Below are 72,089 nucleotides of genomic sequence, written 5' to 3' on the forward strand. Positions count from 1 at the left end.
TACAGACGGCATTAGAAAAATTATCGGGTAAATGTTAGATTAGAAAAAAATATCGGATTAATGTCGGACAAATTTGCCTGAATAATAGGATTCAAAAAAAATGGGATTCCTACAACATCACGGACTACGGGTATTTCTCCTATACAGAGCAGCGTTAACCAATTAATGGATTCGAGATAACAGGATTCTAAAATTTTAATTACCGAACCCGGGCAACGCCGAGTACCCAACTAAGTTACTTTAATAAATTTTAATTAATAAGAATTTTTTAATAAGCTACTTTAAATTAATTTTAATTAACTTTCAACGTCGCGTTAGGACGAAGGCCGCAGTGTTGGGATGGCACTTAGCGACGTCCTCTATCTCCACGATCTCTTATGAACCTTCGCCGGAATTTGGGTAACACTTCCCACAGCTTTAAAATTATTTTATGGAAAAAGGTGTAATTGAAGCAAAGTATAATAAACATCGAAGTAAATATTAAAATATTATGGTATATTTTAGTTTTGTTGAATATTCGCTGTATTTATATGGAAAGGAAGTGTTTTTGACTACTCATATACGTACACTCGTATTTCTGAGCTCAATTTGTAGAATGTTGATAATATTGCAATATTAGTTATAATTATTTCATATAATTAGTTCTATGATTAATTACATCTAATTAGTATAAAATTATATACTTATATAATTCAATATAATGAATTCAAACACGGGAAGTGAATTTTATCTTTTTTCTAATTGAGTGCAAATCAGGCCTCCTTTCTAGCGGCTGGCTTTGTCTATATATTTCACAATCATGTCATCAAAATCTAGCTATCATAATAATATATAAAACAGGGCGACGTTAATCAATTGAGTTTTACCCAAACCTTCATATACCTAAATTTCCGCAACAAATTTACAGGCGTAGATACGAATTTCCGAAGGAAATTTACATATTTCAACTCAAAAATTGAGTTTTCATTTGAATTATATTTTAAAGTTGCAATGCCAAGACTATCCAACAGCTAAAACTAAAAACATTTTAGATACTCACTGCAATTCCCCTATTAACAGCGCCAGCTAGGAGTCGAACTCATGGACTACTCTAAAAAAGCAGGGTGAGTACTGATTTCTAGTTAACATTGGGTAATGGGTATTATCTTTTTCGGCCGCTAAAACATACATAATTGATCCATGATGAAATATTCGTCATTATAGTTCTCATCGTGGCCGACCTACGCCTACGCGCATCTATCTTTGCAGAAGTCAAAAAAGTCGTTCAATGTCGAACTGCTTGACGCGTGTCTTATTTTTCCAGGAGAGGTTACAAAATTTTTTCACCACAATGACCAAAATAATAGATCAACGTTAGCCTCCCGAGGGGAATGTTTTTTTTTAAACATATCCCTCCTGAGAATTTCTGAGAGCCACCAGCTGTTGTCACCCTGCGCGAAAACTGCTATTCTTTTCTCCTGCAAAATTAAAGTGAATTCTCAACGTGTAGCTAGCAGGAGTTCCCCGAAAACAACAGAATTGGTTGTTTTTTCATCGCTCAGTCTCCTGCCTATGAACAAGTTGGGGGCCGCTGCATGCAAATGCCTCCAGTTGCAGTCCTGCGACGCTCACACTACGAGATTCTTATCTAAATGTTATTTTTGGACAAATTGTAGACTGCTCCTCGCACTTTTTTATTAGCAAAAGTTTATATCCGAATTTAGAAAACTATTTAAAGTTACACAAGTCTTGTGCGTGCTATGGATAATTCAACCCTCAATACATGTACGATTTTTATAAGGTGTAAAAAATATGATTGAATTTCAACGACGCTAAGAATTTGTCATAGCATTCGGAAAATTCGAGGAACACAGCTTGAACCCCTGACACTTCTATATGCTTCATCGGATTGGAGAACAGTCGTTATATATAATTGCCGACGCGTCTTTATACAGGATGCGGACAGACGAATCTTAGTAATGTAGTTGTAGTGAGCTTCTACTCTTCAAATCAAACTAATATCAAAAATAGTTCGATTTTGTAGCTAAGTCAGCCAATACCTAACGGCTTTTCAAGCTAAATCAACAATTGCTGGTTGGAAATTGGCCACTATGTGTATTGCGGGTTGTACTCGTAGTTCATGCATTTTAGTATCCAAAATCCAATTGTGTCATCGTAATGCCCGTACTATTTATTCTTAAATATAACAGCATGATGCATTTTATGCTTCGCTAAGATTCTTGTATGTTTGTTGCCGATTTAACTAAATTCAGGAAATAGTCACGGCTCACTGAGGGATATGAGATGTCACAGGCATTGCCGATATTCAGTTTTCTGATAATAAGTATAACGCCCACATCTGCTACAAAGAGCCGTGTTAATTGTAGAAAGTAAATACGTTATAACGTTTGAACCAAAATATAAGTATCACTTATTGAAAAAATTTCACTTCTAATTGTATCGAAAATCTTCTTAGCATCTGGAAATTATGACTTATGAAGTCAACGTACTTGGCACCAATAATTGCGTTAAAAAATGAATTATGTATGAGCTTAATTCAATACTCTCTTTTTATCTATGCAAATTTTCGATAACCAATCATATTTTCCTATTGCATGCTTCATAAAATCATTGAATACATAGAGGGGATTCCTATAACTTAATACCGAGATTATCCAAGCAGTACTGCTTCATTTATCCTGACGAGTCTCTAGGTGCTGGATTTAATCTACATAAGTTTGATTTCTCGAAACAATCTCAGTGAAAAGATGAAAATTATCAGTGCACAGTATATATTACATTGCAGAGAATCAGTGCAGAGGAACTTTCACTTGCAGAGAATTAAACTCAAGTTTGCCCTGGCTTGCGATCCCTGGAGCTAGAACTCAGAACCATAAGAATCGCCTTGGCATTTGTGCCAGAATGCACATAGCCTGAGAATTAAGAAGTGCATTACGAGCAGCGGAAATGTTGGTGCAAGTGAAATTATCGCCATCGTCATTTTCATCTTGAAAGCTTCCCCCACAAATGAAACTTGCGTGTATTTTGATTGAGAACAATTAAGTAGTAACACAGAAATAAAGTTATTCGTGGTAGGACAATTTCTGTTGTTCTGTTATCTGAATAAAGATTGATAGTAATTTCTCAAACTACTCTTTGACCGGAATTTCTACTGTCGTTTCAGTAAATTTAAACACCCAAGAGGGGTAAAGCTCGCAGTCATCTTTTAGTATAAATAGGCTGAATGAATTGACCGTTTCATTGTAAAAAATGTGTTCATTATAAAGGCATTTCTATAACAAATATGAGGAAATAATTTTACAACTTTTACTTATATTTTTCCAAAAATTTAACAGCTGAGGCTTTTCTTTGCTATCACTTTGCCATCATATAACTTACGCGATATCAGCTCAGAGAAAATATTGATGTCGGATGATTAAAAATAGTGACAGATAATTCGTAAAATGCATTGAGAATTTTTTATGATACAATTCTTGATTACAAGCTCTCTTTGGGTTATCAAGTGCTTTTTGAATATTGGTTGTTTTATTGGACGAGAAGACTTGGCCTCTCACACGGTCAGTCCGCTGGATCAAATTTGCATTAATTATCGGCGGGTCGCTGATTTCAGTTGCGTTTATAGGGACCAATAATCCATGTGGTATTTTTTATTGCAGTTTAATGACGCAGAAACAGAAATTTCAATTTCAATGAGCTTCACGGTCACACGAGGAAAGAATTGAATCATCCTATGTTATTTTGTACGCAGGCTTGCATGATTTGACTCGTACCAGTGAACTGATTTTTTTTTCGACGCAGTCTTGTGATCTATATACACCATTATTGTGCACCTCCATCTCTGAATCTTTCCGACCTTTCCTCCGAAGCGGAAATGGTGAGCCTCTTATCCGCATTTTATGTACATGAAAGTTTCTCTGTCCTCTTAATTTATCAAAGGATTCGAAAAAATCTTCGGTAATCTTGTGACAGTTTGATCTCAGCTGCCATCTTGACGACCACATATTTTGCCGAAGCAAAACTAAGTTTAGAACGAAAATTTTTGGCATTCTGGAGACTCAGAGGACAAGTTTGGGGTAATGCACTCGTAACAGAAATTACTGTTGTTGAGAACATAAAACAGGAGAGCCAAACTTGAGACTTTTAATTTTATGGTGGCCTAAATTGTTTTTTTTTTTCGCGTTGCTTGTAGTTTTCTCTTACTTAGACATAGTTCATTTTAAAAAGTGAGTCATAAAATGATGCTAGTTTTTCTTCACTTCTGAAAAATATCAATCGATACAAGTGAAAATTTTAAAAACGTAAATTTTAATAAAAGTTTAGCGGTTGAAAATCGTCTTCACGACCATTTGTTGCCGATATTCCTTTTGTCTTTGGCATTTCAATCAAGGTAGACTGGATGAGCGATCGTATAGCGTATATATACTTCAAATATTTCAAGCGAAGAGTAGTTCGCTCTTATGGCGCAGCCCTCGTCTTGAGATTCGCAGTTGGAAAAACTGCTGATATTGACAACTTGGCAAATCTCTGTCAACTCTTGGACGGCAATATCTTTCAGGAGTTGTCAAATAAAGATGGACTAACTTTTCTTGGGTCAAACTTTGGATTAGTCCGCCCTCTGAGACTTTGATAATTCGTGGCCAATCCCAATTTTCTTCTTGTGCTGTAGGTGCAGATCCTATATTTTATTTCTACAGCTTTTGGAGCTAAGGTATGTGAATGCTGAAGAAATGGAGCTAAGCTACGTGCATGCGGAAGAAATTGAGCTAAGCTACGTGGTGCGAGCTTTGGAGCTAATGTATTTACGTGATGCAAGTTCAAAGCCTTCAAGTTCATTCCAACTTTTTAATTTGTCCCTCATGTCGAACGGATCCACCTAGTCAATAACCATGCATTGAATACATTAAAAATTATGATTAAACATCTGTAAACGAAAATATTTGTTCTACTTTTCCATACGAGTAGGAAAATATTTTCGAGTTAAGACAAGGCTAGAATATTACATGGAATTTGTGCTCTGTGAGCTTCGCCTGTCTTTGAAGGAAAAGTCTTGTCGCCGCAGCTCGCTTTTGTGGATGTTTGTCGTTTAGAGTTTTAATTCATAAGATTTTGTTAAAAAACTTCATAGGTTTAACAAAAAATAAACAAAAATCGAAATTTTTGCTGATAACTAGTAACATGTGGAATCAGAACTTATTTTAAAGGTAAAAAAATATTTTATCATATTGTTTTTAGTTTGTTTGAAAATTATTGAAAATTCAAACTCGTCCTACACAATTTTATTCTCTGAAGCGTTCGAAGCTTACTTTTGAACTGTGATATTACAGCATCTTAATATTAAACCCAATCGTGATAAACATCATTGAAAACTTACTATTTTATGCTGGAAAATCTGGTTGTACATATTTCTTCCACCGAACTTATCTCCGGTACGCTTTAAGTTCCGTGCCGCCCATCCTGTCACAAAATGTCAATTGGTTGAGGAAAGTCTTTACCTAAACAAATATATTAGAAATTAGAATAAGCTGAATATTAGAGTCTTAAATTCCAGATAAGTCTGAGATAAATTGATCAACCTAGCAGCTGTGTTCTGAAACATTATGTCACCTTAAATTAAAGGCCATAATGAGTGGGTAAACTTGTATAATTTGAATACAATTGGAAGACTAGAAGGGTTTTGTTATATCGGTTGAGATTGATGAAGTGAAGACAGTTATATATAAAGGAAACTGGCCGGAGCTTCAAATTGCCACAATACCTTGAGCTTCAGTGACGGACAATCAACCTGCAGCATCCGGTCCTCTCCTCAGCCCCCGCAGAGACCCGTCCTCCGTGAGAAGACGAGCTGATGCTGATGTCCCCTGATCGTCCCAACACCTCAAGGCTGCCTCCTCAGGCGAGACGCACGCTGGGAGTCTCACTCCATAGTGACGATGAAGCGGACGAAAATAGGAAAAATGCGGCGTCGCTGGCAGTCTTAATTAAGGAATCTGAACAGGCTGTATCTGAACCGTACTCGAATATGAAGTTAGCTTCACTCGAATATGAAATTAGCTTCAAATTAGCTTACGAAGTCAGCTTCAAGTACAGATTGAGAGAAGTGAGGGAGGTTGCCCTAACAGAATTCATTCAAACCCAAATTCTAACGGTCTGCCAACCGGAATTCTCACCTAAGATAGTAATTTTCTACAACGTAACTATTTTGGGACTGCACTAGTATCTCATCAAACTGAATTTAAATTTTACTAGCTTTTTATGTAAATGAGTCCCAATTCAAATCAGTAAGTGTTGAAAAAATTTAAAGCGGAGAAATTAACCCGAAAATTTACCATGTTTCTGTTTTTTGAAACGTTTTCGATTAATATCCAGCGAAATTGCTTGCTTCTTCTTTGTTCTCAATTCTTAGTAAATATCCGATTAACAAAATTTACTGATTTTAACCTGAAGCCATTTTTACCCCGAAACCAACTTCAATATGATTTCCGATTGGTTCAGTGCATGGATATTGGGATAACACGCTGCACATGTCACATCGCATTCGTCATGTTTCCGACTCAACTGTTTCTGCCGACGCAAATTATTATTGATATCACTGCTGGTTTGCTATACAAATATTACTTTTGATATTTCGAGCTCAGTCTAACATGTCGCACCTCACTACACTAGTACTGCATGATTACACCCGCAAACCGAGTGGTATACGCTGTTTGCTTATTCAGTGTTTCAAGAAAATCCTTAATAATAAATTTATTTCAGTTCATAGACTTAAGCCTGGAATTATTTTAGGTCCATAAGAACTAACAGAAAGCCTCCATGTTACTGAAGAGCTCCGGAAGCCAGGATGGTTTGTTATTTGCTATGCTTCCGCCGCTGGCAAGTATTCAAGAATGTTCAGAGGCTCAATTGCGGCCAAACTTCCAGGACTGCAATAAATGTACACGACACAACTATTGGGATAACGAGAAGTTCTTGTGACGGAATTTCTTCTAATGCAAGTTCCAAATTTGAGCCGAATAGTGCATTACAAGAATTTGATGATTTTTTCGATTGTTTTGATTTCCTTTTTGAAATTTTACTTTTCAAGATAACGGAAAGATAGAGATATATATCCTCGGCACTGTTATCGGTGTAGACTCCATCAACGAGAACAGCATGGTGAGCACGTCACTGTTATGGGTACAGACTCCAATTTTCCTTTTCAAGATGTTCACCATGTTCACAGCTAAATTTAATTATTAAATTCATTGGGTTTCGTGAATATTTTAAAATGAGAGATATGTATAGTACTAAATATCTAGAAGATATTGGAAGATATTTAATATTAGTAAAATTAGTTTGAAATTAAAATCTATTATTCATAGTCAAATGTACATGTTTGTCTCGAATTCAAATCAACATTTCGATGTTTCAGTTTATCAATTCAATATGAAAATTTCTTCCTCTTCTTAAGCTGCTTTTCATTTTCTAATAAAATTAAATTAATTCCTGTCATGCGGAAAAACATTATGATTTGGGCCTCTGCAATCCTTCAAATTAGAAATAATAATTATTGATAGTGCATATATAAACGGAAACTTTCTACACGTCTGCTTGAAGAATCAGAAAAAAAATATAACTCAGTACTGACTGCAGTGAGTGACAGAGAGCGCATTTTCTCGCCGACGAAAACGTGAAGTCACGGACGGACAGACAGACAGACAGACGGACAGACAGACATACAGACAGACGGACAGACAGACAGACGGACGGACAGACGGACGGACATGGCGAGCACAATAGGACATTTTTTCATAAATGAGAAAATGCGCCTAAAAATGCAAAGTAATGCTAAAATATTCAAAAGATGTCATGTTAAATGCACAAATATCTTTTATATTTTGTGCAAAGCTCGTTTGCATTTGAATTCAAAAAGGCATCTCGAAAGCCTTGATGTTTGAAGGTGCCGGACTCACTCATGAGTGGCTGGCGGAAGCAAAGTTCAAGTCTTTACAAAGAAGAAAACGATCGCTACTCAGATATTCCGTTCACAGTAGAAAATGACAAATACGTAGTGAGAACTTTTCTATATATTGAGATGTTACCTAATAATGCAGTGCTGGGATTTTTGGTTTTAAATTTTCTTTTGTTGGCTCGTATTCGCAATACTTACTATAAGAAAAAATGGTTAGTTTGCAATAATATTTATGAGATGCTATTTGTCAGTTGTTTTTTGTTTTTTAAATCTTTAGAGTTTTTGGTTTTTACAGGCTCAAAACGGACGCATTAGATGTCCTATGTTTATATATGGTTTAATGAAATTTATATGGCCGATAAATCAGACAAAACCTGCCCATTTACTATGTGGATGGAAGCTGATATGGTGAGATGTGTGGCCGTTTACGATAGTAAAATGCCAGGAATGGTATATTTAAAACAGACATTCTTCAGTGATTGTAAATCACAGATCTTAATCACATCAGCGAATAGAAGTTGATTAGTATTGAGCCTCTGCTTCCATTCATTTCATGAAAATTTCGTTTTGCTTCTATGCACGTGTACCGATCTGTGAAAAACAGAATTTTAAATTGACGACGACTGCTGGTATAAAAATATACACACCTAAATTATTCGATCAATAAGTGTTTTATGTCTCTATCTTTTAACTTTTCGAACTGTTCTGTTAGCTCGAAAATGAAAAATGAGCCTATCCATAGTTGTTTTGATCACATTCTCAGAAGCATTGAGATTTCTAAAATGTTATTATGACAATAAAACGAATATATTTTGATTTAATTTCAAATTAATGCAGTTAATTTTTATTTTCAATAGTATTCATATTATGAAAATCACTTGTTGCCGTGTCGAGTAACCGAATTATTTACACCGGGTAAATATTTGGTAATTTTAGAGCAAACTAAATTTGCCTTCAGCCCTCCCAGGCAATCCCTCAATAATGAAGGTTGTGTCCCAATCTGTGAAGAAGTGGGCCCAATATTCGGCAACTGGGGAGCCCTGGTTTATGGCGAACCATCTTCGCTATCATTCTGATGCGCCTTGATTTTCTTTGGCACAATTTCTTTACTTTCAGTGCTGAGCAGAGATGTTTCAGCCCTTTTCTTGGACCACTTTTTTTTGCGCTGAGTAAAGTTGCATCTGATCTGATCCTTTAACCGTTCTTCGGCATTCTTTCCAAAGGGTGGCTACTTGAACTCAAGAAAAATTTAAGATGAAAAAAATTTATGGTAAATCCTTCTAATAATCGTGTTGGTTTGATTTCCATCCAATTTAAATAGTGTAGGCAACAATTTTAATATCAGTAAAGACCTTTCGTATTATAAGGTAAAAATAAATTCATTCAAAATTATGTTGAGATTGCTATATTGAGGCAAGTGTGTTCATCTTAAATTAGTTCTGAATAATTCATTAGAAAGTTGTATATGCGAGTTAAATTAGCATTACACGAAATTATTATTAAATGGTTTGAAACGTCAGAAAGTCTAAAAAAAATCAGTAAGCTACAAGTTGTTTCGATGTCATTTTAACGCATTTCTTTGCGCTTAATATAATTGCTCCATTTATAGCTCTTCATTCATATTTGCATTAAAATCTTCACACGAGTCACAGCCAATAATGTTGTTTCACAGGAGGGTAGCGCTGAGGCGAGTGGATCATATTTTCCTCTATTCAACATGGATTAAATTTTATGTACTTGTTTTTTAATTGATTTTAAAATGTTAATTTTTAAATAAGCCATTATCTGCATGATTTGCTCGTTGCTAAGCGTAAAATTTCAGCCAGGTCATAATACAAAAGTTGTCATGAATAGGTCTATAATTTTCTATTATTTTCTAAAAAATAAAATTCTACTATGGAACGGTCGCAGAAATGCATTAAAGCTATGCTTAAAAAATATGTATATGCAATATTTTAGCACTCATATTTGTTGTAAAATCAGTAGTTTTGATTTCTCTTATCATAAATTCAGAAATATCTGTTCGATGAACTAATTTACACCGCAGAATCATCAATCAAGAAAATTTTCCTCTGATGTTTGCGGTCGAGCATCGGAACATCGTTCGTTTCTTGCCGTTTTGTTTCTTTCGAGTTTCTCATCTCGCGCCTCAACATCTCTGCGCACACAGACGACCGTTTTTTGCTCCAGTACAGACAAAGGCTTTCGTGCTGCTGCGATGACGAGCTCTTAAGTCAGGCGCTGACAATAAAAGTGTAAATACGAGGAATTAAGGAGCGATTTTACTAGCGTTACATTTTTCATTCAATTAGGAAGGGATGGTGCCATGATTCGACTTCTTGGCAATCTTCCGAGTTTTCTTGTGCCTTGGGCACCCCGATGCTGCCACAGCCAGTTTACGAAAAAATCAAAAACATCTTTTTTTAATTGTGAGTCAAGTTTGAAGAGACTTCAATTTTGCGCCACATGCATTTTTAAAGGGAATGTCTCGGCTTCACGTAAATAATTATATAATCAATTCATGAATGAATGGATACTATCATACATTTAAAGATTAATCTAAAAATTAAGTAGCTCGAACAATTTGGCTCTATTCGTTTTTAAGAGCCAAACCTGCAGAGAGAGGCGTGATGAAAAAAACTTACCTATATTAAGAATTTTACCATCTATTTCGATATAATTTGAGGCGTGCATGAGGATGAGAATAGTTTTTTCCTGAGGGTGTTTCTTTTATGAAAACGATTCACAAGTGAGGACAAAGAATCTCGCTTCCAGCCATGAAATTTCCAGTATAACTAGAAGAAGTTTTACCCCCTTTTCAGCGCATTTTCTCGTTATTGGAAAAAATGCACTATTGTGCTCGCCATGCCCGTCCGTCTGTCCGTCCGTGACTTCACGTTTTCGTCGACGAGAAAATGCGCTCTCTGTCACTCACTGCAGTGAGAACTGAGTTATACTTTTTGTTCTTACAAAGCCGCCCATTAGGGTTGCTGAGGTGAGCGGGAGTGTGTACTGTCAACACTCGACGAGGCCCGTGAGGTGGTCGAGAGGATCAAGTGACAGTCGAGCGATCTTTTTTGAGCTATCCAGTCCGCTTGATTATAAACACATTCATACATTAAGAAAAGATAATGTAGACCCAACATACAGCTTGATCTCTATTCCTGCGTTTTTTCGCTTCTACTTACTTTTCTATTACATAAGACATTTGTAATATCGAACATTATTATTCATAGTTTGCCGGCCGAGTCATTATCAAATAATCAGCTTTTCTTCCAATTCACGGCCCAAAGTTTCACTTTATTTAATTTTCTCCAATAATGGAGTATCCAATGAATCATGAAGAAGATCTCACAATTGGATTCAAACACTCTTAGCGAATGAACTTCTTACGAGATCTGTTAATTTCTTTAGTACATATACTGTTACTGTTGTTAATCTATAATAGGACGTTTTCATTAGTTCTTCACTGCTTGGCCTTTCACTGGCTGCTGGTCAGTCTTTATTGAAACTTTACTAAGAAAATACTCGAGTTCGTTGGCCGTCTTCTAACCCTTCTGAAGTTCCATATTGATCTTTTGGATTTCTTTCCATAATACTTCTGCCCAATCGTGAATATTGCGTTCTATCTACCTAAAAAGCTTTCTTACTGGTTATTAATTGATGGTAATTTTACAATATAATTGCTTATACTTGCATACAATATTAATATAATTCATGAAATATTTTTTCCAGGAATCGCTGAAAATCTCTAAAGTGCACATTACCGTGATTTTCATTTAAAGCAGCTGCCTCCAAGCTTTGTTTTAGACTTTAGATATCAGAGCCATCTGATGTTTGAGCTAAGAATATTGATTTGCATTTTTTAGGAAATACGCTGATTTCTGGAAGGTAAAACTCTCGAAATTTTACACGATTTTGAATCAGTACGCAATGAAAATTTGATTTACTTTAGAGATAATTCGTCAGCAGCAATTATGTACAGCAGGGCATCAGTGAGCGACAATTAAGTGTATCCACGATCTCAAGTTGAATGACTAAAACCTTGTCAAGATGAGCGTGTTTTCCTGCTCGACGGCTTTCATCTTATGCTTCGTCTTGTCCAGGTCAGTAATAACCATGGCTGAATTAATGTATTAATTCAACCATGAGTAATAACCATCAGCATTGATGGGCCGTTTATGCTGTAATATAGGACATACAATGGAGAAGCATCGTCTCGTTAGACGCTATAATTCTACCACAACTGCGGTCCACGGTCGGGATAAGAGGCTATGAGCATTCGAAGAAGAACAATCATAAATTAGTCTGTAATATTGTTCCAAAATGAAAAAAATGTATAAAGAGGTTCACGGTATCCATATAAACTCGTAGTTTCATGTTAACATCATTTGATGACATCGAGAAATTTGTAGGATAAAACCTATTTGCGTGCTCTACCTAGATGTTTTTACTGAAACAAGTAGGAAATAACTGATGTTGAGAAGACCACTTAGAAGATTTATTACTAATTTGCTTGCAAATAATACAATAGAAATTGTGTTTGATCAAATTGAGCTTGAAAATGGGACGTAAGTACATTATTAGTGCTAATTTACGTGAGCAAATATTTCTCGGACAGCAGACATGAAATTTTTAAGGATAATTAATTGGAAAGGCTCATGATCGTCTAAAAAATGTATATGATTGATGATCTTGTTAAATCATTTTAAATTTGCAGTTGATCATCTGGCATCTAGATGCCAACTATATGTTGGCATCTATCACATCATATCATATTTCTCAACGATCATTCTGAATTTCTGCTCACATCAATTCTATTTGTCTTTACATCATTCTGAACGCAAGTGTAAGTCTTGAAATACAGCACAGCTAGCCATCGCCTCGAGCCTTTTACTTTATTAACTAATCTAAATCCCTTGACCAACAAAGCAAACGTTAATACCAGTGATAGGTTCTGTGGCAAGTTGGAGCTGCTGGCACTGACAAGATTCATTGCTGATCGATCTGTCGTATTTCAAGAACTTAATTCCGAAGTTTTCCTCGTGTCTGCCGTTTATGATCAGCAAGATGGGATTATTCTGGAAAACTTTGGAATCATTTGATGTTGAATGCAATTTTCCGTCAGTAATTCGATTTTGCACGTTGTTTTTTTTTTTTTATTTTTTGTGTCTACAGAGATAGCTTTTTTTATCCTCCTAAAAATTGTTCTGTTATATTATTCGCTTTCGCAAACTATTTATTCTGGATTGGAAATAACATGGAAATACTGTTAGTATCACAGTTTTCAGGATAATTAAGGCATTTTGGTTTCAGTGATCGTAAAAATTTTCAACTCTATTTTGCATGAAATGAAGTTCGGTATCGTGTCTGATGTTAGTCTTGTAACGATACTTGTTGAGTTAAATAATGTAAAATGATGTGGTTAAATAATGTTGGATGTTGTAGAGAATTTCTACTTATTGAAGCCTACATTATTTATTAATACATGAAAACCCGATCAAGTCCTCATTCAATGTATAAATATTCAATTGCCGTTATTCAACTTTTACAGCTGTAGTTTAATTTCGACATCTTTCAGTTACTGCAGATACCAAAATGTAGCAATGAAGCAGCAAAAACGATCAACATTACACGAATCCGGTCTAAAAATTCCGGATGCAACTGATTCAAAATAAGCTGTTTCCATAATTTCAGCATTTAGATTCATTTTAAGCAGCACGGATACTTCACAATACAAATGACTTTAATGGGAGATGTGCACGATTAATGGCTGATTATATTATTTACTGAGATTTATATTATTATTATTTACTGAAATTTAATAATAATATTTATATTATTTATATCATTTACTGACATTTTGACAGCAGTTTAGCGTCAGTTCGTGGCGACTACGGAGCTGGGAAGCTGAAACTTGCCGACCTCCTGCCAGAGGACGCGCGAAGCTACGACAAGATGCGGCCACCTCGCAAGAACGGCAGGCCTACGCAAGTCTTCTTCCACGTCACTGTTATGGGCATAGACTCCATCAACGAGAACAGCATGGTGAGCACGAATAGACTCCATCAACGAGAACAGCATGGTGAGCTCGGCACTGTTATGGGCAAAGACTCCATCAACGAGAACAGCATGGTGAGCTCCGCTCTGTTATGGGCATAGACTCCATCAACGAGAACAGCATGGTGAGCTCGGCATCAAAACTGTACTTTAATGACCTCGGGGAGAAATATATTGTGGTTCAATATTTTTAGCTTCAGTTCAAACTTACAACGGCATCGTTGCTTTGAAATTTTTTGGAAGAAAATTAAAGGCATTTATTCTAGCCATGCTTGCTTACTATTACTTACCATTTTCCGTAAATCAATGAGTTTCTTATTTAAATTTATACAGTTTTTATTAGGTGCAGGAATACTTTATGCTGTAATATTGACTGATCACTCAGGTGACATTTAACGTCTAGTTTTAATTGCAATCATAGAGCTGCGATTTTTTAAATTTGAAATGAAATGTTCGGAAATTTAAAAATAAATCACACATAGTTTGTAATTATATGATATGCTTTAACACTGCAGTGGCTTCCGATACGGAATGATTGATTTCGTTTCTCTCGAAATGAATTTTATATTTACTCGCATATTGACCAGAAGTTATCATTGCATTAAAGATAAAATCAAATGAAAATTCTCCAGGGAGTATAATTTATATAAATCTCCAGCAAGTCCTAATCATATAAATATGAATGTATGAGTTACTTTGAAATTCATATTCCAAATCCTTGTGACAACTGTCTCTAGCATATTAAGAATAGGAAAGGTATCATTCATTTCCTTCGTTAGTGGAGCGGGTACAAACAATATGGGATTAAAGCACTTATTTGAATAAATCAACGTAAAAATTTAAGGAAGATACCTCAATGCATCATAGGTCCGGGTCTTAACTGTTTATCAAATTTATGAGCTAGTTCCAAAAAAGCCTCCTGATAACTTATCGTATATCTGCTAATAATTTAAAAATTTTGGGGGATTGAACAGTTTCTTTCATTACAGAAAATGTTAAAATGTACGTGGGAAATGCCAACGAAAAATCGCCTCAAACTTATTAAGTCTTCGCGAGTGCAGTGTATTAACTCTTGTCGGATCACATTGGTACAGTTGTACCTGGCATCGATACGATATTATAAAGTTGTAAAATTACGCAATCTGACGAGAATTCAATTGCTAAATGCAAAGAGAGGAAAATCGCTCAAAATTCAAACTTTAATTTTGGTACAGACAATGAACCCTCTACCACCTGACATGAGTAACCGGAGCAATAATGTCACAAGCCTGCTACCCAAAAGGATACGTTGCTAGTGAGCGCAAAATGACTTGTACTGATGGTTGCCGCCGTGCGACATCTTTAAAATGTTCTCTGTAGCGTACAAACATCCTCAGGTTGCTACACTCAATAGTTTAGGTATAATTTAAGTTGAAAGTTATGTTCCCGGATAGTGAGATATGGCGGTAGAGGGTTAAGTTAAGTATAGTGATCGTTTTGCCCTACCGTAAGGGAATAACTAACAACTCGTTTATTTACAGACTTACGCTGCGGACATCTTCTTTGCGCAAAATTGGACAGACGAGCGGTTGCGTTTGCCGGAAAACATGACTTCAGACTACAGGTAAAGGCGGCTGCTGGAGCTGGTATTTGTGTGTGTTGGGGTTGCTGGTTAACCTGCATCAGACACTCACTCACCTACCTCATCTACCGTCAATTGTCTACCGTTAATCTACTGCTAATTGTCTACCGTCAATTGTCTACCGTTAATTGTCTACCGTCAATTGTCTACTGTAAATTGGTCGCTGGTCAATTGAACCGCGGATTTTATGGCCGTAGTTGTTAAAATATTTAAGCCAATTTTTTTAATTCATGCGACTATATTTTCTTTCTCAAATTTACTTTCTATGAGTGTAACCTGTGCTAGTATTAATCTTCGCGCTCATTCAAACAATTTCAGCAGAACTGTGGCATGGAAGTGTTCAGATTCATGTCACAAAAAATGTTTTCGCTCTTCTAACATACTTTATGTGAGAATAGAAGTATATAAAATTAGAACATTCATTACTTTCGATGCTGAAATTTTCGAACGAATAATATTTAGAGAACATAAAACTTGGGCAACCCGGTTGTGCGTTGGACAGGTTGCTGGAGGTTGAGTGGCTGAATGAAATGTGGCGCCCCGACAGCTACTTCAAAAACGCCAAGCAGGTCACCTTCCAGACCATGACAATCCCCAACCATTACGTGTGGCTCTACAAGTCCAAGATGATCCTCTACATGGTCAAGTAAGACTTACTTTACCACACTTTGCCTTTGCACATGCCATCGGGAATCATAAAATTTTCATAAAAGACATTGGAGACAATTGTGTCCCTACTAAATGTAATTTTAGTGACAATTAATTTATTCTCGCGGTTCCAGTCGTCGAGAATAAATGTTGGCCTGAGATGTGCCATGGTTGCACTACTCGGGTTGACATCCATATACGAAAATAAGAATTATAAGTTAACAACATAACATATAGGAACGTTCAACACACTATGCAAGGCAGTTATTAAGTCTATAAAAAGAGTCCTCAAGTTTAGTAATAAAATATTATGACAGTGTTTATGTTCTCAGGCTGACACTGACGCTATCCTGCGCAATGAACTATGCCATCTACCCGCACGACACTCAAGAGTGCAAGCTCCAGATTGAAAGTTGTGAGTATATTAATAGTTGAGTATATTAATATTAATGAGGCCAATATATGATTGATACACTCATTATGTCGGCTGCTAAGGCGACAAAATAATATTTCTCTTATGAGGACAATAAAATCAGGAATAAAAAATTTTGTGCTCAGTGTAGAAAGAACTGTTGCAGTGCAAGTTATAAATAAATACATAAATAAATAAATAAATAGGCATTCGTCACGTCTATTCATGCTTCATAGCACGAGGCCCAAAAACGACACTTTGCGCTACGCTACTGCATGGTCAGTACGTAGCCGCATATTCCCAATAAAATATATACCTATATCCGCATATTCCCAATAAAATATATACCTATATCCGCATATTCCCAATAAAATATATACCCATAGCCGCATATTCCCAATAAAATATATACCTCGCATTCAGTATCAGACGAGAGAAAGCTGCCCCCCAGGAAGCTGTAAGTGCAGTATTATTTTTGGGTCGAGATCGCAGTGAGAAGATCATCAGTCATGCGCATGTAATCATCTAACGCCTCTTCAGCACATTGCGCCGACATCGCGCGCGCGTTCCACTACTCTTTGTGCTATTCCTTCTCAGGACTCATATGTCTAAATTACGTTTCTTCTCTCGCCTGTAATCTTTGATGCGCCTTTGCTTGTTGCAATGATATTTTTCATCGTTCTGGACAGATTTAGATGAGCAGGGAGATGAAAGGGAGAATAAAACGTTTAAATTAATCTGCAATGGATAAAAGGAATAGGTTATATATGTGACGTATTGATGATCAAAAGGGTTGATTTTAAAGGTTTGTCTTCTGATTCAGGCATCAGGCAGTCATGCTGCTGCGATTTCAATCAGATAAACTCCTTTGGGCACAAGATCAAAATGCTCTCATGCACCTGAGATTGATGGTTCTGAATATTACTAAAGAGAAAAATTAAAACTGAAATTATAAATTACAAATTAGATCATTGCAAAACCAGAGGCGTGCCTACTCATCTACTTCAAAATATTCCTCACGCTTTTTAAAGCTTTCAAAAAAGCACTAAGTTATCGAAGTAGGCATTTTAACTTTCTGTTTAGATATGCGGCTCAAATAATTTTCAGCGCCGTTTTTAAGCGCATTTTCTCATTTATGGAAAAAATGCACTATTGTGCTCGCCATGTCCGTCTGTCTGCCTGTCCGTCCGTCTGTCCGTCCGTCCGTGACCTCAAGTTTTCGTCGACGAGAAAATGCGCTCTCTGTCACTCACTGCAGTGAGTACTGAGTTATATTTTTTTCAATTTAATGGTACCAATTATAGACTGCTAAAGGACTAGGATCTCTAAGGATTAGGTACGAATAAACACCTTATCAAATCCATTACTAATAAAAACATATATTAAAGCAAGTATTATGAACAAAATCTAATCTATTAAACCAACCATTAAACTGTAGGTAATGTGTTTTTCTCTAGCTCATTATACTAATAAAATTCTACGAAAAATACTAAAATTTGTGCGAATTGCATCACAAATTTTCCCATATAAAGAAAGTTGCATCACTTTTTTGCCTCTCATCAACTATTTCTCTGCTCTATAATAAATTTAATTATGTCGCACACGTTAAAAAAATTAGTGGAGGTTCGGTTCAGACAGCGCTTTGGGATATTATCATGAAACGTATGGTTTTCTGGAAGATAATTTCACGTTTCATTGTTTCATCATGGTTTTCACAATAATTATCACGCGTTTCAGTCGTCACAATAATTTTCACAATAATTATCACGCGTTTCAGTTTTCAAAATAATTTTTACAATAATTATCACGCGTTTCAGTGTCCCATACAACCGAGGATCTCGTATTCGAGTGGCAAGAAGATGTTCCCCTGGCAGTGGACGAGAATATTCAATTACCTCAGTTTGATCTGATCCACAACACTACGGCTGACTGCACTCAGATCTACTCTACCGGTGAGTGTGGCCACATTATAAGAGCAGCAGTATTTCTCATGCACGCGAGAGACACTGTTAGAAAAATTACCGTTAACGGTATTACCGGCGTTTCAGAGGCCGGTTGGCACGTGAAAAGAAACACCGACTCGCCGTTTTTATTCTTATTTAACACTAGAAATCCGTAAAACATCTGATAAAAACGGCGAAACAGTTTGTTTTCACCGGGCGACCGGCCACTAGAACGCCAGTGGGACCGTTTTTTCACCGTTTTTCTAACAGTGTATATGCTGGCATTTCACGAAAGGCTTCTAGTTACCTTTAATGTGTCACCTTTAATGTTCATTTCCTCATTCTCAGTGATGTTTTATTAGTGATAGCGATTCTGCCACTGATTGATTCGATCAAGTTAATAAAAAATTTTTTATCATAGATTCAGTGAGTAGTTATTTAGGGATTTTCAGAAATTTGTGATATATAATTTACTGATAACTATCGAATTGTACAATGCACAGTATTGTAGCTATTGAACAATGTAGTTATGTAGTTGTACAATATATTCTACAACCCTCATCCTCGTTTTGAGTAAAGTACCATTATTAATATCCATATCACTACATTTTCCCAAGTTTTTTACCTACAGTGGCAGAATATTTTCAAAACCTAGGATTGACTCGGGCATTATAATATAAAACCATGACTAAACACTAGGTAGTCGAAATACTCACCTACTAAAGACGCGGTTGATATTTCTACATAGAAGTTGCTTGTTCGACTATAATTGTCATATAACAGGTTAGATTTCCTATTCATTTATTAGAGTTCCATTATTGTAAAAATTTGACAGCATTCATAAACTAATGTGATTATTAGCACCAGCACAGTGAGATCATCTTCTCCTTCTCCAATATAAAATCGATTGCTATCACTATAACATGCTCAATTTTCTAATCAATACGAATATTTTTTTATCGAAAAAGCTTTATAAATTAATGTTTAATTGATTGATACTGATCTACCTGTTCACACTCGTGCATAATGGCTTGATTGATTTTCACCATGTAACTTTTTATTAGAACCTTTGCCCAGACACGTTCACATATACAGTAGCTAGAGAATTACTTATTAAATCACACACAAATTGTGCAAAGCATTCCAACTCTCAACACTGTTAGTTGATTTCTCTTTAAGATACGATTTATATGAATTTATTTAATGCCAGTTAGTTGAATCTCTGCCCAATTAAAAAAAATCTGACGGAGTTTGATCTGTGTGCAGGGAATTTCACATGCCTGGAAGTTGTGTTTACACTCAAACGGCGTCTAGGCTACTACCTCTTCCATACCTACATGCCAACCTGCCTCATCGTCATCATGTCGGTGAGTCTGCACAGTGACGTACTATTCGTCACAACCTTTGTTAGTGGCAACTCGATATTTTAAATACTAAAATGACCTTTATCTTTCTGAAAGTTAAAGATTTAACTACCAGTATAATGATGCCATAGATATGGTTTTCGCTATCAGTACAATTGCCTTGGGTATATTTTTTATCGCGGTGAATAAAGTTTTTATTGCAGTAAATATCGTTTATGTCGCAGTGAATATCGTTTTAATCGCCATGGATATCGTTTCTATCGCAGTGGATATTATTTTATTCGCCATGGATATCGCTCTTATCACAGTGAATATCGTTTTAATCGCCATGGATATCGCTCTTATCACAGTGAATATCGTTTTAATCGCCATGGATATCGTTTCTATCGCAGTGAATATTATTTTATTCGCCATGGATATCGTTTCTATCGCAGTGGATATCATTTAATTCGCCATTAATATCGTTTCTATCGCAGTTAATATCGTTTAATTCGCCATGGATATCGTTTCTATCACAGTGAATATGGTTTTATTCGCCATGGATATATAGTTTCTATCGCAGTGAATATTATTTTATTCGTCATGGATATCGTTCTTATCACAGTGAATATGGTTTTAATCGCCATGGATCTCGTTTCTATCGCAGTGGATATCGTTTTGGATCAAGCCCGAGGCAGCGCCAGCCCGCGTTACACTCGGCGTGACGTCACTGCTGACTCTGTCAACGCAGCACGCTAAGTCCCAGGCTTCGCTGCCTCCAGTCTCTTACATCAAAATCATCGACATGTTCATGAACTCCTGCACCATGTGGGTGATGCCGCACTCACAGTTATAAACAAGTTTATTCCTAAGCATACATTTTATTGGTTAAAATTCCTTGGCTTCATTTTCTCACCGTGGCCGAATCGGTGACAGCCCAGCATGGCCTAATCGCTGCAGACACTAAAATATTATACTGTTTTTGTAATACAACAGGGATATGGTATTATACTGTTAATATAATACAACAGCTAGATGATATTATACTGATATTATAATACAGAAGGGAGATGAAGCGGTATTTTGAGTTCGTGATGAAGAGATATTATGCTGCAACGACTGCCTGATACCAAGATGGATCAATCCAATTCTCTGAATTCCGCAGAAGAGTTTTTTTCATTGATGATTACTGCTGCAATTCAGTTCTCGCAGTGTGCTTGTGCAACAACTGAGGATATTAAAATGCTTTAGTTTCGAAAAAATAAAATGGAATTATTTTGCTATAAGCATTTGTTGCATATTATTTGGGAAGTTATTCTTTATTCGTTACCTTTATTCGTTACTTATTCAACAATGCTTAACTGCCCAAAATTTACTGTTTCACAATGTTATTATTGCACAATAATAATCTCCAACTTAAAAGCTCGTTGCTTATCGGAAAAAACTTCATTTCTACATAACATATTGCACATAATGGCATTTCCGTATTTTCTATCTCACTTAGCAGCATTCATACATCGACTACGTTATAATAATTAATTTCAACATACCTCTTACATAATTATATTTTTGTATTATTTCATGCATTTGGAAATAATCAATCCCATAAGGATACATTGCTACATCAATCATCGAACAGGGAGAATATGACATATTCAACTACCAATAGAATTACTACAGGTGTGTCGGCGCTGACGAAATTGGCCCTTGGCCTGTCGCCGATTACGTGATATAAATTGAGATGATATAGATACATAGAATAGAAGCGTCGGCACTGAAGAAATAGGCCCATGGCCTGTTGCCGATTCTTGTACTTTTCGTGACTTGATGCACAAGGGATCCGGCCTTTGGAACCAGATCTTTCCATAACTGAAGATTGATTGAGATAGCTGCTGGAATTATTGCCTGGTCCGTAAGTTGCTAGGCATTTTAAGACTGAACATGCAGATGCATTCGGAAATGATATATTTTGCAGCTTCGTGTTCTTGGCGTTGATGGAATACGCTCTTGTTAACTTTGTGCTGGGCGACGGACCGGACGTGCCGTCTGTCCCCAAGAAGCCTTCTCCTGAACCTGCAAGAGCCGCCCCTGGCAGGAAGAGGTCTTCTCTCGACCACTCGGCAACAAACTCTTGCCGGGAGCGAAGTTTCGGAGACATTGAAGTTCCGCTACGACACCGATTCTCGGTAAGTGACTCTCAAGCGGCTTCTTAGTGATTGTCAATGCAGAAATGTTTTTTTAACGACATTTGCAGTAGATACATCATAGTTAACTGAAGAAGGCTATGCCAACGGCATTGTCGGGTGTAAATAAACCTGGGATTTCAAATATTTATGAAATTATGGAAGTTTATCGAGATTAATGATAGTTCTGTTCAACTCTTTATATCCCTTACTTTGTACCTTACGATTGCAGGAACAATTTTCTTATTAATCTTGTGACGTTCCCTCTTATACTAATACAAAACACAAGCACTCGTACGATTATTATAAATAAATATTTATAATGTACTGCTGATTTCTGGGTACTCGTTGCGCAACTACTATGTAATCTCCAGCATTCGTATTACCGAATAAATTGATCAATTTATTGCACCGGTGTACAATTTGTGTACATGTCCACTTTTGAATACCAACTACCCTGTCTGACATATTACAAGTATATAAATTATTTGTGAACTACGATCAGCTGAGCAATTCCGATGGTGTGTGAAAGATAAAACTTCCATATAGACAACATCCTGAAAAGAATCTTATGTTTCTGAACATATATATTCAAACCTCGAACATATACCGTAATAAAACGTTATCATATAATTTTTATACGTTTGGCGAGAATTATATCAATGTAAGGACAAGATTCAAGACATGGGATTATGAAATGAGACGACTCAAAATCTAAGCAAAATTTACCGTAAATGTTAAATCCTTCAGCTGTTATGTAACTGAAACTGCCACAATGTGAATCATAAAAGCCACCAAGAGGAATATGAAAATAAAAAATTTCACGATTAACTCTGAGAAGCATAACAATTGGAAGGTTCTTACTTTTTATTTTTGCTTTCCCAGGAAAACAGCCGAATTATGTGTGTGGCGAAGCAACTACGTCTGTCTCACTCATCGTCGCCAGTTTTGAACTACTCCGCCACCACCCGTTCTAGTCCCGAGCCGGCGGAACACAATTCTGTGCGTGATGACCTACCCACAAGCAGTGTCGAACGAGACATCGGGACAATGCCAACTTCTCCTGTAAGCTCGCGAATAACTTATAAATGTGGCCATCAACTCAATGAAACCATCACTACAGCTCGTTCAAAGTCCATAAACTTGCCGGAACAAAGCTTGTGCCATGTCCGAGAACGTCAGGGAAGCAGGGCGTCTCAGCCACAATTGATTGCATGCGACTCATTTTACGCACACGCTCACAATACCAGTCGTGGTACGAAGTGTCATCACTCACAGACACACACTCGTTCGTTGTCAGTTGGTCCTTATTCCCGAAACACATCGAGGCAAAAAGCACGCGAGGCCATCGACGAGACAGCTGTGCGCAAGACATCACTTCACACAGACTTCTTTAGGTCACATCGGGACAAAGGATATCACGCGGATCTAGACAGAGACGTTGATGATGGCCCTGACTCATATTTGAACGTCGATTGTAGGGTCGCACAAGGTAGGGATAGCCTTGCTAGAGGCAAAGGTCCTAGAGAATACAAGGTCCCGCCTCCCCCGCCACCCCCCCAGAAGTCGCAACCTGCCCCGGTTATCAAAGCAGGCTCGAGCAGAAGGGCGAAAGCCATTGTGATTGACAGATTCTCGAGACTTGCTTTTCCACTCTCGTTCCTCTTGGTTAATCTGATTTACTGGATCTCGATGTGGTCGCACATCTAAAAACGAAGCGGGATTTTTCTTCTTGCGGCATAAGCATTGTTTCGTACAAAAATATAAGATTACCATGAGAAAATTATCGTACAGCTTTCTGAGGTTTCAGAGCTTATCATGAGTCTTCTATGATGTAATCATCAGAAATACACCCAATTTTTCTTCCATTATCTCTCAAATAATTTTTCCCAATACGAATTCTAGTGGCTTTATCATATGTAGTAAAGATAACAGTGTGAGCTTTGGATTTTAATTGAGTGTTATTTCTTCAGAAATATGGATCGGGTTGTCAAGTTATTTGGATCCCAACTTTCTAGACAAGGATTTTGAAAGCGACATAATTTACCATATTTTCCTTTACAAACGCTCGCTCGAGCACGAAGTAAGATAAATTGAATCTCATTGTTGAGTTTCATTTCCCCAAAATATGAGTTACAATCCAAGATATTATTCAAAACCAATTATTCAGCTTGTACTAAATCTCGAAACTTCACCGATATCGCGTACTTTATTGAATAAAGTGAGTGAATAAGCAGTTTTGGTTTTAGATGAGATCCTTCAATATGACAAATATGCGTTAAGCATATATACTGAATTTAAAAAAAACCAACGTACAAGTAGCGCTCGTAATGATAGTGCTGTGGTTCAAAAGCTAATTAGTGCTCAAAAAAAGAGGTGCTTCTGATCAACAGTATGAAATTTCTCATGTGGTCGTTTGCGGTCAAGTTGCGGACATGAGAGGGCCACCGGAAGACGAAGGGTGATGGACGAAGGTGAAACGTGGCCAGAAAAGGCTACTACCTCGGGACGGTCTCACAGTGAGCGAGCGGACGCTGAGGGTCGACAGGAAGGAAGGGGAGGTCTGTACCAGGTCTCTGCACTCAAGTCATGTGCCACCAAGTGTCTGCTCAGCCTTGAACATAAACGATGCTTGGGAACTGCAGAGCCCAGATAGACGCTGCATCAGAGACGAGCAGTGAGGACGTCATTCCGCTCAGACGGAGGATGTTTCGCTGCAGAGGGAATGATTTACCTCTTCATAGGAGCCAGCAGGTTTGATACTATCTACCTAACTGATGACAAAATAAGTGACCACAATGATATGACGCGTGGCTGGCATTTTCATTAACTGAATAGAGCGGTAACGTAGCCGGTGGAAATCGGCCAGAGGCAAATATAACGTTTTGCATGGTCCGGAGGGTTGCGACGGCGACGCGACGAGGTACCAGATGGTGCCCCAGCCTCATTTAGAGGTACTGCTAAGGGATTTGATAGGCATTCGGCTTGCATAACTAGTCCCTCAAACAGGAAAGACGCACGACCTTTGAGCTGGCTAGTAGAGAATTGGGCTCGTGATAGTTCTGTAGATGGCTATAAAGTCTTCATTGAAGAAGCCCCAGTTGCCTCCAGGGTCTTCAGTATGCAATGAGTGCAGGCCGCATTTTTGGCGGTAGACTTTGCGTGAGGGGAAATTCTGCGAGACTATTTCGAGAAGGGGCATAAGATGCATGCGTCTGAAGACACTTGTGTTGGTTTGTAAACAAAGGATGATAACAGAATTTTTTTTGGAAAAAGTGACGCCGTCCTGGAAACCATTTGCGATTAAAAAAAGGAATGGTTAAAAAGTTGAATAATTTTAAAAACAAAAGGTTTTAACACTTTCAGATGAAACTATCACTGTTTTAGACTCTTCCAGCGCTAGAAGAAATAGGTCAAGGCCAGACAGTTGATAATTTCTTATTTTAATAAGAAATAGGATATGAACGGCGTCGAATATAGGAGAAAAATGCACGACTGATTTCAAATCATAATTTAATTAAGTTTACGACATTAAACGAAACGAGAATTTGTCAGAACACGTCCGAGATAGCGCTGCTAGCATTTATAAACTAAATATGCATGAAAATGGATACTTACAATGAGACATGAAGATAGATGATGTAGTATGTTTTTTAATGAGTAGGAATAAAAATAATGAAAATTAATGTCGTGATAAAATAAATCAATACTAATATCCAAAGTCCTTTTTTGAGCACAAATATTCAAGGTCAATTCTCTTTAATCAGGTCGATATAATTTCTTGGTAAATTAGAATAAGGTTAGCCAGGAAGCGGTCAAACATTGTACTTTTCAAGCTCACCATAAAATGGAAAACGCTTATCTATAAAAGATCTCATGAAACAACAGCAGAGAAAGAACGGCACAAGAAAAGAAAAACTTGGACACATATCGTGCGAGCTTTTCATTGGCCACTACATTTTTGAACATTGGTGAAATTATTTTACAATACAAAACTTTTGTTTTTACAAGAAAATAAAATAATAGGATTAATTTTGATGTGATACAATTTGAATCATTGACTTCGAGAAGAAATCAAGAAACAAAGCCCTCATGTATTATTTTTATCGAGTTAAAACGACAAAACAAAAGTCAGTATTATCCAGAAGTACAGGAAAAAATATTCATGAAGTGTTTTTTTTTTCAATTGTAAAAAAGAAAGAAAAAGGAAATAAATTCGATCATATATCATCAAAACGGAGCACGTGTTTCAATCATAAATGAAGAGAATAGTAAAAAGCCTACGTTTTGCATTGCTCCTAGCTATTTATTTTAGAATTAGAGTGCAGAAAATTTAAGGGATTTCAGGAGTTAGGGATTAACAAATATCAAGTTTCAAACCGAAGACGGCTTTAGCTTAGTCAGTTGTTGGAGAAGGAGCTTAAAAAACAGAATTGTGCCGTAGCTACATTGTGGAAGAGACATACCGATATATAAACGTGCTTCCAATATTCTGAGGAAGGAGGTAACTAATGAATAGGTCAGTGTTTTTTGGACTTTTTGCTTCATGGAAATGAAAGAAAGGAACAATGCACCTTCCACTGGGAAAGACACTAAATGAATCGGATAAAAATTTGGACTAATTCAACTGAAATATTGATGACATTGTTTTATAGAATGTTGAAGCAGACGAGCAGTTCAGTGGGAGACATTAGCCACTTGTCGTATGGCGCGTTCAAGTCTTGTTCTGATCTTATCAACAAGCGCTTCTTGGCTGATGATGTCTGCGTCTCTTATGTGTACCTCCTGCCCAGGTTTATCATGGGTTATATTGAAAGATACCCTATATATTACCAATACCAATATAATTACCAATAAGATATATATAAAATAAAACCGAGGAATCAGGCTGACACTGACGCTATCCTGCGCAATGAACTATGCCATCTACCCGCACGACACTCAAGAATGCAAGCTCCAGATTGAAAGTTGTGAGTATCATCATTCAACAGACGGACTTACATTTCTTTATTCTAATTAATATTAATGGGACCAATATACAATTTATATCGCTCATTATGTCGGCCGCTAAGGCAACAAAATAATATTTCTCGTATGAGGACAATAAAAGCAAGAATAAACAGATCTTGGGCTCAGTTTATCTAAACAAGAATTAAAAGAAAGAGTCTACATGAAAGAACTGTTGCAACGCAAGTTATAAATAAATACATAACTAAATAAATAGGCTATTGTCACGTCTATTTATGCTTCATAGCACGAGGTCCAATCATGACACTTCGCGCTACACTACTGCATGGTCAGTAGGTAGCCGCATATTCCCAATAAAATATATACCCATAGCCGCATATTCCCAATAAAATATATACCCATAGCCGCATATTCCCAATAAAATAGAACGGCGTCGAATATAGGAGAAAAATGCACGACTGATTTCAAATCATAATTTAATTAAGTTTACGACATTAAACGAAACGAGAATTTGTCAGAACACGTCCGAGATAGCGCTGCTAGCATTTATAAACTAAATATGCATGAAAATGGATACTTACAATGAGACATGAAGATAGATGATGTAGTATATTTTTTAATGAGTAGGAATAAAAATAATGAAAATTAATGTCGTGATAAAATAAATCAATACTAATATCCAAAGTCCTTTTTTGAGCACAAATATTCAAGGTCAATTCTCTTTCATCAGGTGATATAATTTCTCATTAAATTAGAATAAGGTTAGCTAGGAAGCGGTCAAACATTGTACTTTTCAAGCTCACCATAAAATGGAAAACGCTTATCTATAAAAGATCTCATGAAACAACAGCAGAGAAAGAACGGCACAAGAAAAGAAAAACTTGGACACATATCGTGCGAGCTTTTCATTGGCCACTACATTTTTGAACATTGGTGAAATTATTTTACAATACAAAACTTTTGTTTTTACAAGAAAATAAAATAATAGGATTAATTTTGATGTGATACAATTTGAATCATTGACTTCGAGAAGAAATCAAGAAACAAAGCCCTCATGTATTATTTTTATCGAGTTAAAACGACAAAACAAAAGTCAGTATTATCCAGAAGTACAGGAAAAAATATTCATGAAGTGTTTTTTTTTTCAATTGTAAAAAAGAAAGAAAAAGGAAATAAATTCGATCATATATCATCAAAACGGAGCACGTGTTTCAATCATAAATGAAGAGAATAGTAAAAAGCCTACGTTTTGCATTGCTCCTAGCTATTTATTTTAGAATTAGAGTGCAGAAAATTTAAGGGATTTCAGGAGTTAGGGATTAACAAATATCAAGTTTCAAACCGAAGACGGCTTTAGCTTAGTCAGTTGTTGGAGAAGGAGCTTAAAAAACAGAATTGTGCCGTAGCTACATTGTGGAAGAGACATACCGATATATAAACGTGCTTCCAATATTCTGAGGAAGGAGGTAACTAATGAATAGGTCAGTGTTTTTTTGGACTTTTTGCTTCATGGAAATGAAAGAAAGGAACAATGCACCTTCCACTGGGAAAGACACTAAATGAATCGGATAAAAATTTGGACTAATTCAACAGAAATATTGATGACATTGTTTTATAGAATGTTGAAGCAGACGAGCAGTTCAGTGGGAGACATTAGCCACCTGTCGTATGGCGCGTTCAAGTCTTGTTCTGATCTTGTCTACAAGCGCTTCTTGGCTGATGATGTCTGCGTCTCTTATGTGTACCTCCTGCCCAGGTTTATCATGGGTTATATTGAAAGATACCCTATATATTACCAATACCAATATAATTACCAATAAGATATATATAAAATAAAACCGAGGATACAATAGCAAGATGCACAAGAGTTTGCCATTTTATACAATACATAGTGAATTAGTTCGCAAGCAAAATCAAGTCAGAGTAGATCAGTACATGAAATAAAAATTCGAACAGTAACGGTAAAGTCATATGAAAATGGCATTCAATCATTCATTGTTGCAATATTAATATTCATGAATATGTAACGTTATAACAAATCAATGAAAGACATTACCTCAACAAGAGGCTGGTCAGGGTTAATGAAGACTGCAGGATTGGACTGAAGTGTTTGAGCAGCAACTGTCTGGCCAGTGATGGGACCAGACACAACGTGTAGCGCTGTTGCCAGGCTCTGAACACACAGAACACAAAAGTTATTATTCCAAACACAGGTTTTTGGTGAGTCCAATACTTGAGATGTGAAGAGAAGCAATCATTACACAGCTATCTGCGAATATCATACAGAGGCATTGAATGCTAAATCTGCTAAATCAAGTGCATAATTCACTGACAGATTGAATGATTAGCAGAATAGGTATATTGATATCTCATAATGGACAGTGGTTGATTTTCCGATTTTCCATTAGATATTGAAAGAGCCTTTGAGCTCCAGAAGATGTAAATCAGTTTCAGCAACAAAAAATACCACAATATATTAAATACCTTTATTGAATACTTTTTCATTTAATTTATTAATTTCTCATATTTATTGAAGATATACCGGTATGTATAAAATACTTTATCATGATATAATAATAGAATACCAGCAATACCTATAGACAAATTTAAAGTAATGATCAACATCACTGAGACATAGAGCCCAAAATCAATTGTGCTCATATGGAATCCCAAGTTTGAACCTCCAGGAGAAAAGCATTTGCTACTTCATTGATCACTTCCTGAGTAGAAATTGAACTGGGTAATTCTCAAACGAATTTCACAATAAATATTACAATGAGTAGTTGAGCATTACCTGCAGAACGGTCTGGCTGGTCACTTGAGGCCCCACAGGTCGTAGGGCAGCAGGAAGCTGGAGCTCCTCCATGACAGGCCACTTGGCATTGCAAGTCGCGCCAAGTCCTTGCAATCGCTTCTCCCAAAACACCTGTGAAATTTGTTTACTTTTATCCATTGTTCAGTTATTAGCCCCACATTACTAGTAGATATTCAAGCATTTACTAATTCTTGCATATTGTTACATGCTTAATCCTTTAGCAGGAAAATTACCATACAAGGTCACATAGAAGTTTTCCCCCAAAAAACCACCACAGCCTCCAGTTGGAGATTGAGGCTACATTATAATGCCTCTGCCAATCATCAATCATTTGACAATTGTACTGTGTGACAGTGTGAAGCATCACACCCTGTCATGCCTAATAATTTAAATTAAAATTTTGACTTGGGCAATGAAATTGATGCTCTTTGGGCATTTTGTTAAAAGACAGAATTAGAAATATCTTTTTAAGTAATTATCTAATTAAATTTAAATTACACTGAATTTGCAGTTTGAAAGTTACCACTCTTTAAATTCTACTGTTTAAACATGAATAATATTATATTTTTTTAGTGTGTACCTTTTATGATTACATTTGACTTCAACAGCAAATCACTCCTTCAATATGCCAAAATTAGGAAAATATATACACAAGAAACTACATTTTATGATACCTAGTTCATACTTTGTTGTCTTGTTTTCAGAAACTTAAATTTCTGAATATTTTTATGCTTTCCAGCAAAAAGGTTAATAGTTTCAATCAAATAGACATTTGCTTAATAGTAGGTATTACCAAAGAAAAAATTTTTAATCTCAAAAAACAGCATCTAGGATTAAGTCGTTTGAGAATGCATTTTGTGGAAAAGATATTCAGCTCAAGATACAAGCAATAAAAAATGACACATTTTACACATAATGACACAAGTGCCAAAATAAAAGAATCAACCAACCTGCTTGGGCTTGTCCTGAGTGCCATGCTTAATATCGCTCTTGACCACGCTATGCTGCTGAGTTTTGACAACAGTAACAGGCTGTTTGAAGATGGAGGCCGTTTGCCGTATTGGTGGCACTAAAGAACTGTCGCTTCTGAGACCACGACTGAAAAAAATTGCACAAAACCAGCTTTGCTGTAGTAGTGATACAATGGGACTATGAGCCTCACCAGCAGTAATTAAACTAGAGATTTAATATTATCTAGCCTCTGAGCCTACCATCTTTCCTTCTAATAGGAATAAATTGCAGAGGCTAGATTCATAGATTGAAAAGCTAACGTCTGTTTTGGGACAGAAGATATAGGTACTTGTATATCAGTTTGAACAAGACATCAAAGTAGGCTGTTTGGAGCTGTAACTTTTTAATACAAAGTTGCTTATTCAATATACCAATATTTAATTTAAAATTATTGGAAAGTGATGTACCACAAATGGTATTTTTGACATGACATTCAACTTTTCACCCAGACCTAACTAACTTTAATTTCACACTTTAAAAAGAGACTAGAGGCTCATCAATAGTATTTGTACCAACATTAGGAGACTCTATATCATAGATACCTACAGTTTAATATAAAAAAATGATTAATATCACTGTATTTGAATTTGCAAGTTCCAAGAACAAAAGTTTGAAAGTAGCTAAATTCTTAATTGTACAGAGTCAACAATTGTTTATAACAAGACAAACCTGTAATCATAAAGAGTTCCTTTACATTTCTTCTTTCTTACAAGCATGGGGTTTATTTTACCCGTCCGATAGTCAAAGGATGATAGATCCACAGATTCACCAAGGAACCGTACCAATTGTGGCTTGTTTCTGATCCTCTTCCCACAGGGACTGAAATTTTATTCATTCAATTATATTTCAACTGTCAAGATATTCAAAACAAAGTTAGACAGAGTATTTCACTAATTATCATCAGAAATTAGACAGAAAACATAAGAAATGCCCAAGAATTTTCATTTCACTATAATTTCAAACAATTTTCTTAATGGATCATATGAAACACAAGAAGCTAGGACAATTAGATTTAAATTGTAACTTGTAACACTACCTGTAATAAAAAACATCTATCTTTCCAGGTGTTATGAGGCAGTTCTTCCGTAAGACTTCTTCTCTCTTCCATCCTTTTGGCAAAGCAGAACAGTCGTATCTGCGACGTTGAATTTGAACATTCATTTTGAACCATCAAAATTAGCCTTGAACGTAAAACTAACTGCAGAATGAAAATAAATCTGAAATAGAAAAGTAGCAAATTTAGTTGGTTCGAGCAAAATTTTTTGGGACTCTGAAAATTTAATCATCTATTTGGATTTTGAATTGCTGAGCTCAGTGAACTGTACATCAGTTATTTACTTTGAATAGGGATCCATTAGAAATTACAGGCCAAATGATTTTAAACTATTGTCCATATGGTTTTTAAATAGTGACATAGCATTCTCATTTCAAATACCTGCTGTTAATATCAATCAAAACATTTGTCTACATCAGCCTTTGATAATGAAAAGGAGGTAGCCAACACTATCCACTTCAACATTATTGGGACAATTAAAATATTAATCATATTTAATCAAGCATTTCATGTTGCCATAAAACAAAATCTGCATGCGGATTTCATTCAACATTTAATGTAAGGCAACGATGGCATAGGTCAGGATATTAAGCCAAAATAAAATAAAATTTGTCAGCAATATTGTTAAAAGGCTCACCAGCTCATAGTGAACAGGTAGGAAGGATTTTTAATAAAAGAAAAATATAAAATTATTAAAATTCATCATCAAGGTTGTTATTTGAGGTAAAAAATTTTGAAAGTACAATCAATATATGTTACACATATAACCTATCTAATTCTTATAGATTACCGTAGTTGACATTTGAAAAATATATGAAATGATTTTTTTGAAGCAATTTATGACAGTGAACTATCAACTATTGTCACCATTTCATATACTAGCTACAAAGATTTACTTTTTTTTCATTTTCATTACATAAATGAGCTAAAAAATTACTATTTATTTATATTTAAAAACATTTTCAAAGATTACCAATGAAACAAATTCATTGCCTAGGCCATCTAATGAAAAATACAGGCTGAGACTGGAATTTTCTTCATGAAATACTGAAGCTCTATGCCTGGCATCATGGCATGTACAATCTAAAGTAATGTTTTTTTGAGTTAACTTGGGAATCTAGCAATTAAATTGTGTACTTTCATTATCATTTATAAATATTAACAATTTGATAGACATTATTACCTATTAAAAATCTTTCAACTCCAAAAATGAAGAGAAAGCTTAAGATGAGGCCCAGAAATTTCATGTTTTTTTTTAATTCTACTGAGTATTTTAGTCAAAAACTTGCACATAATAAATGATAAAGACATGCAATCCAGCTTGCCACGTAACCTCATTTGCTAATCATTTACAAATTAAAAGCAAAAAATTAAAACCTACCAAAAAATACCTATATGTACCTGGGGTCAAAATAACTTACAATGAAAGTTTTTCTATGCAAACCAGTGTGTGTTTTGGCAGAATGTTGTTTTTATTGAATTATTTATTGTTGTTTTATTGTTATTCAAGAATTACGGAGATTTTGCATGACAGCATGGTTCAGGATTGTTAACCAATTATTTGACTGATGGACCAGCTAGTGCAAGACTAACAGCTTTAATGCACAGCTAACAGTTATTTTAATAGCAGCTGTTAGCTTGGCAGGTTGTCTGATAGCCGTTGGGGCTATTCCTGTAAATTTGAGGGCAATGTTCAGCAAACCAAAATTACTAAGGTACTTCTAAATCAATGTTGAATTGCCTTATCATTGGAAACTTATTAAACACCTGCAGGATTAGAATTTTTCTACATGTTGCAAAATTTTGCAACTTACAAGGGACAAATTTTCAATAAATTTGAGATGGCTATCATCAAGACATTTGAGATAAAAAAGCTTGTTCAAAGCAAAAGATTATCAATTGATTTCCTATAAACTTAATTCATAAGAAATGCTCGTAAACTGCATTAATTGCACTATTAAAAATAACCAATATAATTTATCAATATAGCCAGTAATACTCTGCTCATCTAGATGTGTGAAAGCAATTAGAGGAGATCTGAAAATGCAATTAATATTAAATAGGAGGGCAGTTGAGAAGCGTGCCTCTGGCAACTGAACGAGCTAGTGGCAGCCAGCACTCCAAGGAGGCCAAGAGTTCATCACAGTTCATGGTCTGACAGCAAGCTCCTGAATCCCATGGTGTGATATTTGCTCATGAATTATAGATTTGATCATGCCTTTGTGAATATTTTTGATTGTGATGTTGCCAACATTCTTTTGCACCAGTGGCATGAAGCCATGAACCATAAAGCTTGAAGCCTTGACAGAGAACAAAGGACAGAACTCAGGGAAGAGGTCCAACTGTCCAAGACCAGGAAAGATGACTCAGCAACCAATGAAAGTAAGTCATTGTTTTTTTTCAATCATTTATGGCATTTTGCAACTGACAGAAGTCATTAAGCAATTTCAGTTCAAATTTTCATTTTTTTTATCAACATCAATTTTGAAATTCCACTAATTTCTAAGTGGAGTTGCTGCTCAGTTGCAATGGGTCCATGGGGTCAGATTGTTCATTCTGTGCAAAGAATGTAAGTCTGCTGGGAATGTAAGTCGGCTGGCCTGCTGGGTTTAGCCCAGTGCAAGGGGCCTTGCAAAGTTGCGAAAAGTTTAGACCACCGCAACTTGCAAATCACCACTTGCCAGAGCACGTGACGGTGATAAAGAGGCGTACCATCATAAGCACCTCCCTTCCTAGTGTGTGGTATTCATAATAATATGTACATAATACATACATTAGTTTACTTGACACTGGCCTATTTATTGAACTCAAAAATGAACTAAGGTAGGCTATTGTTAGTAGTGTAAAGTTAGTAGTAGTCTATGAAATTCTGTGATTTGACAACAAAAGTGTACAATTGGGTTAGGGTAAACGCGCTATATTCCGACACTTTAAGGACGCATCGAGAAATGAAAAACTATAAAAAAAAACAATCGATGCAAGAGTGTTGTGCGCGACTTTTGACGTAATTTTACAGAGTTTTTAAAAAATAATTGCTAATTCTGTGCGGAACATGAATGGGGAATGATTCTTGAATTATTTTAGGCAACACTCTGACACAATAATTGCATTGTTGGTATAAATTAGCAACGAAAATTATCCTTCAAGTCCTGCCTCATGAAGCAAAAGTCCTACACAAACCTCACCATTTATCCCAAATTAATATGCACTTAAGTCGCCAGGTATATATAGAATAAATTAATGACTAAATTAAAATGTCTCTAAAATTTTGAGTACAAGCAATATGAACCTCTTTTTATTGTGTTTCAGCTCAGAATGACCCCGAGCTTGTACGGAAAACATTTTCTCGGCAAAAAAGCATCGCCCAAGTGCGGTGCAGACAGGAGAAGGAAAAAATTTGTGTCGCTTGTAGAATTTTCGTCATGTTGATTTGTAATCTCAGAACTAATTACAAATTAAATGTCGGAAATGCATTATACTAACATCAAGCAATATTAATAAATGTTCTAGTATTTTCATATGGTAATGAAATGTTTGTATTGGGTCCATTTTAATTAATATTTCCTTTTCTCTGTAGCGTGGCAACTTTAGTGAGGTGGCGACTTTAGTGGCATTGACGGTAGGTATTCACTATTCAAAACATTTATTAGAATTATTTATCAACAAGTGAAAAAAATTGAAGTACTACAAACTTAGTTTTAGTAATTGGTTTGAAAATTGAATAATTGAAAACAAAACTTTCAATTGAACGAAAATGAACTATTGTACTAGCCTACCGAGCCCTACCCTACTCCTGCTGGTTAGTGGTTACGCCTGCCTAGTACCTACCTAATACCGTTTTTTACATACCATACCTAATTAAAATTATTAAATTTTCACAACTTGGGTATTTCAAGTTTCAACACAAATCAAAGTCCACACAATTACACAAATACAAGCCAAATGCTACAAAAGTAGCAAAACAAGGCCAAGGCCCAACCAAGGGTACTGCTACCGGCCTAGGTAGGTACTCCAGTAGGCAGTAGAGTACTACTCGGTGTACTCCCAAGTCCAAAACAAATTATTTCAAACAATTGAAACAAATATTTTTTAGTAAACAAATTTTTCACAAAATATTTGACATTGCAAAGTCTCAGACGTGAAGGTAAATTAGACAAATAGGTGCTTCCGATCTGCGTATTTTGGAATCCTTGTATATTTTTAAAGAGAAGCCTAGTTTAAATGCTGCCTATAGTTCTTATCCATTAGAAATTGTGAATAGATAGGTACTTACTTTATTATTCTGCCCTTTGTATTTATCTGTGTTCTAGATTTATCGAACTGACGATGGAGCTGGTCTCCGAAACGTTTTCAAAAGAGATATGCTAAATTTTTGTGGTGTTTTCTTCGCTTTTAAATTTCTAGTGAATCTGCGATTAAAGCAATCTAGTGACCTTTTTAGACAAATAGGGTTAATAGGCTAATAGGAAAGTGGCGTATGAGTTTGAGTTTAGGTATGAGTTTAGGCGCGTATGATGGCGTATCTAAAATTGAAAAGTTTCCTGATTGTCAGTGAAAGTAAGATATTAAAAGTAAAATTAACTCTCCAAATAAAGTTCTCACCTCAAGTCTAAGATTCGAATTTATAGTAATTTTTTTGCGGTTATCATGCTTTTTTTCAGCGAAGATTTACCTTGGCCTTCTACGTTTCTATTCAGCCTATTGTCATCCGAAATGTTTTCAAAATTGTATTAATGCAAATAAGCTTCATGCATAAACCTTTAATAATCAACAAGTAATTGGAATCAGGAATAATACTACCTGATCGATATTCGCAAGTCGCTGCAGTTGCAAGTTTCATTTATATTCCCAAAATAAAAACTTCTCTTTGACTCGCATCCTTCTCATCTTTCATTCGTACAGTAATAACGAGATCGGTGTGATGCTAGGCTTGAAATTTGTTTACGTTCATCAGCTGGAAAAAATGGTGTACAAATATTCCATGAAATAAATTGTGTTATTTGAATATATAGGCAGATGTATTATATAAATTACAGTGCATATCAAAGAACTTTGTCCGCATATCTAAGGAAAAAATATTGCAGTTTTCTTGAGGCGTACTGGAATGGGGATTATGGGGTGTACGGGATCCTCTTACGCAGAAAAAATTGGATTGTGACCGCAAGTTTGTTTTCTACAGAAGAGAATTGCAGAAAATGGTATACTTTTGGGTAACTATAAAAATATTAACTATGTAATTTTCCATAAATCTTGTTGGTAAAATTTGAATATTTTTCATATCAAATAAATTGAATGTGATTCGAGGGTTCAAGCGAGGAAAAACATGTAAAAGAGAGTATATTTGTTTCTGAACAAATTTAAATGTTCTGGAATGGATTGAACTTAGAAAAAGTGTATCGTGAACTTAAGAGCGATGTTTGCTTAGTTTGCAGTGTCTTCGTCGAACTTGGCGTCTTCTTTGTCCGCTTCTGTGAGACTCTTATTGCAAAGCCTAGTTGGGTTCACTATAAACTTGGCTGAATACTGGAAGTTCGTTGAACACTTACCTAGCCAGCTTGTCTTTGAAAGGGTGTACAGTGTTGGCGCTTCTACCACCAGCTCTGTTCGCAAGAGCCAGAAATCTGGTTTACCCTGACAATCTTCTGGCAGCACCCAGTAAATTTAAGGCAGTGGTTTCCAAACTTTTATCAGGTTGGCGCCCCATTTGGCTCCCTAGTGAATCTCTAGCGCCCCCCACAGATACATATAAAAACATACGACTCTTTCTTGAAATTTAGTACGCTGCAATTTTAAAAGGTAGAGGTTAAACACAAATGTGTATTTTTCTCAACTAAAACCCCATTTAGGAAACCAATATGTTTTTCAGCAGTTTTAACTGACCGTTCGACCGAGGGCTGGTTCGACCCACGGCCTAGATACGGACGGCTTGAAATGTTGAAGGCTACGTTCCGGAAGGCAGGAATCATGATGGTCCATTACATCCAGGGCATTGGTGGTCTTCGGCAGGCGACCCTTTCAGCACTAGAAACCTATATAGGACGTCTCGGTCAATTTACGGCCGGACTCGTGACTGGTCTCAAAGCCAATCTCCAAATTCAAGGTTCAAGGAATATCTCCCAAACTAATGAATGCAGCTCAATGAAACTTGGAACATGTATTCATCAGGACCTAACGGTGATGTTTAGCTCGTGACAATTTTTTAAATTTCACCTGCATTCGTGAGTTATATTGCGATACAGGCCGAAATTCGCAGTGATCAAAGAATTTCTTCCTAACTACTGAACAGATTTGAACGAAATTTTGAATATTCATTTCTAACTACTAGCTGTTATTTTGTTTAACTTTTAAAAATTTCTTCGATTTTGCATTCGTTTGCGAGTATTGTCTTCATTTCACCGTCATTCTTGATTTCACACTTCCTTATATTTTCGGCCCATATCGCCGGGTAATTTGTCGCTTAAATTCGCGGCGATCAAAAAATTTATTCTTAACTACTGAACAGATTTCAACGAAACTTTGTATATAAATACCTAACCTCCCAACGAGGCTGTTTAGCTCGGGACAATTTTTCTATTTTGCTTTCGTTATCAAGTTATACAGATATAGGAGAAACGACCTGCTGGTCTACCGGCCGGCTTAACCATGAGTCGTATACGTATAGCCGTATAACTCGCAAACGAAGGTAAAATCGAAAAAAATGAGAATTTAAGCACGTATTGCTGCTTAAATCACGAATGAAGGTGAAATGAAAAAAAAACTCGCGAACGACAGCAAAATCGAACAATTTTTCACGAGCTAAACATTACCGTTCGGTAGTTAGGACTGTAAATTAGAAATTTGATTCGAATCTGTTCAGTAGTTTGGAAGAAATTTCTTGATCACTGTGAATAATGGCTCGTATTCCCGTATAACTCACGAATGAAGGCAAAATTAAAAAAAATTCACGTGATAAAAATTACCGTTAGATCCTAATGAATACGTGTACCAAGTTTCATCGAGTTAAGTTCATTTGTTTGAGAGATATTCCTTGATCGTAGAAATTGGCCGTGAGACCAGCCGCGAGTCCGGCCGTTAATTTGTCCGAGACGTAAACCAAGGAGAGGTTAAAAAAACAGATTTGGGTGAAAAAATAATCGCTGCAACACTTGCAGTCATGTGCTGCAAGTGTTATGTACTAATCGTCAAACAAACGCTTGAACTTCTGACTTCGACTTCGGACTGCCGCCCCTCTATCGCCCTCTTCTTCCTTACCGCCCTCAAAAATCTTTCCACCGCCCCTAGGGGGCGATATCGCCCACTTTGGGAACCACTGATTTAAGGGAACGATCCATGTGAACGCCCAAATGCTTCCTGCATGCGATCTCTTACCAATGTAATTTGGCGTTGAAGAGCATCCACTCGCTAACTCAAGCTGCCTCCGTCCGGTAGCGATCCGGGTGGGGCCCCGGGGGCCTCTGCCGTTTGGCCTGATCCGCGAGTATGCCGGGCATTCGGCCGACGCGCAGGCCAGGGGGAGCGCAGCCGTGCGCAACCACTTTTGTGCACCAATAAGCCCTGAATCGAACGCCTTGGATCTCTCCGGACCTACACCAATCAGCCGTGCACCACTCGGCTTTGTCCTCTTCCGGCCTTGACCACCACCTGCCGTGCACCACCAGGCCGCGGATCGAATATGAATTCCGGGCATCGATAAATTACGTAATTTTACGTTCACCGCATCTAAGGTTAGGTTTCAGACAGCATAAGTCTGTTCCAAAATTTATCGTCCTTCGACAAGTGGCCGTTCGAACGAGGGCTGGTTCGACCCACGGCCTAGATACGGACGACTTGAAGTGTTGAAGGCTACGTTCCGGAAGGCAGGAATCATGATGGTCCATTACATCCAGGGCAGTGGTGGTCTTCGGCAGGCGACCCAGGCCAGGGTACCCCCACGACGTAAACGCGGCAGAAATCAGGGCCCTAGCTGTTACCAACTGGGGCTTCTCCAAGAGGACATTATTGCCACCTACCGAACCATCACGCGCCCAACCCTCAACTACGCTGCCTCCATCTGGTACCCTGTAGCCTCACGTACAGCAGTTGCCAGCCTGCAGATAATACAAAACACTGCATTGAAACTAGCAACCGGCTGCCTCAAAATGGCCCCGATCTCCCATCTTCACCAGGAGACCGACGTCCTCCCATTAGCCGCGCATCTGGATCTGGCTTGTGCCCAGTTCCTCGCCAGCGCCCTCCAGCCCTCCCATACCTCATTCCCTATCGTTTCTGTTTCCCCCCGGGGGACCGCCCCATGAAAGCCTCCATCCAGTCTAGGTTCGGTCACCTGGTCACACCATTCTTGGGTAATGGCATGATGGCTGCCGGTGCCTACGGAGAGGCCAAGCGGTCCCTCCGCAGGGAGATCGCCTCCCGCGTTGCGGCGACTGACGCCATAAACGCCATACACGCAGCCTCGCCCCCGCCGATTGCAATCAGTGGAGGAGGCCTCACTCCATCGCCCCTACCGCTCGGAGCTATCCCAGCTCCGCTTGGGATACTGCTGCTCCATAGTGTCCTATTTCTCCAGGATCGGACGCTCCTCTAGCTACGCTTGTCCGGAGTGCGGGGATCCTCTCCAGTCCGTTCAGCACCTCTTTGCCTGCCCGTCTTCCCCACGTCTCTCAGCGTCTCCTCACTGTTGGACAACCCCGTGGAGGCAGCGGCTTTCCTGGCCACCCTCCCTGCCTTCGCCCATCTCCCCCCTTTTCCGGTGTCTGCCTTCCGCCTACCACCAGAGCCTCCCCCCGGCGAGCGTGACAGTCGCAACGAACAACAACAACAACAACTCAAGCTGCCACTCGTTAGCCCACTGCTAGAGGGAATCCAGGTCTGACTGAAGTGGATGTCTTTCAGGTTTCCTCTTCTGTGTCGACTTGGGCAGAAATTTATACGTCGTCTGCAAACTACCGAATCGGTCTCCGAACTACTTCCGGCACGTCATTGACAAAGCAGATGAACAATACGGGATCGAGAAAGCTACTCTGGGTTATTCAGCTTAAGACTTCTCGCCAACTCGACTCACCGCATGTGAAGACGACTTGTCTTCTATTGCACGTATCCCGGATAAACTCAGGGATGTCCTCTCGCACGCCATATTCTTCCAGTTTCCGCCGCAAATGCTGTTCTGACACTGAATCAAACGCTTTAGGAGTAAAGCGTAATCAAAAACACCTCATAATCGTAAACTGTGTTGCTCCCACGTAACTCTCTTGTCCATTCACCAACGCAATCCAAGAGCTGCGTAAGTGATTGAGCGACCGCTAAGAAAGCTAAAAACGGCCTCATAAGCTGGAGAAAGCTCAACCAATGATGCTTTCTATTGCTTTGACAAACGACTGAGGACAGGATTCTAGGCGGTAGTTTACTGTATTAGTTTTCTTCCCCTTCTTAGATTGGGCTTACCTGACCATCTTTCCACTCCTTTGACCAACATCTCTCTTTCGAAAACAAGTTGAAAAGATAGAAAGTGGCTAAGATAGTTCTTTGCTTGCTTCTCTTAACAGTCTGGGGTGACTGCCATGTAACAGCACTAACAGGGCCCGGTGTTCTTGAATAGTTCAGCCTGTTAGGCTGATCTCAATCTTGTTTCTCACCTCGGCTGAAGTGTGGAAAATATTTATTATCTTCTGTTGTGAACACGCTGGCGAAGAAATCATCTAAATTTTCTACTCTTTTCTAATCAGTCTGGCTTGCGCTTTCGTCGTCCTTCTCTAGGGTTGCCATCCAACGGGGGGACAACCGTAGGCAACTAGTTAAACTGTTAAATGAGCCCTAGAGCCAACGCCCAGTCTCATCATGTAGTAACTTTACTCAGCTATAGAACTAGTAGCTGCAGAATACGCTGGAACAACGAAATCCATACGAGTGACATACTGCCTAAAGATAATAACGGCGTAAGTCTTCAGTCAACACTTTATCATGCTCGGTCTTACAAGCAGGCAGTTCTGCATCCGGCTACTCCTCCTCCGGTCTAACCTCTTCTGGCCTAAACTATTCTAGCTGTCCCGGCTAACAACCTTCTTGCAACCAATGACTGACTCTAGCAGCATTGACTTAATAGGCTGCTATACCGTCTAATGTTCTTATACACAGAATGCAACATGAAGTTCTGAAAGCTGGCCTCCAACATGCGCCCCATCCAACCACGTGTTTTAAGCTTTTAAGTTTGCGTATTGGAAATACGCTTTGTGGTAGTACTTCAACTGACTGTCTGGCCACTGCCTGCTCAAATTGTCTTTTGGCTCTGCGTATTCCGGTTTCTAAACATGGCGTATTCTTATTGATATCTTCTCTCTTCACTACATGCATATTTTTTGAAGGCGCTGTGTGATAAGGTCCCCGAATGATTACTAGAATTCGAAACAAGAACCAACACCAGGGACCACGGCTATAAACTAAAAAAACTTCGCTGCAACTTGTCCACGCGACAACATTTCTTCTCGCTTCGAATCACCGACATGTGTAACAGCCTCCCTGATTACATCGTTGGCGCTCCTAGTACGAACGCGTTCAAGAACAGACTTGATAAAGGTATGAAAAAATTTATGTTCAGACTATAAATGCCTAGCACCATATCGAACCCGGTGGAAGTCTAGTAGCTATATCCCAGACGCTTCTCATTAATGTATAATTCGCTGAAAAAGGTGTTTTTCATTACAGATCTATGTTTTGATTGCTACGTGAGTAAAACTTTTATCACCGAGTGAAATATGATAATTTACTATTTTAATTACCAACAGACCTGACGAAAACTATACTTCAAATGCTCATTAATGCGTCTTAGGATAAAAAAGTGTGTTTATAATTACAGCTATTAAATAAAAATTTTGCATATTGTAATGGTATTACGTTTGGAACGCTCATAATAATTAAGATTATCTATTTATAGGAATCTTGAATTTATAATTTTGAAGATTTTTCCATTCACTAATTCGCGGCAAAACAAACATTCACATCATAATTAATAAAATTTTATGGAGTTCCGCACATATATTGAGAAAAGGTTTCCGACATTTATAGTTTTTGAAAAAGAAGAGAGAGACGAGTGTTAGACCAGAAAGAAGAGACCATCAGCCGTGTGAGATTGGCTGATATTCGAATGATCGCTCGCTATCTCATAAAAGATTATAACACCACTCCATCGAGTGTTCAATGTATTATTTAATGGCAGCACTCTCATGCCGATCCGCCTTTACTGTGTGATACATTGCCATGAGATTTTTCCATAGTTGATAAGCGAAATTTCCTGCGTTGTCTGATCACCATTGTGCATGAAGCTTACAATTCTATTCCAACAAGTGTATATATACGACGAGGTTAGACCTCCATCTGTCCATCATCTGCTTCTAGTTATTATCCAACTGTCTGGCTTACGATCCAAGATTACGTTTGCATTGAGCGAATCATTGTAATTAAGATAATTATTTGTGCCAATAATTGGACGTTCTAAAACTACCTAATACTCAGCAAAGGAATAACTTGTAGGAAGGAATACCCGTCGTTCCAGGAGCTTCGACTAGAGACGTCATTGTGACGTAACATGTACCTCGTTAAGCTTGCGGTACGTTGATGTTTTATTTTATTAATTTATTTTGTGAGCAGACCAATTAATTTTTTATCTAAACCGAAACAGATGTGTGTAAACTTCGAACAACTTGTTTGCCGATGTTTTTTCATTAAAATATTTAAGTCCTATTCTTTCTTTGTCACAATATATTACTTACCAAATACCAGCACAATGTACAATGGACTTTTGATTACGACCAATACATGCTAGTGGTTCCCCGCCACAATATGCTTCGGGCAAAAACTTAAACAAGTTTTCATTTTAGTGATAAGATAATTATTTATGAAAAAATTGGATGTTCTAAAGCTACCTAGCTACCTAATGGTAATACTCGACAAAGGAATAAGATTGAAGAGTAAGTAATACCCGTCGTTCTAGGAGCTTCGACTATTATATCCATTTCAACACCCAGATTTTTAGCCTCTCTATAATTATTCCATCGACTACAATGATACAGCAGAGACTTGATGTGTGGTGAATTTCATGAGAGTACAAATAATAAGCAGACCCATACACCTCTCACCATTGGACTTGGTTGTCAAAAGTTTTCGACGTGATAGTGAAAGAATGTACGGTAGAGATAATGAAATATAGTATCGATCTGATTATACAAGAAAAATAATTCCGATTGGATATTTGAGAACAATGTTGTGTTTCGACTCAAGAAATTTAATGTGCTTTTAATAGTTAACCCGGCAGTTTGGAACAATCATCTTTGAAAAATATGTTCGCTAATTATTGGCATGCTCCTTAAACGTAATTCCTCTCTATCTCTCTTTTTTTATTTGAATCAATCAAGTTCAGTGTACAGGAAAAGGATAGCTATAGTTGTCGGAGATAAATCCCAGATAATTTTTAAGTTAAGTCTCAAAAGAACGTGGCTCATCAAAGTTTTGGCCAGCGGAAAATAAATAATAATTAAATTAAGAATCTCGATTAATGCTGCTTAATCATAGTTATTTCGCACAAATTGTCGATTAATTTTGGCCGTGTCCCTTCTCGAATAGTCCCCACATTTTTGAGTTTTGATTCTCCCACCAAACTCACCTCAAACTTCCCTCGGTTTTCATTCCCACGCTACAAGTCGACTTTTCTGCCCTGCGCTGCAGGCGATCAGCATTGGGAGAAAAAGTACGTGTTTATTTCTTTAGATGTCGGGGATCTTTGGGAGCCAGGAGGGCGATACATCACTGGGCCGGTGTGTAGGAGATCTGGAGTGTCACTCGGCACGCCCAACACGCGGGGACTCAATGCCAGTCAAAGCCAATGTTGTCGCTCGGACCATCGCGCGCTCTGCAGGGGCACATGTATAAAACAAATATGCAACTCAAATTTTTACATTGTGTAAGGTTTTGAGTCGCGCGCTTTGGCAGCTTTGGCTGTTGAAGGTAATTTTTTTGCATGTTTTGGTTGATTCAGTTAATGAAGGTTGCTAATGTCCTCCCTCCGAGCACGAAATAGGTTTAAACGCTTTGTAGCGATTGTGTTCATGTTGTGTTGCTCTAGGTTATTAAATTCAAAGTTATTTTCTCGCGATCACTTTAATCTGCGTTGCATGTCAATTGGCTCAGTTCGTACGATCAAGACTTGGAAATCGACCCAAGGTTCACGAGCGTGCCTAACAATTATTCGTTAAACGATAATCATAAAAATGCTCATGACAGTCATTTTTAGGTATGCGATTTAGAGTCATTTTATTAGAAAGAGTTCTTATTACAAAGTTCTAGTGCTTCTGGGATTCTCAATGATCTGTAGATGAGATCATCCTTTCTCAATAAAATTGTAGTCTTTTGTTAAGCTTCGTCCACACTTGAAGCCATTAAATGTTGTTTCCCTCAAATTCCCTGACAAATGGAGTTGGGTCCTTTTGTAATGTGGCTTGCAGCTTTTGTGATGAATTCGGCTTCTCGGGTGTTGCTCGATCTTCGGGCTAGTTGTTTCTTTTTAGCAACACCAGAATGATATTAGTTAGCTTCCTCTGATCTTCCTTTCAGTACAGTTTCCTTACAATTTTGGACATTTCTGGGATCTCGAACCTCCTGGCATCGGTATAAATGAACGTCAACTCCGCTTGATTACTCACCACAGTTGAGGGAACGTATTATTGCTTTCAGTAGACGCCCCCTATATATACGTATAGCTAGGCTGATGTAAGGATGCATCCTGATGAGCTAATGAGAGATTCTCGATTTGTCGCGTCTTGCCTCACGACGTTCATAGTAGTAAGACCTAGATTCTCTTGCCTCACGACGTCCATAGTAGTAAGACCTAGATCCTCTTGCCTCATGACGTTCANAATAATTGTAGGACACACAAATGCCTATATACGATTGCAGACCATTATTTTCTCAAGTAATTTTGCGTAGTATATCTGAAATGATATGTGTTGCCAGCACATCTGGTTACGTTGTGTTTATTCTTCAACTTCATTTTTAACCGCAGGCTATCATCCCGGTCCTTGGTATTCAACAGAATACGCACTGTACGGCATGTTCAGAAATTTAAAAATGCATTGGCATATACTGTATAAAGTTGCGTCCCATAAATTTTTTTAACGACGATCCGCAAATTCATTAGTGCGAAATAAATACGTGTAAGTCCCATAGACTTGGAGGATGGTAAACTGCCCATTGTTTTGTTAAATCTATCCATTTCAAATTCGACGACGAAGCATTTAGACTAAAAACGAGAGATGCGTGCCTCTTTTGACAAGATTAGACTCTTATTCCAAACATATCACTACGCAATCTTCCATAACTGTTGCTAGTTTTTACAGTTTAAATTACAGTCTTGAAGAACTTGCGATCTACTTTCGCGTAAAAAAGCCTTCTGATAAGAATTAAGGCAACCGCACACAGGCAGTATTTCCTTCACATAGTACACAACACGGCTGCTCCCCTCTCTAAATGGTAAGCGCTTACCCGGATAATTCATCTATACCGCTACAATATCCATTTGCGGCGGCAGATTCAGCTGTTATTATCTCCTAGGAAGCTACAAATTTATCGCTTAGGTTTCAATAGAAGCAAGAGAGTGCAGCGTGTCGTACGACGAGGTTGTTTGTCATCGTCAAGCAGTGACGTGGTCACGCCTTCTTGTGGCGTCTTTTGTACCTCAATGCGCATCCGCTACAGTGAGGTGTCTCCTGCTATAGCCATTATCACTCACTACCCTGGATACCCATCATCCATTTAACGATCGATGGTGGATGCTGTTGGGTGGATGTTGCGGTTAATCGCTGCTGCTTTCACGGTTGTCAATGACAGCCGTGGCTCTTATGAGGTCCAATGTCGGATGATGCTCGGTGTTTCAAATAAATGTAACTGCCAGATAATGATATCTGATGTTATTTTGACGATATAGCGATGTAAATCTGAATAAAAATGTTAAAATTATTCTATCAATGCATGTTGCATTTCGGTACATTGAGGAAAATAAATCGCACTCTAGAATACACGTGTCATCTTTATATTCCACAAATTGTTTTTTCATTCAAAACAATTACATTCATGTTTATTTATTCGTTGTAAATAGTAAAATAATGAATCATTAAAACGGTGCAAGCAGAAATGTAATTAAGTGAAAACAGAATTCATAATGCGGTGCATTTTTGATATAATGTGACTGATTAAGAAAATAATTATAACTCCCGATCATTCAAATCACGTCACGATCATCGCGATGTTTCTCTATTTAACAATTGTTTCGTTTAAGGGCTACTAAAAAGACAGGCTTAAACTCCACTACTGCCGAGTGAATAAACATTAACTAAGCACTAACAAATTATTTCATGTTCGACTCATCCGTTCGTCCTGCGTCGTGGTGTTTCGACTGCACCGGGCTTTGTGTCTAGCATCTCACGTCCTGTTGCTCTGTGCAGATTCTCTTCTTAATTAATAATGAAGCGATTTTTGGTTTGAAAACACGAAATTGTTGCACACATTTATTTCGGTTGACTTTATAGAAACAAATTTGATCGGAACTTGAAACGGTTGTTGTTATGTGCTGTTTAGCCGGCCAATTATGGGAATTTAATGTTCGATAAAATAATAAAACTAAATTAGATGATGCCATCAATATCCATACCGCATTTCAAGGTAGTTTCTATAGAGTTGTGGTCTTTATTTTTTCGTGACGTGATCTCGCTTCTGTTGACATACTTGTATATTTTACGGGGAAATAGTTCGTCACAAGTCGTGCCATTAGCTCTACAGACTTCCATTTTTTATGACATTAATAGTACTGGGTTCACTTGCACTGAATTCAGTATAATGTGATTAGAGATCATTTTTTTTGTAAAAAAAGTAAAAAAAGTAAGTAAGTAAGTAAAAAAGTAAAGTAAGTAAGTAAGTAAAAAGTTTTTTATCATTTGTAAAATTATTCCTAATTACACTTGGCAAATTTTAGAGTTGAATTTATTCACCGTGTGGAAATCATTCCAGTTTATTAGTTATTTTCAATTATAGGATTTATAAGATTACCGCCGATGTCATCGCATCCTTCAACTTTACGAATGCCGTATTACAAACGCAGGTCAAAGAAGCATTCAAAGCCAAAATTACCCTGTTGAAACTTTCATAACAAAATTCCATATTTAATTACAATAATTTTATTATTCATCTAACAGCTTCATTTTAAACTACCTATACTCTGCTTGAAAGATTTCAACCTTAAATTTTCGAATTGCCAAAGATTAACAGGATTCAAACTGAGCCATAGATTCGATCACCATTAATTTGTGGTGCAAATTTCAGTTATGGATCAACAATACCACGCAGCTGTTGTTATACGCATGTTTAGATTTTACGAATTCCGGCCCCTAAAAATATTCAAACAAGAGAACATGAGGCGTGAAACAGAAAATGTTCCTTGCTGAGTGTAGCACTAGAGGCGCTCTGACGCGCGGATGAGATTACTCATGGTGTCGTGGCTTCTTTTTAAAATAATAAGACATTGTCAATCCCATTGAGGGCCTAAAAGAGCTTCATTTGGCTTCTACAGAACGGTAAATGTTCCTGTGAAGTCTCCGTAAGACGGTCACTGGTGCGAGAATTTTACGCGATCATTTTCCGGACCGCCAATACGCGGATCTTGCGAGCCCCTTCCGCTGCCGCAAATCTTGGCCCATTCTAACGTGTAATAAGTTGCTGCCTTTTATTATTCTTTTGATGATCCCACAAACAGAAGCCTGCCGCCAACCAGCCACCCTGTCAGCCTTCCTGTTGTAACGCTCGCTCTACTCGGGGCTTTTGCTTTGAAGTCTGAAGCGTAGAGGGAAAGTCTCGCCCCTACCCGCCCTCCATCTATCCATCCGTCCGACCTCGCAGCGACCGCTTGCGTCGACTCGATGTGCTAATAAATGGAAATTTTGTGCATGCTCCGACGCGCTTCGTTCCAAGCAGAGGCCTTCGTTAGGTGAGAGATCTCTTAGACTTACAACCCCGTCGCCTTCCCACCCATCCCCACAGCCCTGCTCGTCCCCTTTCCCCCTCGTAGGTATGTTTCTTTCTTCCCCTGCTCCTTACAGGGGAAGAAACAGATGAGTTGTCTTCTAAGATGCACAAAGGAACATCTCGCGAGGAAACAATCAGCCTCTGGCAAAAATGGAACGAAACTTCGCAGTGGCAGCAAGGCTTTGTAAATTGTTCTCGTTAATGATTGAGTGGCGTGGGTGGTCGAACTTTCTAGTTTTTTACAACACATAATTTGTTTTCCTTAATTATTTTAGTACGAGAATCGCGTGTTGTTATTAATCCAGTACTGACCAGGATAGTTGCTATCCTCTGTACCATTAATATGGAGCAGAATATGGAGTACTTGCATATTCATGTACATTGTCGCGACGAGTGACATCGTTAATAATTTGTATTAATTTGTATTGAACTTTGAATTGAAGTGTCGCAAATCTGGGTAAGGCTGTACGATGCAAAATCTTGCTCCTTGACATAACGATAACAGCTCTACAAACGTGATTATTATTTTTCCTAGAGAAAGTTTAACGATTCATCTCGTATCTGAGACCCTGACTGATAGTATTGCCTGAGATATTGTATTGTTCTTTACTTTAATGGGTAGCTTTAAATTGTTGGGTTCGACTGCAATAGTTAAAGTTAGACTGCAGTGTTAAAGTTAGACATCTTAGCCACGAAAATACGCTGCAAAGACAGCGGATTTTTTCTTTCAGTGGTGAGATTTCAATCAAATCTTCTATTAAATTTGCGTTACTTTAATCATTAAATTCATTTGTGATTCACTACAGCTGAGCCCGAAATTATCTTACCTCATTTACATTCAGCATTGTTTTTCGTTTTTCAATGCAATAATTTTAATTTCTCAACAGATATTGAAAGCATCGTGTAATATTACAACAACCGAACGTTTTTCCGTTGGGTTATTGTTTGAACGGCGAGGGTTGATATTGACACTCATCACACATACCCTCATCGTTGGCCGCCCGCAGCGCCGGCAAATCTCAGTTCTGTCAGGCGGCTCTCCTGCTAACGATCTCCTCTAATTCTCCAAGAGTAATGACTTCTTCGTGGGAAGCTATAGCGCCTCCTTTTGGCCCTGACTCTTGATTTTCACACTGCCGCGAAACATAGAAAATATTTGGTTTCCCGATGATGAATCATTGTCATTTCTTGAAGGGTTGCTCCAAAATATTTTCAAGTTTTTTGAAATACTAATGAAATTTATGGTCTGGTCAGGGTAAACAATGTTTAATGAAGCGGGTAAAAACTATAGACCGGCCAGTTTGGGGTTGCAAAACAAAGCAAGAATCAATTTTTCCGTCGTATTACTTTAAAAAAATACGACACGAAGAGGTGATTCAAAGTCAAAGGATATTCAATCGCAGGCATCCTCATGGAAGAGCTCACAGTTTTAGAGTCACAAGAAACAACACCGATGACGGAACTGCATGTGGCCGTTGTTTGGAAGGCCGCCCTCCGCACGCGTCGCTCTCGCTTAAACGATTTTATCGCCGGGACCCTCAAACAGCGAACTTTTATTGCTCCGCTAAGTGGTTTTTGTCGCGAGTAAGAATCAATAATCCCTGTGTCCGTACTCGGTGTTGTAGGGGTACGTTAGTTACGAGACACCTTTACGTTGTATTCAATTGCTGTCTCTTGGATGATGTTGTTGTTGATATCTGTAAAAACATTACGAGGGTTTTTACCGATTTTTATCAAGAATTTCTTTTTGTCAACCCCTACACTACGAATGTTAGGTTCATTGAACACAGAAACAATTAAAAAAATTAAGCGTATTCAGTGGATTGCGTCATCAACGAAAAAACGAGAAAAATGTTGTAGACGTTCTGCCCTTAGCGAAGACTTTCCGCAGGAATGTCTATGAGAAAGTTTTCTTGTATATGTTTTCTAAACTTTACCTGTCTTAAAAGGCAATATGAGTGAAGCGAGACTATGGAAGTATGAGTCGACAAAGGAGGAAAGTGCGAGGCAAACGCAATATGAGTGAAGCGAGACTATAGAAGAATGGTCTATGCAGGAGGAACGGAGCCATAGAGTTAATGCACCTGGAAGAAATATTGGAGAAAACTGTTGTTCAAATGCCCGAGATGAAGAGCGAAGTAACTCGTATCACACCTGAACAGTAACATCGTACAATACGAAGGTGCACATCGTATAAAATTAAGGTGCACACCGTACCTCTTGAAGATTAACATTGTACAACATGACGGACGACCGTGCACATCGCATAACATGAAGGTGCACATTTTACAACACACTTTACGTCACACGCTGGAAGTCGTCGGAGGCTGGCAAGTGTCCCTGGTTTTGCTGTCGTTTGTACGCCACTCGAGCGGACTAATTGGATCTCTGCTTCCACCGCTTGCTCCCCTCACTCCCTATCTTCCCCTATTTAACCTCCAGCCTTCTCATCTCATATCCCACCCCACAACCCACCTCTTGCTCCCTTCCGGTATTTGCTAAAATCTTGTAACTTGTGACGTGCCTGTGGTGTTTGCAGAATTCCGCTAACTTTTGGGTTGAGTTTTAGCATAGATACTTCTTCGGTCAACATTGGTTCTATTCAGAGCATGGGATGACCGGAGAAAGAATGAGAAATAATAGTGAGGCATAACACGGTTTAAAATTTCTGTTCGGTCTTTTCATGGTAAATTTTATGCACGTAAAAAATTTCCCCTCCTCCTCGTCCTCGCTCGTCCCAGCTCCTCCCCGTCTTCGTAGCTGCAAATGAGGACGAGATTCTTCAAAGCTCGTGCCTAATGCTGCTCGCCGTAGCCATGATAGAACAGTGCTGTAGCCATGATAGAACAGCGCCGTAGCCATGATAGAACAGCGTCGTAGCCGTAATAGGACAGCGTCGTAGCCGTAATAGGACAGTAAGCCACCTCGCCTTAGCCGTAGTAACTTCGTAAGTCACCTCGCCGCGGCCGTAATGACTGCTTACAACACATTGCAGCAGCCGTAACGTCACCTATATATACATCACATCGTCGCTGCCACAGCATCACTTACACCGAAAATAAGATTGAGAATAAACTGTGATTGAAAGAGGTATATCACGCGTCTTCATTACGAGTCTACATTAGTGTTAATATGTTCAATTTTAATTTTGTTCTCAACTAAATGTGATTTTAATCAATTAGTTTTACATTAGCCAAGGACGCTAAGGCATATTCAGAACAAAAGCCCAGGACTTGACGGAAAGTATGAAGTTGGATAATAGACGACCGTGCGTCAAAGTCTTGGTACGAAACTTCACTGGTTAATTTAGGAAAAAAGTTGCGAGTTCGGTAATGGTTTGGCCGGAGAAGGAAGAGCTTCTCGACGCGACTTTGAGGCGTCGTGTTCATCGCGGCACAATATCCGGACCTGCTTTGTGGCGCGGCGACGCGTGTGATGACCAGCCTTCAGTCGGCCTCTTGTAAACGCTCATTAGTGTGTCTTAACTGTGTCTTGAACAGGCAACTGTGTCTTAACTGTGTCTTGAACAGGCAACTGTGTCTTAACTGTGTCTTGAACAGGCAACTGTGTAACTGTGTATTGAACAGGCAACTGTGCCTTAACTGTGTCTGGAACAGGCAACTGTGTCTTAACTGTGTCTTGAACAGGCAACTGTGTCTTAACTGTGTATTGAACAGGCAACTGTGTCTTAACTGTGTCTTGAACAAACTTAACTAGTCAACTGTGCATTAACTAGGTAACTGTGCCTTAACTAGTCAACTGTGCATTAACTAGGTAAATGTGCCTTGACTAGGCAACTGGAGCTTAAATAGGCAGCTGTGCCATAACTAGGCAACTGTGCCTTAGCTAGGTAAATGCGCCTTAACAAGTCAACTATGCCTTAACTTGACAACTGTGCCTCAACTTGGCAACTGTTCCTTAACTAGGCAACTGTTCCTTAATTAGGCAACTGTGCCTTAACTGGTCAACTGTTTTTTCTCTTGGCCTGTGCTTTAACTAGTCAACTGTGCATTAACTAGGCAACTGTGCCTTAACAAAGCAATTGTGCCTTAGCTAGGCAACTGGAGCTTAAGTAGGCAGCTGTGCCATAACTATAGCAACTGTGCCTTAACTAGGCAACTGTGTCTTAACTAGGCAACTGTGCTTTAACTAGGCAACTGTGCCTTTACTAGACAACTGTGCCTTAACTAGTCAACTGCGCATTTACTAGGAAACTGGAGCTTAAGTAGGTAGCTGTGCCTTAGCTAGGTAACTGTGCCTTAACTAGGCAGCTGTACTTTAACTAGTAAACTGTGCCCTAACTGGGGTATTTACTAAACCACGAGGGGTATTCAAACGTCTTGTAGCTTGGCCCTAATCAAGCCACTCGTGGTCTGGAGATGGGCCCGTAAATGGTAACCACGAGGTTGCCACTTGACGTCAATAGGATACATGAGATTTTGTTTTGTGTCCTGCATTGTTTGGTCTACGCGTGCTTTTGAATTGTGGTCCTTCACATTATAGAGATGCTCCGTACTTCTACATGTAGTTTGAAATTTTGTCTCCTGATCACGCTTCGTTCTGCTAAAGCTCGGAATTTCAGCTTGTGTGCTGCTCCAACGCTGCCACCACTACACGCACTTTACATTGAGGCCACTACACGCACTTTACATTGAGGCCACTACACGCACTTTACATTGAGTGTGCTGCTCCAACACCGCCACCACTACACGCACTTTACATTGAGTGTGCTGCTCCAACGCTGCCTCCACTACACGCACTTTACATTGAGTGTGCTGCTCCAACGCTGCCTCCACTAGACGCACTTTACATTGAGTGTGCTGCTCTAATGCTGCCACCACTACACGCTCTTTACATTGAGTGTGCTGCTCCAACGCTGCCACCACTACACGCACTTTACATTGAGTGTGCTGCTCCAACGCTGCCACCACTACACTCACTTTACATTGAGTGTGCTGCTCCAACGCTGCCACCACTACACGCACTTTACATTGAGTGTGCTGCTCCAACGCTGCCGCCACTACACGCACTTTACATTGAGTGTGCTGCTCCAACGCTGCCGCCACTACACGCACTTTACATTGAGTGTGCTGCTCCAACGCTGCCGCCACTACACGCACTTTACATTGAGTGCCTCGCGCTCCAGAATCCTTGAAATGACAAGGATCGTTGCGGCGGGAGTAGCAGGGCGGCATCTATAATATATTTGCTTAATTAAAGTCGTGATGAGGCCGTCCTGATCTACGGGCCCTGGGGACGCCCTCAGCGCTACGCTGTCGTCCACACGTACGGCACCGCAAGTGCAAGTCGGCTTTGCTTGAGACCTAAATTACCTTTAAAAAAAATTCAGCAATTAATTTAAGATAGTATGTTCTCTGTAGCCAATGCTAGTGTGAAAATCATCTTCTGCCTTTGAATATAGGGTTAACCTGATTGAGGTTCTTGTCGAGCAGATGAAAGAGCCATTGTTATTGAGCGGAAGCCCGTTTTTAAAAGGGAACTCCGTGCGAGGTAACTGCGTTCGATAAGATTAACTAAATCAAATAAAGTACTAAATTCAAGTTTCAAACGACTAAGATCAGTGTTAGTTAAAAAAGTAGAGCGTAAAGCATCCAGATTGATTACTGCGTTCTTTCCTTGAAAGCTTTTTTCTCGGTCGCGGTCGCTGTGTGAACGCTGCGCGCTGGCGGCGGAGAAAGCGTCGAAATTAGTGGCACTCTTAAAATATCTTCCTGTTTGCGTTGAATATTCAGTTTCCTTGGTCCCACACGACGCTCAAGTAGCTCGCCTCGAAATTTCGAGGTGCTGGCGCGCCTGGAATTAAGAATGAGGTGAAATTGAAATGACGCTTGAAGTCCCGGAGTTGATTTATCAATACCTGCGGCTTGTAATGATCGGCAACTTTTTGAATATTGCTTTTAAAAATTTTACTTGTTAGCACAGGGTTGAAGCGAATTGCAGGCTATGTCTCATACTTTGTTACGCTAGCGTGAGAACTCTTATATACTTGTGGAAGTTTACTCGTAATGCATCACCATCACCGAAGCCTCATGTACTCAGTCACTCGTGCATCGTTGACATATAGTAAGAGTATTTACCAGTCTAATCATCCCGCAAAGTGTGCAATAATAACCTGAGCAGTGAGCAGCGGTCGCTCATCTAATCAATTGTAGCGCACGCGATCATTTGCAGGATTTGTTTCCTCGCCGCTTTAGTGAGACGTGGTGCTCAGGATTTTTAATTGCAACGCTTTGATCGGATGCGACTTCGCCTGACGCCTACTGACGAGCCCTGCATTTGTTTTGTTTGCTGCGACCTTCTGAAAATGCGTGCTGTTATTTTTTTGCTGTAATTTTTGCCCTTGTAATTTTGTGCAAACGAGTCAACGATAAATATAAAATATCGTGCAACAAACAATAAATGTTGAAAACTATTTTTTATTGAGTGGAGGAAAATATCTCCTCTATTTTTCTTACGGTCTAGTTTTCTAGTGCTGTCGAAACAAATGTAATTTTTACATTACCTCCAATTAAAATCAAAGTTTGTGCATCGAGTCGCCGATTGTTTCAGCTTTTTGCTTGCAGAAAATATTGATTAAGAAATTTCGAGTGTAACTATGTATGCAAGCCCAGAGAAGTTAACGTACCTCTTACCGTTGCTGTACGGAACCTTGGTATTCGGAGTAAGCGTTTTGGACGTAGCAGTACCAGTGCACGGCTGCACTCCCCTGCCTGGGACAAGCAACATTATAACAATCCTAATATATTACATTCAAATACACACAACGTAAGAGGTATGTTATAGGAATTAAACATTTGCGAAAGAATTGCAAATTCGATGAGAGAAAGCCTTTATTTCTGAGTGTATCGGGGGCGAGTATCAGGTGAGAGTATGAGAACAAGCACAGGAGTATCCCGAGAAGCGTCGAGAGTATTATAAAGAAAATAAGTACTGGAAGAAAGAGCAGCAGTATTGGGAGTGTCAGCAGCAGCAGTATTGGGAGTATCAGCAGGAGTATTGGGAGTATCAGCAGCAGTATTGGGAGTATCAGCAGCAGTATTTGGAGTATCAGCAGCAGTATTGGAAGTATCATAAGCAGTATTGGAAGTATCAGAAGCAGTATTGGGAGTATCAGCAGCAGTATTGGGAGTATCAGAAACAGTATTGAAGTATCATCGAGGTCTCTCCATGAAAAGAAGCACGCTGTGATCGTTCTCATTAGCATGATTGCGGCTGTTGTATGTGCTGAGGCTGCACAAAGTTTTCCTTCAAGTGGCAATTTAAAAATTTCCTTAAACAAAGTAGCGTCATCAGTTGCAAGCGGCGTCGCTAGTCCCTTGTAAAAGTGGCCCGATCTTTGCAATAAGAGCGACCATAAATACAGCGGCTAACTCTTTGCCCTTGTAGGGTCCTCTTGATTAATTAGTCATCACTCATGGAGATTGGAACGCCGCCTTTACTCTCTAATGAAAATCCAAGACGTCGTTCAAGTCAAGCCGTATTTTCAGGGACAAAGACGCGCGTCTCTTCCATCTCTGCTGTGCGCGGACGTGCTTGATGAGCTCGCGTATCTCGATCATTGATTGTTTTTTAATCTTTTTAACTAAAAAGTTCATTTTCGAAATGAATGTCCGTAATTTTGATACCGATTGGGTAACGGAATTACTTGAAATTTCGTCGATTCATCCGGTAGAATTTCACTGCCGATAACCGGTCATTGTTTATATTGATAATTTTTAAATCACGTCAATTCATTCAATAAATTTTTTCTGTCGATAACCGGTCATTGTTCAAATAATTTTTTAATTTTGTCGATTCATTTAGTAAAATTTCACTGCCGACACCCGGTCATCGTTGAAATTAATCTTTTTAAGAATTAGTTATCAATATTAACACCAAGATAACAGTTTTGATATCAGCCGGCAACAACCCTGCACGATTTTCGATACTGAGTCTGAACTCGAGGGCAGACCGTCGGCGAACATCGTTTGATTTGTAATTTTTTGATTGCTTCTTAGAGGAAAATTAAGAAGAGGAAAATTAGAGGAAATTAGAGAAAAAATTAGAGGAAAATTGTGTATTAGGGAATATCATTGATATCTGATGTATATCCATAACTGATGCTCACAATTTTGGGGCTTCGCCATGTTTACCGATAACCACCATCCCCAATTTTGCAACTGTTTTGTTCGTGCTTCATCTGATCCGCAAAATAAAGGTATATATTTCTGAATAAATCACGTATAAACAGAAAACACGTTACGTAAGTTTACGTTAGAAATAATTCTACACTCAGTGAATGTCTGTTTCCCGCGGTTTTAAATTCATTTATTTATATTATATTATAAATTTATTATAAATAGTTTGAAATCTGATAAAATTGTTCCTTCATGAGCCAGGTAAGAAATATTTGGAACTCATCCTTGAATTTTTTTTTCAAATCAGATTTGAACTTTTATTTTTTCTTTCTTTGAGGAATATTTTGAGAAAATAAATGAGAGAGATTATACCGTCTTTGAAATTAGAACCGCGGGTGTAGTCGTTAAAATTTGTTTTTGTCGTTTCAAAACTTTCGTGTGTATTTTCTGTGCTCAAAAATCCACAGTTCATAATTTCTTCAAAAGTTTGGTTTATTTGGATATGAAACTCAGCAAGTATCGCGCCGAAGGGTAAAAAAAGCTCAAGAATACCAGAATTTTCGTGAGAACACTTAAGAATACAAGCTGAACGAAGGAACGAAGAAACGAAGAAAGATAACGGTATGAATACGCAATATTCAAGAAAACCAGCTGCATACATATTAGGAGAATACTCAAGAAAACCAGACACCCCGCTAAATATATAAGTGAGCTTGTGAAATGCGGCAGTGAGCTGCCGTGGAGTTATGTGCTCTTGAGCTTCACGATTAACAGGTTCTCAGGCGGTGCGACAAGTCTGGCAAGTTTGATGGGTGTCTCATAATGCGTCGCCTTAACTAGATTGAGGCCTAACACGCCTAAATTGCCAGGATTTAGCGTCTCCCTCTCTTGTTAACCAATGTTAGCCCCACCGACACCTTCCCCTCGTTTCCCCTCAACGATTTGGCCCTCTAGTCCGCCCTCGCAGAGTCCTTCCCTCAGTCTCGTGTTGCTTCCTCGTCACATTTGTGTCCTGAAATAGGGTGGCAACTTAGGGATCAACGAGCTTATGTTCTTGTTAAAATTAACTGCATTTTGGCGTGGAGCGCGCAAAAATATATTCATGCATTTTTCTCGTGCGAAATTATCGATTTTTTCTTTAATTAGCTGTCTGAATGCTAGTTTTTAGCGTATTTTCTCATTTATAGAAAAAATGCACTATTGTGCTCGCCATGTCCGTCTGTCTGTCTGTCTGTCTGTCTGTCCGTCCGTCTGTCCGTCCGTCCGTGATCTCAAGTTTTCGTCGACGAGAAAATGCGCTCTCTGTCACTCACTGCAGTGAGTACTGAGTTATATTTTTTACATTTATGTCAAATTGAGTTACCTACAACATTAATAAAATGCAGAATTTTGCTCACTAAAAAAGATTGAAAATTATCAATATTCTATGATGGGATTTCATTCTAGAGCATAAATACCTTCCTTCGTATCGAATGCTGTTAATTATTTTGTTTCTGTTCCGCTACAAGACACTAAGTTTCATCATTTATCTTTAATGATAATTTATCTCCAAATTTTTTTTAGGTAATTATAAATCCAATCTCTAAAAATTGGTCGAATATCGGAGGAATTTATCCAATCTCCAAATAATTTATCCAATCTCAAATTAATTTATCCAATATTCAAAGACTCCAACTATTCTTTAAAGAATTTAGTAAAACTTTTAAGAATTTATTCCGCTTCTGAAAAATGTACTATCTAATCTTCCAAGAATTCTTTCAGTCTCTAAAGAATTTATATATTCTTCAAAGAAAATATCCAATCTCGAAAGAATATACTAGTATAAAATTATCAAGTAATTCATCCATTCCCATAAGAATTTATTCAATCTCCAGCTTTGAAGGACTGTAGTCCATCAGTCTTACTATTGTGGTCTATATATACTATACTTATATATATATCTATATATATACATATATTATATTAAGTATAGATATATATATATATATCTATACTTAATATAACCGACCTCTCGAAGACTGACTCGCAACTACTGCCCTCTACATACGCGATATTCATTACACTATATACTGTATGTTCAAGAATATCTGTAGAAGTTACATAAACCACGAATGACACGGAATAGATTACTAACTCCCATATGAATTTATTCTGAATTTAAAAACTTGTTTGTTCATAAATTAGATTCCGATTCAGACTTTCGTTTTTCACCAATTTTCTTGCGTTGGTAACGCTTAAGCGTGTTATATAAATTTTTACTACGATTTTATTACCCATTTGATTGATGATAACTTGTGATTTTAATGTATTTGATCGTAGATCTGCTGCTATTTTGAAGTATTTGATCGTAGATCTGCTGTGATTTTAATGTATTTGATCATTTAGATCTGCTGTAATTTTAATGCATTTGATCGTAGATCTGCTGTGAATTTAATGTATTTGATCGTAGATCTGCTGTGATTTTAATGCATTTGATCGCAGATCTGCTGTGAATTTAATGTATTTGATCATTTAGATCTGCTGTAATTTTAATGCATATGATCATAGATATGCTGTAATTTTAATGCATTTGATCGTAGATCTGCTGTGAATTTAATGTATTTGATCGTAGATCTGCTGTGAATTTTATGTATTTGATCGTAGATCTGCTGTGATTTTAATTTATTTGATCATTTAGATCTGCTGTAATTTTAATGCATATGATCATAGATATGCTGTAATTTTAATGTATTTGATCATAGATCTGCTGTGATTTTAATGTATTTGATCGTAGATCTGCTGTGATTTTAATGTATTTGATCGTAGATCCGCTGTTATTTTAATGTATTTGATCATAGATATTCTGTGATTTTAATGTATTTGATCGTAGATATGCTGTTATTTTAATGTATTTGATTATAGATCTGCTGTGATTTTAATGTGAACCCACATTAATTAATTTTAGTATAAATGTTCTCCTTGGTCGTGACTCAGATTTGTTGTTCAAGATCTGAATGACTGCACGTTTTTCAGACTTAACGGGCATTCGCAATAGTATTATGATATTAAAATGGCTTTCGTAGTCTTAGTATGTTATTAAACTGGCTTTCGTAGTCTTAGTATGTTATTAAACTGGCTTTCGTAGTCTTAGTGTGAAATTAAACTGGCTTTTGTAGTCTTAGTATGATATTTAACAAGCGTTCGCAGCCATAGTATGTTATTTAACGGGCATTCGTATGAGTATTACTATATTTAACAGGTATTCGTGCTCAATGTATGATATTTATCATATCTAAATATGTTCGTACGAATCCACAACTATATAACTTTTTATATCCATTGATTAATAGCGCAGTTAGCCCCACCAGAAATGTCTGATTTCCTTGAACCCACTGCACAGCTATCTAAATCATTTGATAGTTATGGCCGATTTTGAGCCGGCCGACGTTAATCTGCCAATAAAAGAGCTTAACTTTGCGGCACAAGTTTATTCATATTTTCTATAATATATGAACTGGGACTGCCAAGGGTGCGTTTCTCTTCGGCCCCCCGTGCTGATGGATGACCCCTCAGGGGGCGCCTCGTTATCATCCGTCGTGGGTGGTGGACCAGCTCATTCTTGCTGCACTTTGTACTTTTTATTCGTGGCAAACTTCTCCTATATTTATTCGCCTGCTGAATACTCATTGTCTCTCCTACTTATATAAAATTTCTGATCACTTCAGCGTCAAAGCTCCCTACTTCACCAATTTGCAGCTTGTGAAGTTCTATTCGTACTCCGCAATCCTGGTTACTATGTATACATTTTATACATGTTCCAGCGTCTTGTCAGGACTCGCCGGTAACTTGCTATTCAGTTTGTAGAGATCAGCCATGGCTTGTTGATTATAGAAGCAGTGAACTAATATTAAAGCAGGACCCCAAGTCAGATCCAGTGACCTGCTGGCCTGGAGGTCACTCTTGAAATTAGTTCCATCAGCTTGACGCCTCGAGGAAGAAATATACGGCCTTTTATTTGCTTTAATCGAGCTACTTTGCCTCAGTACAAAGGTGGGAATCAACTATACAGCGCCGAACACAACCACCTTAGCTCTGTGTGAAATCGGCAATAGTTTTACATGCATCAGTAAACTAAGAAATTTATAACACTTCTACCGATACATGAAGTGTTTGTAGAAGAAATTGAATACATTCAGATCAATAAAAACCTATATATTTAATGTGAAGACCACATTGAAATCGCATAAACAATGAACACACCATTGTTATGATCAATGCCTAAATAAGAAAAAAAAAATAATCGGAAATTTTCATACCCACATTTTTCCCTGAGCTACTCGTCCTGTCCAACAAGAAGCCTCGAATTGCGAAGTCTTGCTTCCGGGCGAATGGCGCGAAGAGCGAGCGAGTAATACGTCAAGAGAGTATCTGGCACGAAGGCTTTTATGATTTGTCGCACAGCCGCGCCAAAATATGTTGAGACGGCCTGCGCCTGGGGCCGTAAATAAGCCTCTGTGTTAAATTAAATGTGTATTAGGGCGTTGATGCGATGTGTGGGTGTCCGGCGCGAACGTGACGGGCTTACAAGGCGATCTCTTCTGTTAGAGATACGGCTTGAAAATTGCGTGACTTGCACACAGAAAACGGAGCGTCGGCCTAAGCCGGGAACGTTTTCTTGCAAGGGGAGCTCCTGCAAAGTTGTTGCGCCGCCTAGGCTCCTTCATAAAATTGGCTTGTTTTCAAGTGGATTTCTATTATCCTTGTCAACAGGTTTTCTCTCGGCTGCTCCCTGTGAGGGGTTCTGCCTTTAGTTCGTGTGAATTTTCTCGCTATGGAAAACTTGTTCGTTTTACTTGATTTGCATAGCACGCCATGCAATTTCAATGTTTTATCTAAATTGTAAAAATATTTTATGACATTTAGTTGGCCTGATGAACATCGTCGAGCCCCGCGATTGCAGTTGCTGCGAATAGTCAACCCCAGCAAATGCAATCACTATTAATGGTGAAATGCAGGGTTAACCACCATAATCATTACCATTATTATCGAACACTAATGCAGAAATGTAACTAACGCTTCCACAATTGCCTTCTACTGGTAGCATTCAACCGCAGCCACCACATTTACCGTTACTTGTGACATTCAACTTTAAATTTCATTTTCTTCTATATTAATCTCTTTACCACAGCTACCATTGCAGGGTACACGTAACTAGAATTAGAGTATTCGCATAACTATTCTTCCTGGAATCTAGAAATACATAGCTATATTGTAACATAATACCGGTGCAGCATGGTACTGGTGCTACATGGTAGTGCTACAAACCAGCACTACTGCTACATAATACCGGTGTGCTATTGTACTCGCACGACATAGTATTGACACAAAATGGTACTGATATAACATGGCAGTTTTTAAAACAAGGTACTGGTACAACATGTCCCTGGAAAGCAGGTGAATATACTAGCGTAAAATGGTACTCATGCGTGTCCAAACCCTGGCTTCGCTGGTGGCTCTCGCAAAATTTCCTGCGAGCTTATTGTCGAGTGAGAGTTGCGCTGCAAATTTTCTAATCTTTTCAGTGAACAAATTTTCTAATCTTTTATCTAACTTTGTTTACTTATTAACATTATTTACTTACTGACATTGTTTACTTCATCGTTGTTGAATGTTGTTAACAGACGTTACTTTATGCCAGCTATTTCCTATGTTGCTTTACGCCAGTCTTTCCTGACGCTGCTTCACTCAGGAGAGTGAGATGTTTCCTGCTGCGTGGTGTTGGTGACAATTGATTGTGAGTGGCAGGAGAGTGAGATGTTTCCTGCTGCGTGGTGTTGGTGACAATTGATTGTGATGGCGTGGATGGGGGCCGCTGAGCCCGCCATCTCCCGCCAATGGTTTGGTGCGCGTGACTTGCGTGCAAGAGCTTCCCTGCTGGTGTTGTTGCTGGTGCTGCTGCTGGTGCTGCTGCTGGTTTTGTTGCTGGTGTTGTTGCTGGTGTTGTTGCTGGTGTTGTTGTGGTGGTGTTGCTGGTGTTGTTGCTGGTGCTGTTGTGGTGTTGTTGCTGGTGTTGTTGTTGGTGTTGTTGTGGTNCCCCTCCCTAGTTATTTTTTTTAGTCTCCCTCGACAATTAATTTCGGAGATAACCTCAACTGCGCGCAACCCGGTCACTCGACGAGCCCATGCCTGCAACACAGGCCCATCTCAGCCGCTGTTATGCGCTCCCCCCCACCTCAAATTCAATAGAACATCTAAGAAGAAGAGCATATTTTTTATAAAAGAATCTCTTTGAGGTTTTTACTGGAGTTATTTAATATGTATGTGTTTTGTTCAATAGGTGGTTTATCGTGAACTCATCCTTGGAAACTGAAACTCGTATGTTTGTTTTTTAATGCGATTAGCGTAGAGAGTTTGTTGAATCGAACGAAGAATTATTTGTAGATTATTTGTATAACAATTTACACAGCACGTGGAGTTTCATCTTTACTTTGATCAGAAGTGGAGTCTCAAACGAACAATTCTATTGATAAACGATTTCTTTCACCTTTTCTAACTTTCTATATCTCTTATTGCTTGGACCAAACCAACTAACCAAGTCAGGAATTAGTGTTGTTGCGTTGTTTCGAACGGTAAGTTCGTAACTCGAAGCTCATGTGCATAAATACCGATGTCTTATAATTGTACAGCAGGGATGAACGGAACTTATTTTCCTGATGTCGTTTCCTGTGGGCAAATTTTATTTTTAAAGCGTAGTATGGTATACATACTAATTATTTTGAAATCTAATTGTTGAAAAAATAAATTGTTCATTATAGCTACAAGTTTGACAATAATAATTTTCCGAGAATAGAGAGTTGTAGGCCTTAGTTTGACAACCTCTACATTTGTCTGACTGCTCAATAATTTGTCTGCGCTAGCGTTGACTTAGTAATGGTCTTGTCGAGAGTTTAAATACTCCAATAGCACCAATTGTGCAATTAATGTTTTTTGCCATTTAGTATCAGTTATGCAAGTTTTTTTGTATATTTATTAGCTTGATCTAAATTTTACAACAAGTATTCTTCATATAACGGTAATTTTCGATGACTTGCTCTAAGTTTAGACAAACGTCTGCAACGAGTGAGCGTGAGAAGCCTGCAGAGACGAGCAACATCAGCAGCACAGGACTGAGAAATTGTTCGCGTCTCGTTGCAGCAGCGAGAAGCGTTTGCCAGGCGCGAAGCTCCTTTGTTACCGGCCAATTAAGACATGATGGCTCGCCAATCTGCTTCTGGTGCTCACTACTGCAGAGGAGCGGCGTTGTTCCCTTCATCGGCCGCTTTAAACACGCTATTAATTGTTCTGCAGACCCTCGAACTGCCTCACTTTTCCAGCATCAGCGAGGGGATCACTTGCTCAGCCGTCTGCCGGCACCCACACAAATCCTGGACGTGACAATCTCGGTCTTGTGGACGCCCGTTGCAAGGCTTATTTGTCCCGCCATACAACCGCCGTCAACCAAGCGACGTTAATTTGACCTCAGGCTCCCTGCGCTTAAAGGTTTCCAGTCCGCGGCCTCCACCTTTGCTTTAATCCCACGTCGCGGTCCTGGAAAACAACCCGTGGCGTCGGTGCTCGGAAAGTCGAAGCTGGCGAGGGATGCGCCGAGTGCTGAGTGGCGGCGCTCAGCTCGTCTCCAGGGTACCTCGGCGGCAAGGATGACTTTGTTGCAATATTGTCGTCGGTTAGAGAAATTATTATTTCCTGGGGAGCCGCTCGAGCTTCGCTCCATCACCGCTGTCCGCAGCCACAATCAGCAGCGGCCTCGGCTTGCTGCTGCTGAGGCTCGCTCACAGGAAGCTTGGTGCTGCTGAGGCTCGCTTGCTGGAAGCTTACTGCTGCTGAGGCTCGCTCACTGGAAGCTTGGTGCTGCTGAGGCTCGCTTGCTGGAGGCTTGCTGCTGCTGAGACTCGTTCACTGGAAGCTTGTTGCTGCTGAGACACTCACTGGATGCTTGCTGCTGCTGAGGTTCGTTCACTGGAAGCTTGCTGGTGCTGAGACACTCACTGGAAGCTTGCTGCTGCTGAGGTTCGTTCACTGGAAGCTTACTGCTTCTGAGGCTCGCTCGCTAGAAGCTTACTGCTGCTGAGGCTCGCTTGATGGAAGCTTGGTGCTGCTGAGGCTCGCTTGATGGAAGCTTGGTGCTGCTGAGGCTCGCTTGCTGGAAGCTTGGTGCTGCTGAGGCTCACTCACTGGAAGCTTGCTGCTGCTGAGGCTAGTTCGCCCCAAGCTTGCTGGACTGGATTTATCGGCCTACTTGACGACTCGTCTTTATATTTGAATATTAATATTTCCTACCTGATTTATGGTTTTCCGTTAGGCTGGGCTGTTACTGAGCGTTCTGGACAATACAGGAGACTAGTTTGACTGCCTCACCGTGCCTGACATGTTGACGTATCTATTAAACGTTTAGCTGGCGTTGTGATAACACTTAGTGCGCTCGCCTCTGTTTGTTCATTATTTCGTTGTGGTACCCTTGTCCTTAACCTTGGCGTCCATCCAATACAATTCTTTGACGCGTATACACGTTTACATTATTCGACTAATCTTCTCATATTGTGATGGCAAGTGACGCCGATCAGGTGAGACGAGTTCAATCTGTTCAGAGGTTTTATTTACGTTGGTGTTGGCAGTGTCTTGATGAGAGAAGATTTGCAAAGGTGAACAAAATTATGATCTTCCTGATGAACTTCATCTCTGAGAAGAATATAGTGGGAAGACCGGCAAAATTTTCAAATTGTGTCACTCAGGATGCTCAGGACCTGGAGAGGGTAATTTAAATAATAGACGCCTATCTAAATGTTAGAATTTTGTGTAAAATTTTAAATTTTGTCTCTATAAACTCAAAGCTTGCGGCTTCGACCATCTTGTAGATTAGCAGGCCTTCTTACCGAATTTCTCGGATGTAGTTTAAGGCGGCATTCCTTATTCAGCTGCGGTATCCATTGCTACACGCCGCTCAGCTGCCGTTGGAAATGTTGCAGATGTTCAAAGTGAAGATGATGAAAAATCTGTTGGCCCGTTTTTGTTACGTCTTGAGAAATGCCAGGATGCCGTTGAACAAGACTCGCTTGTGAAAGTAATATGGCTTGCCAATAGCTAGTATTGTAGTCAATAATCGATTTTTCGTCCGTCACCACGACTGGGAATAACGTTGAGGCAATTAGAAACCTCGAGCATATCAAGCAGGAGTTTGTTAAAAAGATGAGGGATCGTCTGAATCGTGCACATGGTCGCGCTAATTGGTAGCATGTCATGTAATACCTTGCAAATTGACATCCACGACGCTTCCAGTCAAGTTTGCACCACGCTAATACGATATCAAAATTTGAAAACCTGAAACGCAACCATTTGCAGATTTGAAAAGATTTTAATTCCTTACGCGCGGTTACGTAAACAATTCAGTGTTGTTATATATTCATGAGGGACATTACAAGTGGACGACGATACACCCTCGCAGGAAGCGTACGCGGTGGTCCGACATCGGCTTGAGTGGCCGGGGTGACTGGCGCATCGCGGGGCTCGTTCATTAGGTGAGGTCCCTCAGGAATGTCAGATGGATGGCATGGTGATGGCATCCATCAGGAGCTAACGTGGCTCGCTGCTTCCATGCCCCCTGCTGATCTATAAGCAATATTCATAATGCGGCAGAAGAGAGCGCTCCCTTGAGTCTGTGGCTCCGGTCTTGGGCGAGTGCAGTCCGTAGATTTATGTTGCCCGCAACTTGCCATCCACTTTAGAGCGAGTCGAGCTCTCCTATATATAACAAGAGTGCCGGTCCTACAGACTTGCATAGCGCTCTTTTGACCAGTGCATCGTTTGTCTTCCGGTACCTGCTTCGATTTTATTTAGGGCTCTTATGTTGATGACGACTTTGGAAATATTGTCCAACGATCTCAGCAGCTTCCCGAAACTCTCTCGGCTATTGCGGCTTTTTGGCTTCTACTAAAATTAATTCCTGCATTTGGGACGCTTCACCGTGACTGCCGCTTCCTTTATATGCTCTCCAGCTCAGATCACGATGACATTCATCCGCTCGGGGCCAGGAAAAACTTTTGTACTACGCACGAGGCGAGCATTAGTAATTATTATTATTGCTGTTTGTAAAAATTAAACTTCTTGTTCAAATGGCTGATGTCGATCCAAAAACAAACTTTGTAACAGGAGGAATTGAATAATAAGATACATGGATAATGACTCCACGATGTAAAAACGAAACACTGATCAATTTATTGCACAAAATTCTTTATTGTATCTGCATAGATGGTACGTGTAGAATGTTTATTTATTTGGTTCAAGGAATACGAGGGGAACATATAATGAAAAAATGTAATTTTTTTTCAGAAATTATTTACGCCTAATTAAATTTCAGGGCTAAATATTGAAAAGAGATTGTGGATTTAGTCTATGAAATTTTTACGGAAAAACAACGAGAAGGAAAGAAACTCTTGTCACCAGATGGATTAAAGTTTTGTCTGCGTATTTTTATTCGACGAGAGTGTTCCTTGTTCCTCCAGATTACCATTAGTCTAGTCATAGGATAAGCAAATACCATTCATAGTAGTCGTCTCTTTATTTTTAGCCTTTAATATTATTCCGTTAAATAAACCTTACTCTAGACGAGTGTTCCTTATTCCTCTAGAGTGTAGATAAACTTTATTCCGTGAGAGTGTTCCTCATTCCTTTGCTGGAGATGCTTATACTCAAATATTAATTCCTAATTAATTATCGATAAAAACAATGCTTCTCCCGTTAAAAATATCGGCTCTAGAAATAATAAAAAAATATCACGTGATTCTATTTAGGATTCCGGAATGGGTCGATATTAGAATTCTGATATCCCGGATTCCGGGATTTTCTGATTCCGGGATTACGTCGGTTAAACCAATTCAATCGAAGAGCTTCAATTAATTTGTTAAGAGGCTAGAACTACTGCCAATAATCCTGGCTGATTGTCAGGTGACAAGCAGTGGCAGGTTTCTAATTAAACTAAGACTTTTAATTAACTTAAATGAAATGAAGAATTTGTCAGCTGATATTTCAATTTTATATAAGCAAGAGGAAAACTCCCGCTAACGAATCCACATATATGGTTTGACACCAGATCTCATGAGTCGGCACAAGCTGACGATCACGTACATTGTACACGCTTAGTGCTTATCCATTAAATGGATGTTGCCAGCATGGATGGCTTGCCTTTGTCAGATTTGCAAGTCGACCATTTTGCTGTTATCTTGTAAGTCTTGTTTATGTGCTGTGGAGTGGCGTTGTAGGGAGAAGATGTTGCTGTTGGGAGAGAGAACGTTTATGCGCTGCACACAAACATGTCTCCCTCCTTACACGCGTCAATAGATCCTTTGTGCGCCCTAGCTTTAGTATAGAGCTTGCAAAGGGCCACGATGTGTTCCCCTGTCCATCTCTCTGTCTACACCGCCAAGGGTGGTCTAGAACATTTCTCGTATTCTGAAGCAATTTCTTGGAATCGCTCATCGAAATCTGTGATATTCCCGGCAGCGCTTGAACGCTCGACTGCTTGCGTGATTTCATTACTTCAGCTTCTGTTTCAGTTCAGTTGCTTTACTGACATTTTACGACCCTTCGACATTTCGAGCTCGGCTTCAGTCATGCAAAGCCTCTGCGCGCCAACAATTTTATGAGGAGCTGTCGAGTATCTGTGGTTTGACTTCCTCTCTTTACTGGTAAGAAATTCAACTGCAAACTTTGCTAATGACCTTCATGTATTCAGGCGAGAATGAATGCTACCAATAATTTAATCGTCTTACATTTGAATATCTTCTGAATTCAGCGACTCCCAAAAGGTACTGACACAGCACACAGGTCAGGCTAACTGCCACGATACAGACTCTTCAAACTGCCACTATACAGACTCTGCAAACTGCTACGATACAGACTCTGCAAACTGCCACGATGCAGACTCTGCAAACTGCCATGATACTGACTTTGCAAACTGCCANAATTTGAAAAGTCGCAATGCAACGAAGTTAGACGAGGCTCGCTCATTCGTCTCACTGTTAAAATATCTCGCTGTTTTATGTCGCACCGTTGTATGCCGTAATTATAAAATACCAAAATTAGTTATATTTATTCTGAAAGCATGTTTATCTATTATGGCACCGTTTTATCCTGCCTTATCTCCTGATCTATTCGTTAGAATTTTACCCTATTGATAAACGTAATCGCTTCGCATACTTTATTGCGAATTTGACTTAAGATTTATTTCTAATTGTCTCGTGTGCAAGCAAGCAGTGTTACACACCTCCATGCTCTGTGAACCGTTACCACGGTCTACACTCCACTTTGTAGACCGGTACCACAATCCACACTCCGCTCTGTGGACCGTTGCCACAGCCCCACACTCCGCTCTGTGAACCGTTACTACGGCCCACACTCCGCTCTGTGGACCGTTACTACAGCCCACACTCCGCTCTGTGGACCGTTACCACAGCTCCACACTCCAATCTGTGGACCGTTACCAGGGCTCCACACTCCGACCTGTGGACCGTTACCACAGCTCCACACTCCGCTCTGTGGACCGTTACCACAGCTCCACACTCTGCTCTGTGGATCGTTACCACAGCTCCACACTCCGTTGTGTGGACCGTTACCACAACCCACACTCCACTTTGTGGACCGTCAAGCAGACGATCAAGCATAACACAAAATACGATAATTTTTGTTACCGCCATCGGGGCGCCGCGGCTGAGTTGCGGCGGCAGTTTCCCCTTCTTTAATCTCGCTCTCATTTGCATAGAAAGAAGCCTGTTGAAGGTATCGTACTCACTGCCATCAATGGGTTGCTGCAGCCCTCACTGCCATCAATGTGTTGCTGCAGCTCTCACTGCCATCAATGGGTTGCTGCAGCCCTCACTGCCTTCAATGGGTTGCAGCAGCCCTCACTGCCATCAATGGGTTGCAGCAGCCCTCGGTTCATCTAATTTAGCGTCGTAGCGCGGCAAGATTGTCCTGATTTTGGCCGCTGCAGGCGTGGCTGTCAGTTCCAGCTTCTTGGGCGCCTCTTCAACTCGTCTTCGATTGCGCCTCAATTTTAACATTTAAATTACATTGAGCTCTCGTTTTTGTGTCCTGATCAAGCGGCCTAGATTGGCCTGCCTTGCTGCCTCCAACACGTGCGTCTGACCTGCAACAAACTTCTTCCTCCCGATTTCTTTTCCAATTTTCTGATAAAGTTTTTGTCAATAGTTTGCGGTCGTCGATTATATTGGAAATGAATTTAAAAAGTCACAATGCAACGAAGTTAGACGAGGCTCGCTCATTCGTCTCACTGTTAAAATATCTCGCTGTTTTATGTCGCACCGTTGTATGCCGTAATTATAAAATACCAAAATTAGTTATATATATTACGAAAGCTTGTTTATATGTTATGTCACCTTTTATCCTGCCTTATCTCCTGATATATTCGTCAGAATTTTGCCCTATTGAAAAACATAATTAATCGCTTCTCATATTGATTTTGAAGAATTTTTCTAATTGTCATAAGCCTCGTGTGCAAGCAAGCAGTGTTACATACCTCCATGCTCTGTGAACCGTTACCACAGCTCCACACTCCGCTCTGTGGACCGTTACCATTGCTCCACACTCCGCTCTGTGAACCGTTACCACAGCTCCACACTCCGCTCTGTGAACCGTTACCACAGCTCCACACTCCACTTTGTGAACCGTCAAGCAGACGATCAAGCATCGCACAAAATACGATAATTTTTGTTAACGCCATCGGGGCGCCGCGGCTGAGTTGCGGCGGCAGTTTCCCCTTCTTTAATCTCGCTCTCATTTGCATAGAAAGAAGCCTGTTGAAGGTATCGTATTAATATGCCGTAAGTATATGAGGGCCGCTGTCGGGGCTTTGTGAAGCCTTGCTTTAGCAAGCTTAACTCGCCTCCTCATATGCAATATCATTCCCTCTCTCGCACTCTGCCCCTCCGCGCCCTCACTTCCCTCACTCTTTCATCCTGCGCATTTCCTTCAGCCTCTTCTGCTGTAATTTCCGTGGATGCATAGCAAGGATTTCCCTGGGCGATTGAATATTATCAGGTATTATCAATAGCTCTGAAGATAATATATACCACAGGTATTATCAATAGTTCTGAAGGTAATATATACATACCTCAGGTATTATCAATAGTTCTGATGGTAATATATACCTCAGGTATTATCAATAGTTAAGAAGGTAATATATACCTCAGGTATTATCAATAGCTCTGAAGGTAATATTGTCTTGCACAAATTGTTGTAATGCAGTTACTTATTGATTTTTAGAATTATTTTCTTGCAATTCTCACTGAGAAATGTACAGATTTACCGAATTTGCAAGTTGAAACTGCTTATATTTTTCAAAGGAGTCGCTTCCCGATTAACTCCAAAAACTTTTACTTATACGTTTAAGATGATTTACATTTACGTTTAAAATAAGTATGATTTGCCATTACGTTGAACATAATTATTATTCACTGGAATTTATTAAATTTGCATGAGTAAACGAGCGTAGAATTTGCTTGCTTTGAAACGCAGTTGCTCAATATAAATTTGTGCTTCATTTTTCGTTGTAAAAGCCGAAGCATTTCCAATGTATTTATTTATTCAAATAATAACTTATGCTATGAAAGAAATATTTTAAAAGACAAAATAACCATTAATTTTTGTACAGTTTATGGAAAAATATTATGCGTATCAAATAAGGAAAATAAGGAATAAAATCACTAGAATATTTTAGTTTCTTGCCTTGTCAGCCGACATTATTATTTCATAAATTACTGAATGATAATTGAAGAGCTCACGTTTTACATTGCTCGTTGCTGCAACTTTGCAAGGAAGGTAATATGCAAGTCCTGCA

At 38.8% G+C, this 72,089-nt stretch overlaps 2 protein-coding genes across 2 annotated transcripts; one reads left to right on the forward strand and one right to left on the reverse strand.

Moving 5' to 3' along the window:
• The first annotated feature begins 11,695 nt into the window (after positions 1–11,695).
• LOC108666229 (gamma-aminobutyric acid receptor subunit alpha-3) lies at positions 11,696–24,254 on the forward strand. The gene is made up of 10 exons (XM_018153066.2): positions 11,696–12,054; positions 13,822–13,996; positions 15,529–15,611; positions 16,132–16,275; positions 16,610–16,692; positions 18,507–18,641; positions 19,899–19,999; positions 20,643–20,803; positions 21,951–22,161; positions 23,044–24,254. Exons 1-10 carry the CDS (start codon positions 12,002–12,004, stop codon positions 23,866–23,868), a joined length of 1,971 nt encoding a protein of 656 aa, XP_018008555.2. The 5' UTR covers positions 11,696–12,001; the 3' UTR covers positions 23,869–24,254.
• Positions 24,255–27,585: 3,331 nt separating this feature from the next.
• Positions 27,586–36,664, reverse strand: LOC108666231 (methyl-CpG-binding domain protein 2). The gene is made up of 7 exons (XM_018153067.2): positions 36,609–36,664; positions 31,989–32,169; positions 31,622–31,771; positions 30,892–31,039; positions 29,921–30,052; positions 29,183–29,299; positions 27,586–28,874 (listed from the first exon to the last, which is right to left on the reverse strand). The coding sequence occupies exons 2-7, from the start codon at positions 32,111–32,113 to the stop codon at positions 28,767–28,769; spliced, it is 780 nt and encodes a 259-aa protein (XP_018008556.1). The 5' UTR covers positions 32,114–32,169; positions 36,609–36,664; the 3' UTR covers positions 27,586–28,766.
• Between the last annotated feature and the right edge of the window lie 35,425 nt (positions 36,665–72,089).

The sequence above is a fragment of the Hyalella azteca genome, unplaced genomic scaffold, assembly GCF_000764305.2.
Source record: "Hyalella azteca isolate HAZT.00-mixed unplaced genomic scaffold, Hazt_2.0.2 contig1841, whole genome shotgun sequence".
Lineage (NCBI taxonomy): Eukaryota > Metazoa > Arthropoda > Malacostraca > Amphipoda > Hyalellidae > Hyalella > Hyalella azteca.

Coding starts and splice junctions, on each gene's coding strand:
- LOC108666229 (XM_018153066.2), top strand. CDS start 12,002: ATGAGCGTGTTTTCCTGCTCGACGGCTTTCATCTTATGCTTCGTCTTG. Junction 13,997..15,528: donor CCATCAACGAGAACAGCATG/GTGAGCACGAAT, acceptor GTTTATTTACAG/ACTTACGCTGCGGACATCTT. Junction 20,000..20,642: donor GCCTCATCGTCATCATGTCG/GTGAGTCTGCAC, acceptor TTTCTATCGCAG/TGGATATCGTTTTGGATCAA.
- LOC108666231 (XM_018153067.2), bottom strand. CDS start 32,113: ATGAATGTTCAAATTCAACGTCGCAGATACGACTGTTCTGCTTTGCCA. Junction 31,040..31,621: donor GGAACTCTTTATGATTACAG/GTTTGTCTTGTT, acceptor AATTTTTTTCAG/TCGTGGTCTCAGAAGCGACA. Junction 30,053..30,891: donor CTCAGGACAAGCCCAAGCAG/GTTGGTTGATTC, acceptor CAAATTTCACAG/GTGTTTTGGGAGAAGCGATT.